This window comes from Trachypithecus francoisi, unplaced genomic scaffold (assembly GCF_009764315.1).
Source record: "Trachypithecus francoisi isolate TF-2019V2 unplaced genomic scaffold, Tfra_2.0 Lachesis_group3, whole genome shotgun sequence".
In the NCBI taxonomy this organism is placed as follows: Eukaryota; Metazoa; Chordata; class Mammalia; order Primates; family Cercopithecidae; genus Trachypithecus; species Trachypithecus francoisi.
Window position 1 is genome coordinate 51,936,540 of NW_022681468.1, and position 72,089 is coordinate 52,008,628.

Consider the following 72,089-nt stretch of genomic DNA (forward strand, 5'->3'; position numbering starts at 1 on the left):
TCTTTTGATCTTTGTTGGTTTAAAGTCTGTTTTATCAGAGACTGGGATTGCAACCCCTGCTTTTTCCTTTGCTTTCCATTTGCTTTGCAGATCTTCCTCCATCCCTTTATCTTGAGCCTATGTGCATCTTTGCATGTGAGATGGGTCTCCTGAATACAGCACACTGATGGGTCTTGACTCTATACAATTTGCCAGTCTGTCTTTTAATTGGGGCATTTAGCCCATTTACATTTAAGATTAATATTGTTATGTGTGAATTTGATCCTGTCAGTATGATGTTCGCTGGTTAATTTGCCCATTACTTGATGTAGTTTCTTCACAGTGTCAATGGTCTTTACAATTTGGCCTGTTTTTGCAGTTGCTGGTACCAGTTGTTTATTTCCATGTTCAGTGCTTTCTTCAGGAGCTCTTGTAAGGGAGGCCTGGTGGTGACAAAATCTCTCAGCATCTGCTTGTCTGTAAAGGACTTTATTTCTCCTTCACTTATGAAGCTTAGTTTGGCTGGATATGAAATTCTGGGTTGAAAATTCTTTTCTTTAAGAATGTTAAATATTGGCCCCCACTCTCTTCTGGCTTGTAGGGTTTCTGCCAAGAGATCTGCTGTTAATCAGATGGGCTTCCCTTTGTGGGTAACTCGACCTTTCTCTCTGGCTGCCCTTAACACTTTTTCCTTCATTTCAACCTTCCTGAATTTGACAACTATGTGTCTTGGGGTTGCTCTTCTCGAGGAGTATATTTGTGGTGTTCTGTTTTTCCTGAATTTGAATGTTGGCCTGCTTTGCTAGGTTGGGGAAGTTCTGCTGGATAATATCCTGAAGGGTGTTTTCCAACTTGGTTCCTTCTCCCCATCACTTTCAGGTACACCAAACAAATGTAGATTTGGTGTTTTCACATAGTCCCATATTTCTTGGAGGCTTTGTTCATTTCTTTTTACTTTTTTCTCTAACCTTGTCTTCTCCCTTTATTTCATTAATTTGCTCTTCAATCACTGATACCCTTTCTTCCATTTGATCAAATTGGCTATTGAAGCATGTGCATGCATCACAAAGTTCTCATGCCATGGTTTTTAGCTCCCTCAGGTCATTTAAGGTCTTCTCTACACTGTTTATTCTACTTAGCCATTCATCTAAGCTTTTTTCAAGGTTTTTAGCTTCCTTACAATGGGTTTGAACGTCCTCCTTTAGCTCGGAGAAGTTTGTTATTACCGACCTTCTGAAGCCTACTTCTGCCAACTCATCAAAGTCATTCTCCATCCGGCTTTGTTCTGTTGCTGGAGAGGAGCTGCAATCATTTGGAGGAGAAGAGGTGCTCTGATTTTTGGAATTTTCAGCTTTTCTGCTCTGGTTTCTCCCTATCATTGTGATTTTATCTACCTTTGGTCTTTGATGTTGGTGACCTACAGATGGGGTTTTGGTGTAGATGACCTTTTTGTTGATGTTGATGCCATTCCTTTCTGTTTGTTAGTTTTCCTTCTAACAGTCAGGTCCCTCAGCTGCAGGTCTGTTGGAGTTTGCTGGAGTTCCACTCCAGACCATGTTTGCCTGGGTATCACCAGCAGAGACTGCAGAACAGCAAATATTGCAGAATAGTAAATATTGCTGCCTGATCCTTTCTCTGAAAGCTTTGTCCCAGAGGGGCAGCTGCCTATATGAGGTGTCTGTCAGCCCCTACTGGGAAGTGTCTCCCAGTTAGGCTACAAGGGGGTCAGGGACCCACTTGAGGAGACAGTCTGTCTGTTCTCAGAGCTCAAACACCATGCTGGGAGAACCACTGCTCTCTTCAGAGCTGTCAGATAAAGATGTCAGATACAGCAGACAACTTCTATAGGGCATAGTTTGTTCAGCTATGCCCTGCCCACAGAGGTGGAGCCTAGAGGCAGTAGGCCTTGTTGAGCTGCAGCAGGCTCCACCCAGTTCAAGCTTCCTGGTTGCTTTGTTTACCTACTCAAGCCTCAGCAATGATGGACACCACTTCCCCCAGCCAAGCTGCTGCCTGGCAGATCAATCTTAGACTGCTGCACTAGCAGTGAGCAAGGCTCATTGGGCCTGGGACTCACCGAGCCAGGCACAGGAGAGAATCACCTTGTCTGCTGGTTTGTAAGACTTTGAGAAAAGCTCAGTATTTGAACGGGAGTGTCTCATTTTTCCAGGCAGACTGTCACAGCTTCCCTTGGCTAGGAAAGGGAACTCCCCCAACCCTTTGCACTTCCCAGGTGAAACGACACCCCGTGCTGCTTCAGCTCACCGTCCATGAGCTGTACCCACTGTCCAACCAGTCCCAATGAGATGAAACTGGTACCTCAGTTGGAAATGCAGAAATTGCTCATCTTCTGAGTCAGTCATGCTGGGAGCTGCAGACTGGAGCTGTTTCTATTCAACCATCTTGGAACACCCCCGAAGTTCCTTAAAAATTATACTTACACCAACCACATGACCCATCAAAACCCTTCCTAGGTACAAAATAAAGAAAACATATGTTCAAACAAAAATATGAATGAAAATGTTTATAGTGGCTTTAGTCATAATCTCCAAAACTGGAAAAAATTCATATACATGTCATTTAACTGGTGAGTAGATAAACAAATTGATGGGGCTTGGGACACACCACTGTAAAATATGACTGTAGGAGACCGGAATATGCCATCCCAAAATATGACTATTTTGCATACTGATTACTTTGAACTGGTTATTTAGAGAAACTGCAGACACAGAATTAGCTCTGAAAAGTTGCCCTTTTGTCAAAGAAATTTGCATCTATAAAGAAAACCTCCATTGGTAAGGGTGTCTCCCTCTCTGCACCAGGAAGACAAGGATAGTCATAGGCAAGGTATCACTAAACAAATTATTAGTTACTTATAGGTAATGGAGAAGGTATAGACTTTAATCTGCATAACAAATCTTACTTTTGTTTTATGGTGTTTTTTTTTTTATTTTTTATTTTTGCCATCTTTCTTCGTTTCAGAGAGCAGAGGATTTAAGCCTGAAGTCTAAAACCTTTTTGACATCTACTCTAGAGATTTACTCATTTCTCTAGATTTTCTCTTATGCATGTATAAAATATCCATGCAAATAAACTTGCTTTTTTCTTGTTAATCTAATTTTATTAAAGGAAGGTCCAGTTAAGAACTACAAAGGGGTAGAAAAAAAATTATTATCCATTTAGCCACTCTCTATTTTGATTGAAGAATTTATTCCATTTACATTTAAAGTAATTATTGTTAGGTAACGGCTTACTATTGTCATTTTGTTCATTGTTTTCCGAGTTTTTTGTAGTTTGTTTGTTCCTTTCTTCCTTTCTTGCTGACTTCCTCTGTGATTTGATTTTATATAGTGGCTTTCATTCCTTTCTCTTTCTCTTTTGTGTATCTACCATAGGTTTATGTTTGTAGTTACCATGGGGGCTTACATAGGACATCTTATAGTTGAAACAGTCTATTTTTAGGCGATAAAACTTAGATCATGTAGAAAAACTCTACATTTTTACTCCCCCCAAACATTTTATGTTTTTGATGTCACAATTTACGTCTTTTTATATTGTGTATCCATTAATAAAGTGTTACAGCTATTGTCATTTTTAATATTTTTTCTTTGAACCTTTATACTAGAGTTAAGTGATTCATATGCCATCACTATAGTAACATTAATAATAGTTATTATTGGGTGTTCAGATTATACATCATTTTTTCTGTATCTCTATTTGCTAATTATCCTACAATGGGCATATGGAATAAGAACAAAGTTACCAACTCCTTTTTATCAACATCACCAGTTTTGATGTATAAATAAAAGTCTTAGAGCAAGAAGTTATCTTAGATCATCTCATCCAATAGATTTAACAGATGACTAAAACAAAGCCAATGCATTTAGATGACTTCTCCAAGGTACACAGGAAAGCAATTAGAATAATTAAAGGGAATACAAGCTTATTATGAAAACACTTTTACATAACAAGGACAAGAATCAAAAAATAAAATAAAAAGATATTACTTTTTAAAATTACATTCATTTTATTTCCAGGCTGATAATAGAGATAAATTTGTAGAAAAGATGTTATCTAGCCATGAGTATACCTTCTGCTTCTTGTCTTCCTCCTCCCACAGTGGTAAATTAGATGGACATGAAGCTGTGCCTACACATTACACATCTTAGCAAAAAATTATCAGAACAAGAAATCAACATATATTCTGTAGTCTTGAGAAAGGGAATTTCCATTCTTTTGCAAATGTTAAAATCATACTAAAACAATTTTGAAAGCACTTTGTAAAACTTTAATCCATGGCATTCTAATAATTGAGTGTGCATTGAGAAGTAATTTTTAAATGATTTATACTTATCATCCTTAAGTCCCACACAGATGAAGTAAAGAAAATCAAAATCGAACAAGTGTGACTATTTGTATTACAGCATCTACACCAGTAGATGAAAGAGATTTCTTGACCCAAAGAACATTAGAGTTGTTAGGAAATCTAAAAGATCCACTCTTCAATCTCCTATATATTGCTTCATTTAAAAATTTCCAAAGGAAATTAAGTGTTTTGTCTTAAGTCTCATATCACATAGGGCCACTCAACAGAAAGCTCCTGATCCCCATCTAAGGCTCCTCCTACTGTACCTTGGAAGAAGAAGAAGCCACAAGATAGAATGGAAAAACAGGTTTTGCTGTAGAGGGCCAAATAGTACTCTCTACCTTTGTATGTACTAGTTGAAAACCATGGTTATTTTTTATCAGTGTTAACGTTACCCAACTTGGCTTGTAAAAAATCACAGCAGACGATGTTTCTTTTTGGTGGGGAGGAGGGGTATGTCTCAGTGTAAATTTGATAAATTATTTTTCACTACCAAGTAAACACTGTTTTACTTTTGATATATTCTAGAAATACTAGTGTTGATAAATGATACTGCTGTGCTTGGAGCCACTCTGATCTTTTGTCAGAAAATATTCTAAAATTAGTAGAAATCAGAACACCTCTATTCAAAGCCACTAAAATTTTTTAAAAATGCAAATAAACATATTTCACCTGATAAAAAATCTTCCCAAAAAACTCCACATCTGAAGAAAATTGTAACACAACACTCCAAATAAAACTAAATACCCTCAAACATTTATTTGGAGTATTAAAAAACACGTAACATTAGAAATTCAAAAACTGTGAATGGAAATGGTACAAAAAGAGGAAGAAAGAGACAAGATTTAATTTAATGCAAGAAAAAAGTTGAAAATAAAAAAACTAATCAGAAATGGAGAATAAATTACAAGCTGCCCAAAGGAAAGTATTTTCAGATGCAGAAAGGCAGGAAAACAGAAAGATCATAAAAATCAGATAATAAAGAAGTAAAAATGGGTCAGAGAGAAAGTGGTTGAAATAGAAGACTGGCAAGCAAGAGCCAGGAAAACTGGAGTCCCCGAAGAAGAAATACAACACTTTATGAAAAGAAGAGAAAATATAAGCAGACATTAAAAAGCCCATTGTGGACCTGGGAAAATTGATTTAGAATGGTTAACTCTGAGAATGCCTGTCTTTATTTTGAGGAGAGTAAAACACAATTAACATGACTCAACAACTACAAGAAAAATGCTTGAACACATGTACCAGGAGATAAGAGTGTTCACAGCAACATAGTCTCAACTGGTAGAATGTTCAGCAATAGAAGAGATAAATATATTGTTGCATATTCAGACAACGGACTACTCTACAGCAGTGAAAAATGAATAAGCCATAGCTACCCGCATCAACATAAATACATCTCAAATCAATGCCAAGCAGAATAAGCAAGTCTCAGAGGAATATATTCAGTATTATCTTGCATATTTAAAAGTCATAAATAGGTAAAATTAAATAATATACTGCTTAGGGATGATAAATAGGCAATAAAACTCTGAAGACAAGCAAGAGAATGACTAACACAAAGTTGAGAACCATGGTTACCTCTTGGTGGAGAGAGTGGAAGATGTTTTTGGTGAGGGACACAAAATATGTGTCTAATTACCAGTAATATTTTATGTCTTAAGCTAGGTGTTGGATATACCACTGTTTAAATTATACATACACTTTAAACAGTTGTATTTATGATACGTTTCACCATTAAAATTCCACAGGAAATCATTGTAGTGGAAACTGCATTTTGTGCTACCTTCTTCTGGGATGCTAGGCAAATAAAATTTGAACATTTAAACTAGTATCTCTTGGAAATCAAAAACAAAGCAGGCAGGCTCCATGCCTCAGATTTCTGAAGGTGGGTAAGTGATTTTGCTTGTGCTATCTACTTTGGTTGTTTAAATGACTGATCTTCTCTATCTGCCCACGAGAAATTCATTTATGAAGCCAGAAGGCCCGAGCTACATTTAACTAATAAGGTGTCTGTGTGTCTCATCTTCTCTTTCCTTGACTTTTTGTTGCAATTTCACAACTCCTGGGAGGACAGCTTTCCACTGGCACCTGTGTGTACCAGCATAAGTATCTAATGCATTTTAGGGGAGGATTAATTTATATCATACTCTAAACCAGCTGGAGATAAATATGTAAGCAAATAAGAATATTTTGATGGGATTTTTAACATGCATGCTCATATGAACTCTAAGTATAAACAACCTAACCCCAATTCTTTCACCTCAGCTATTCTTAACATTTTTTTAACTCATGTAAATTCTATCTTTATGTTTTAAATGTATATTTCTTCAGGCTGGTTCTTTTAATAGCAGTCACCTCCTTATATAATTATGTATCTGTACCATAAAATTCCTGTAGTCAGAGACTATGTTGTTGTATCTATAACAGCTTTCCCTTGCAACACACAGTACAGGCTTCCTCTCCCCTAGAGTAAATTGCGTCTCATCTCCCAGCCTGTCAAAACACAGGACCTCTGAGTTCTAATGCTTCTGTAGGAAGTATATATCTGCTGGTTATATCTATTGCACTCCCTTCCCGCTTTGCCACCAGAATCTATTTTTGTTATGGGGAACTGATTTCTCCTGGTCCCGGTGAGGCTGACCCACCCTTATTGACCACAGGACCAGGCACATGATCCAGCCCTAGCCAATCAGACTCTTCCATGACCTGGCCACAGTGATGGGCTCAGCCATGGGAAATAATCATTGCAAACCAAGCTGATCATATTCCTCCCTGAGATTGAACTGCAAACCCTATCAAAAAAGACTTCTCACCCTAGACTTTCTACACAGATACAATATGAGTCTGCCTTTGAGTAGCCCTCTTGTTCATCATCTGACGATCAAGTTACCAAGAGATATAAAGCAAGATTGGCCGTAACAGTGTGATAGGAGCCCTTAGATCCAGCAAGCCTGAGGCAGGCCTCTACACCATGCCTATTCCACCATAGGAGTAAAAAAATCATTCCTTTTATTCCTAAGGGATCTAAATTTTATTTGTTTCTACATAAAAAACTACTATAGCACAGTGATGCTAAAGGCCATTGGATGCAGCATGACATAGTGGAAGGTTTGTGGAATGCAAGATACTGACTTCACAGGGACAAGAACAATGATACTTTGTTGCAGAGAAAATGAAATCTGCAGCAATCTGGGTGCCCAGACACTGATGTGGGTGTACAGCAGACCTATACTGAATGAGGCAAGGATAGCCAGATTTAAAAATCGTACTTCTCAGTCTCTTCCATTTAAGAATTCTTTCAATATTTGCACACATAATATCTTCACTGCCAAATCAATAAAATATCCTTTTGATATGGACCTGTGTTGAGAATTTTCTGTTTCTCATGAGGCGTTCTTTGAACTGGTCAGTGGCTCCACCCTGGAAAGGAGAAACCCAAATAGAGAATATGGGCCCTTCTGCTCTCCTCCATGTTTTCTGAAGAGAATAGAAAACAGCTTCACCCAAGGAATGAAAACTTAAAATGCCTCAGAGCTCACTGAGATGCAAAGAGAGAGGATGGAAAGATATTAAGTTTGACCATGACTTTCATTTAATGTAATCCAGATGTCAGTCTACAATCTAGATACAATTATCTTGAAACCACTATTCCACCATTTGAAGAAACGTCCAGATTTCCATGAATTCCTGGGTTTCTTATGTTCTCACAGTCACCTGAAGAACTCCTTCTGGTTTTGGATCATCTTCTCATCTTCCAATCCAGAAAGGGAAATCAGCTACCTTTCATTATTTCCATACCAAACAAGCAACAGCAGAAATACTGACAAAAAGCTTTGTGTGGGTGTGTTTCAATCCATAAACATAAAATGTACATCATTGTTCTTCAAAGTCCTGCATCACTCCACAGAGCTGCTTACCCTTCCCCCACCTCTCACCCCATCTCCTCAACCCACAGCCCTATTCTGTTCAAGAGCAGAGCCAGCCATCTATCTTCTCTGCTTGCCCTTGCTACAGTTAACCCACACTTCTCAGTGTTTACCCCTGAGAGTTTAGCAAATGTTCTCCTACACAAAGCAACCAAGAATAACTTTGGCTTTGGGTGTTAGGATAAGGTTATCACCATGATACATTAATAACCAAACAGAATGGAAGTATATCCAGAGGAGTGCATTTTCTCTGTGTCCCTGAGTTTGCAGGAGAGGCCAAGGGCTCATGGGATAAGCTAGACTCTCTGCTCTGAGGACTCAAATCTACAGAGTGTGCACCAGAGAGGGTCCAAAAAAAGGAGTCCCCAGGCAATGGTCCCTGGGGATGGTGCTAGACGCCCCTGACACTCAAAGACAGAAAGAGAGCCTGCTCTTTTCTGGGGGCTAAGAGTGATATTTAAGTTTCCAAGACTGAAACTGTCTTCCTATGCAATTTGCAGGTCTAGGCATGTTGATCCTGTTTTCTACTCATTGAATCTTTTCCTAAAACATCATTTGGAGCTGATGATGGCAGGGAAGGAGGAGAGATAGCTTAAGTTTAACCTGTGCTTAGATATGCTTTTAAAAAGGTGTTACTGGATATGCTTTTTAAACGCATTAGCTACAGCAGATCTTATCTTACCCATATGCCAATGATGGGAAAAGAAAAAAAATCGTATATGCCAATGAAAGCTATCTCAGCCCCTTCTTGGTCTCATTCTGTCTTACGTGGGTTAAATATTCAGTCAACTCAAAGTTAGAAATCTGAAGCAAGGCTGATTATTTCTTCTTGGGATATCTTTCTTTATTCTTTCTCTCTCAAGATGGTGTCTGTGAAGGAGAAGTTGCACGGCTGTGTAGAGAACTGGAAGGAAGGACCTCAAGGGCTGAAATGGAGTGGCTCATCTTGGCACTGGAGGTACAGTTGGCCCCTAATGGTTCTTGAGACATAACCATGATACCCTTTACTGAAGCCCTTGGTCCCTGTCTCAGACTCCAAGTGGAAATCTCTGCTATTTACCATCTCTCCTAATCCTGGCTCTTCGGTTCTCAAGACTTTTGTGTCTCACCAAGACAGGCAAGAACATGGAGGTCCCTTTCATGTCATTTCCATACTGTAAGACACAGAAAACTAAGGGGCCCTGTCTCATCAAGTTTCTTTATAAAAACCCCCAAGCAGCCATTTTTCTAGCTGCAGATGGCTGTACTGAGTTGAAAGTCTCAGCAAGACCATCTCACTGAATTCCTAAAAGGAAGTAAGAAACAAAATTCTTCTGTGTCAACCCTATCCTCAGTTTATCTGGAGTTTTTGCCTCTTTTTGCCACACTTCCCTTCCCATGCCCAATCCTGGCTGAGGCACAGAGGAATGTAGTGGTGGGTCCAAGACAATTCGCTCCTGGAAACTGATAATCCATTCCCCTTTGACATCTTTTGTTGAAAATCTACCATGTACAAGGTACGCTTCTAGGCTTTGAAGATACAATAGCAAACAAAATGATTTCAGTCCCCTGGAGTTTACATTCTCTTCATGGTGGAGAGTGAAGAGCCAATATATACAAAATACAGGCCATGGTCAGTTTAACACAAGTACCAGGAAGAAAAAATGAAGCAGAAAGGTGTCTAGAATGTGAAAGAGGTAGATTTCAGCCAGTGGATCACATATAATTAAACTGGAGATGACTCAGCTATTCTCCAGCTAATATTTATACTACAAAGATGACTATAGATGCCTCAGAGAGAGAGAGAGAGAGAGAGAGAGAGTGATGTTGTGGGGGAGAGTGGGAATGATGACGGGGTGAGGGATCCAAACACTGGAGACCTAAGAAACTCACCCTTCTAGAGAAGAAAAATGTTGAAGGGGTGGCTCCCAGATTTTGCAGCAGATACAGTTAGTACACATCTCATGAAAAGAAAAGGGGAGAGGGGAGAGAAGAATGCATCCGAAGTTACCAACCCAATCGGTCATCTGTTTATAGAAGGCAAAGAAGGAGCACAGCTGTTGGAGACAGCGACTGCAGTTCTCCTGGGCCAGCTGTGGAGCCGTTGGACAGGCAGTGTTCTGGGTGTGTGGGACCGGCATCTTCAAGCAACCCACCCCCTAGCAGACGTGCCTTGATAAAATAAATTCCTCCCAATCCTGATTCAAACCAGTGCCAGGCTGGTCACCAGCTGGAGGGCTTAATCACTGGGGGCAGGCATTGCTAAAGAACCAGGAAATGTTTAAAAACCGGAAGTGATCTCAGAAACGATCCAGCCCAAATACCTCATTTCAAATATATCTCTCTGGGAACACATGGGAGAGATAAGGGAGGAAGGTAGTCTTGGGAAGGATTGAAAAAAGAGGAGGTGTTAGTACTCAGACTTTCTTTAAAAACTAAAATTTATTTCAATAGCTTTTGTGGTACAAGTGGTTTTCTGTTACATGAATAAATTGTATACTGGTGAAGTCTGAGATTTTAGTGAACACATCACCCAAGTAGTGTACATTATAACCAGTATGTAGATTTTTATCACTCACCCCCACCCACCCCTGCCTTCTGAGTCTCCAATGTCCATTATATCATTCTGCATGCCTTTGTGTACCAGTAGCTTAGCTCCTATTAATAAGTGAGAACATACAGTATTTTATTTTCTATTCCTGACTTACTTGCTGAGAAAAATGGCCTCTGGCTCCATCCAAGTTGCTGCAAAAGACGTCAGTTCATTCTTTTTTATGGCTGAGTAGTATTCCATGGTATATATATACCACATTTTCTTTGTTTGCTCGTCCATTGATGGGTACTTTGGTTGGTTCCATATCTTTGCAATTGTGAGTTGTGCTGCAATAAACATACACATACGGGTTTTTTAATGTAATTACTCCTTTTACTTTGGGTAGATACTCAGTAGTGGGATTGCTATGTCAAGTAGTAATCTACTTTTAGTTCTTTAAGAAATCTCCATACTGTTTTCTGTAGAGGTTGTACTAATTTATATTCCCACCAAGTGTTCAGTATTGAAGGATGAACAGCAGTTTGCCAGACAAACGAGGAGGAAATAGGCAGGAGGAAACATTATCACAATAAATGCACCAAAACGTCATCTCCCTGGATTTGCCCTGGCCAGCCTACCAGACCCCTGAGTCCGTCAACCTATCCTGGGGATGCCAGAGGAGGGCTCATGGTTCCTGCATGCCAGTCTTTTGGCTCTGCAGTGGTCATCCCTGCTATGCTGCATAAACAGGACAACACATCAACAGAAAATGATGACATTTATCAACAATGTTAGATGACATAAGAAGAGTGGTCATTCCATGACTCAACTCCAAGTCAGCAGTGAAAACTTCAGAGAAAAAAGAAGTTATGTGGTTTCTCCAATCTCCTTTGCTCCAATCTTGGTAAAGGGGTCCTCCATTCCCTGCCCCTATAAGCCAGCTCACCAGAACCAGGGAGGGAATAGATACAAGTTTCTTCACCACCTCTTAGAGCCCTTCTTGCCAGCCCTTCTTGACAGCCAGGAATGATCTTCATCAACACAGGTACAACTTTTCAATGACTATAAATTTCCCAGTGTGAGGCTTTTAAAGGGATGGAGGAAGCAGCAAGAATAAGTAAATGCCTAAAGACATAGAACTATAAACCAAAAAATATGGATTCCAGTAACAACCCTGGACAAACTGGGTGACCATAAGCAACTCCTCCATCCTCTCTGATACTTGGTGTGCACATCTGTAAAATGAGGAGGTTAGCAGATAACCTCTGAGGCCCCACCAGGTCCGACATTGAGTGGTTTCATGTTCACACTGCAAAAACACTGAAAGTACCAACATCTTTTTTGGCCACAAACTCCTGAACTTTGGATTTAATTGCCATTTAATTCGTATTATTTTGTGTGATGCCATACCCCTGGAATGTCACATAGTAAGCATCTGAAATGATTGGCCCTACTTGATTGGCCCTACTTATTCCTGTTTATCAACCCTTAGGACAAACAAATCCCTCTGGTGGGGCCTCAGAGGTTATCTGCTAACCTCCTCATTTTACAGATGTGCACACCAAGTATCAGAGAGGATGGAGGAGTTGCTTATGGTCACCCAGTTTGTCCAGGGTTGTTACTGGAATCCATATAGCAACAACACATGCATTCAAAACAGTTTTGATCTTTTGTCAGAAAATATTCTAAGCACACAATGTAAGTATAATGCTCTTACCATGTTACCCTTAATTGAAGAACCTATCATAATTTGAACTAGCAAGATACTTTAAAATAGATATTTAGATTCGGATTTGACTCAAAATGACTGGCTCTCATGATTTACCTTGACTACAAAGGGAGGTAACTGGTAAGATGTATGTGTTTTGGGGTCCCCTCTATGTGCTTTTACACATTTTTTTTCTCTTTGATGATTTAAACCACATGTCAAGATATTTAAAGGATTATTTTATCAGGAATTCTCCAGTGTGAAATAAATACCAGGGAAGAGCCCACAGGTTTATGTAAGATGTATATACACACACACACACGTGTACAGACACACACACAGCCTCACAGTCGGGTGCAAATCATCCCTTGTCCTCCAGCAGCCGGTCTGCCATATTGATAAACAGGAGCTACTATATTAATTTAATTTTAAATTGCTGAAACATAGTTTGGGTGCAATATAAATTTGGTAGAAAAATGGAATGTGTTAAGCCTTTAACAAATGAAGGTTTAATGACTATTTGTGAAAAAAAATCAATAATGGGAAACAAAAACTTACAAGATTTGACAAAGTTATCCTCTAAGTTGGCAAAGCCTGAAAAATATTTGAGGCAATGTGATATCATACTTCAAATAATGCCCTTGAAAAGCATTTCTGTGACAGACTCTGCCAACATACTAATGGAGCTCTTGCAACTGAATGAGTTCCACATAGTGACTCTAAGAGCTGCAAAACATATGCACTAGGTGATGCTTCATTCACAGCTGTTAAATATTTTAACTCAAGAGTCTGAGGTGGCAGTTGCTTTTTATCTTTTGCCCATTCTGATCAACAAATATGAAGGTCAAGAGTGCTGTCTCGAGAAGGATTCTGAGGTTGCGTCTGAGATCAGAGTCCTAGTTTATTGTTGATGTCTGCTGTGGGGGAGGGAGGCAGGAGTGGAGGAGGGAGGCAGGAGTGGTGACACGTGCACATTTCACACATCCCACAGGTGTCCATAGCCTGAACCACCATGCATGGTGTTGTAAGCACAGTCTTCCTTACACACAGTTCCTATCATGTCACTATCCTCTTCCAGAATTCACAGTAGCTCCAGATAGCACTGCATATCAATTATGGCATTATTTTAAGTCTTGTATCAATTGATTACATTTTCTAACTGCCCCTCCTCTTCCCTTTCTCACTTTCATACTTAGGTCCTCAATTTATTTTCTATTGCTCCCTCTGTGTAAGTTATTAGATCTCCTCATTGTTCTTCTACAGTCCTCAACCATTCCCACCTCCCCACCTCTACTCATGCTATCACTTCTTCGCTGGCCTGGATGGCGGTCTGAGCCAGTCTCCTCCTCAGACTCAAAAAGAACATCCAAAAATCTTTTGTGGCAGGCAAGTTTCTAATGCCTAATCCTAGCCCCATTTCTTCAGCTTTATGCTATATATTCTGTACCAAATTATCACATTCTTATTTTTATGTTGATTTATAGCCATTCTATGATTGTTTCAAGAGAGTTTTTTATCTTTTCTATTAAAGTATGTGCACCATAAAGATAAATACTGTACCTTTTAATTTATTGCATCTTAACTAAATACATTATTGGCCAAGCACAATGGCTCACACCTATAATCCCACTTTGGGAGGCCAAGGTAGGAGGATCACTTGAGGCCATGAGTTTGATACCAGCCTAAGCAACATAGCAAGACCCCCATCTCTACAAAAAATTAAAGAATTAGCTGGGTATGATGGTTTGCACCTGTAGTCCTAGCTACTCAGGAGGCTGAGGTTGGAGGATTGCATGAGCCCAGGAGTTTGAGGCTACAGAGAGCTGTGATCACACCTCTGCACTCCAGCCTGGGCAACAGAGCAAGACCATGTCTCAAAGAAAAGATTAATACAAATTTTTAAATTTTCTGTCATTTTATGGCTGTTATGATATACCAACAAGAGTCATATATTATTTTTAAATATTCTATTTTTATCCTTCATTACATGTAAAAAAAGAGAAAGGAACAAAGTATATTAACATTTTCTCTGGACTTTCTATACCCAGGCACAGGGCATAGAATTTGCATTATTTCATTCAATGCTCACAACAACCTATGAAAAAGACACTATTATTAATCCACATTTTCCAGGAGAGTAAACTAAACTCAAAGAGAGTAAGAGACATGCTCAAGGTCACACAGCTAATAAAGCAGTGTTTTTGTTGTGCTTCATGGTCTCTTCTTCTGACACAGTCCAAAGAAGATAAGTGCCTTTTATTACAGAAAAAATAAAAATTAGTCCAACTGGAGAGGTCCAGAATGTTGAAAGATTCAAATATTTTGAAATTCTACATTGGCTACTGTGTAAAATTATTTGTGTTGCTGTAACAAAATACCTGAAACTGGGTAATTTATAAAGAACACATTTTTATTCCTCACAGTTCTAAAGGTTAGGAAGCCCAAGATCAAGGTGCCGGCAAGCTGGGTGTCTAGTGAGGGCTGCTCTCTGCTTCCAAGATGGTGCCTTGTTACTGCATCATCCAGAGGAGACAAACTCTGTATCCTCAGATGGCAAAAGGAACAGAAGGGGTGAAAAAAGCAAACTCTCTCCATTAAGCCCTTTTGTAATGACATTAATTCATCCATGAGGGTGGAGTTCTCACGACCTAAACACCTCCCAAAAGCCTCCACCTCCCAACACGGTTGTACTGGGGATTACGTTTCCAACACATAAACTTTGGGGGCTGCATTAAGACCATAGTGGCCATGAATTCCCCTTTTTACATAAACAAGAGAATATCATCACATTATTGTAACACAACAGAGGGAAAGCTAATGCTACTGAATGGACATTTCAAAAATTAAGCATCTACTTCTTTCCTCAGGGGCAAGTAGACAGAATGAATTTGTTCCATTCATTCATTTCTCATGATATCATGATTTCTCATGATACCACTTCTCTCCACTCCACTTAGACAGTCCTTTCTGGTTTTATTATTGCCTTTCTTATTCTCTCCTGGCACCCAAAACAAAAGTAGTCAAGAAATGAATATAAATACACCACAGGTGGAAGCAGCCATAAGCCCTTCTATATTAGTTTTTGTTGATGAAAAATAAAAAGCCTCCTGTAGTGTATGGTTTTATTTATATAAGATTTATTTTGGAAAAGGAAAAACTAGAGGGAAAGAACAAACTAGGGTTGCCAGGGGCTGAGGGTAGAAGGACGACACTAGCTACAAAGGGGCAGGAGATGGGGCAATGGAAGCACCCTGCCACCTTGATTGTGATGGTGGTTACATGATGGTATTCACTGGCCAAGACTCATTGAATGGTACACCTAAAAAGGATGAATTTCAGTTATGTAATCATACTTTACTAAATTTGGTTTTAAAATAAAGTTAAATTAAAAAGACAAGTAATTTGAAACATAAAATCTAGCAGCAGTAAGAGCGTACAGATATGGCTTGCATGTGAGTATATGTCACTCATCTATTATAAAATATATTGAAATTTGGATAGGTATCTAGTACATGGGTTTGTATTTTTCTCAATAATTTAAGACCGTCAAGACCATTTAAATTAGATTGACGCAAGCTTTTATAGGACTGAGAGGGTTCTCCTCAAAGAAATCAAGATCACAGGCTGAACCTTTCTCTACTAGTTGGAACATCAGCAAAACATTGGTGTGAAGGATCCTTCTTTGAGAAGTTAACTTCTGCTGACATCTTCTCTGCTTACATTTGTAATTAAGGAGTTGCGTGTAATTAAGAAACTTTACTTCCATTTCCCAGGAAACAAAGTATTCCAGGAGTCCTTTAAAGCAAAAGCAGTAATAATTAAAAATGAAATGAGCCACATAAGATTATTAAACATGTGATCTGTCAAAATAAGGAAACCATGACCTAAATACTGCAAACTAACATTAGTACACTACATATCAGAAATTGGTTATTGTGTTAATCAATTTATTACCATTATAATAGTACAATATTACAATATTCATTGATTACATTACCCGGAATGTTTAAGAAAAAGGCAGATCAACCTTTAATTTATTTCCAGAGATAATTAAAAATTGCTTATGTGTTAAAATGTACACATTACTAATAATAAAAATGTACTATATACACTAATACATTTCATGGAAGTATATTTAACTTCTCAGTATATTTTTAGACAAAAGTTCTCCTTTGGGCTTTTATTATCCTTATTTGTAACCTTAACCAAAATAGTTATGTGCTTAGTAACTTTAAAACCATGAAAGTTAATATTAACCCATCTAAATTTTATGGTAAGAAATTTTAAATGTCTCAGGCTACCAGTTGATTCTGAAAAAACAGAAATTGTGATTGTTACCTAATTAAAATAACTGCCTGTAAATGTGTCTTTAATTCTACTGTTTCAGTAGAAAATAAAATATAAGCAAAAAAATACAACTACTCAATGGCCTTAGGCCTTCACTTCTAAACCAGGTTTGTTTTTAAATAATAAAAGAAGCAGATAAGAATACCAGCTCATAGATTTAAATGTCATTTGTGCATAATAATGAGCACAAAAATCTAAATGCATTTCAAATTGTAATATCAATCAATAGTCACACTCTGCCTCTATTTAAAATCTAAACAAATTCTTTAATAACAATTAGATTTGGCTATCGTTAGGTTTTACAAAAACAAGTAGTGTACTTCCTATAAAGAGCCAGTTCATTGAAAGAATATACATGCCCCCGATGTCAAAAATACCAGTCAGCTCAGAGGGCATGTACCGAAAATTGATGGGCTGAGCAATGAGAAAGAACTGAGCAACTTCTTGAGTTTCTGAGTGTTGTTGATGGCGCCATTTCCTAAAACGTTTAATCACACTGCTTTCAATGTGGACCGTTGGAATCAATATAGCATAGTGTTTTTGACACTATGCTTCACTGTGGGGCAAATAACTATGGGGCATTTTAAACTCTTTGTGCCTTATTCATAAAATGGAGTCAATGAATAGCCCATAAAATCATTGTGAGGATTAAATGAGATAGCACATATAATGTTCTTAGGACAGTGTTTAGAATACAGTAGGCAATCCTTAAGCGGTTTTGTTGGTGGTGCTGTTGCAATGCTAGCTGCCTGTAAATGTGTTTTTAATTCTAATAGTTTTTTGGAGCACTTACTGTTTTCCAGACACTAATATACTTTGCTTTTCTTTATCTCTACGAAGTAGTGCATTAGCTCCATTTTACAGATGGTAAAACTGAGTTCAGAGAGTTTAAGTAACTTGTCCAAGGGCACATCAACATAGAAAGCCTGAATTCGTATCAAGATCTGAAATCAGAGCCTGAGTTCTGTTCATTTTTACACTCCAGCAACATGACTCTTCATCCTTCATCTTCACACATTGAAGGGAATAATCAAGATGTTCTTTACTTAAAACTAAGTAAATGAAGTCAGCGATGCATGAGTTTTTGAAAGAGTCAACATTTAAAGTCTTAGAACACATGTCCTTAATTCCCATTAAGAATATCCTAGAGAATGAATAATGGAGGAATGTGGAGGGTTAAATAGTTATGTAAGATGAAGCACATGGGTTTGAGAAGTTTTGGGTACTACAAATCAGTGGGGTAAAGTTGATATTCATTCAAGAACTATGTTTCTTCATCTGTTCTACAAACTAGCTGATCTTCTTGAATGGAGAGATTGTCTCCTCTTAGCCTGGAATGGAGGCAGTCTAAGTGATTTCTAACCCTATAGCTGTGTGACACCTTGAGGGCTGAGACAGGTGGGTAGAGGGATGTAGAACAAAGAGTTGTGACATCTTCTTACCTTTGTTGACTTGTTTTTAAAGGGCCATTAGACCTACTTTTACACATCAGTTTGCTCCCCATCAAGTCTGATTTTAGGTTTTTCTTCCAATTGTTTGTATCATTCAGCAACCATTTCAAATTGAATGCTATTTGAATTGTATTTGGAAGTCAAGAACATCTTCCATAAAACTACTTGTACATAGCTAGAGAGGCAGATGTTAACTGGTGACTTCTACAAGACAGGGCCCACAAGCACATTAAACCTGGAGAAATGGAAGTGAGATGGTGCTGCAAAATTATGTTTGGAGGGGGACTTTATAAAGCAAGGGGATTTAGGGGATACCAGAAGTAGAAATGTTATCCTAGTATAAACGAAAGACACAAAAACTACAGCTGTAATCCCATTTGCATCTGATGTCTCTGGCCAAGCCTACCCTTTGCTCCCGATTGTGCATTGTGATCTCAAAGTATTCATTCCTGATTTTAATTAACCATTTCTCAAATGTGTCCCTATTATTTTGAAATCTAGTTTTCTAAAATATAAGCATTCCTAGACTGCTCAAAGGGAATGCCTGCCTCTCTGCTTTAAATGAGGTAACAGATATAGATGTGTTTTCAGCACTTCAGAATAAAATACAGTACAAATGTTGGGTATATAAAAAAGAATATTGTAATTTATTCTCTCATGAGTCAGATAATTAACCTTGAAATATCCCAAATAAAAGCACATGCTAGCCTCAATTAATTCTTAAATAAGTTTTCAAATTTAAAAAAATGTTCAACAGTTAAAAATATGCTGTAGTCAATTAGCAGAATACTTAGCAAGAAACAATGTAACTTAATAGCCTCATAAGTAACTGGTCAGAGGCAAAGCATTTTATTTTGAAGACTAAGTGTTCCCCTAATTCTTTCCTCATCTGCGCAGTGGCAATATACCATCAACCTTTCCTATAAGGCTTGCAGAAAGAATCCAAATCTACTACTTACAAACCTATTCTTGTTGTTCTGATATAATTTATTTCCTATACCACATGTAGAGTATGATTTCTTTTTTCTTTTCTTTTCTTTTCTTTTTTTGAGGTGGAGTCTCACTCTGTTGCAAGGGCTGGAGTCCAGTGGCACAATCTCGGCTCACTGCAACATCTGCCTCCTGAGCTCAAGCAATTCTTATGCCTCAGCCTCCTGAGTAGCTGGGACTATAGGTGGGTGCCACTACACCACGCTTATTTTTGTATTTTTAGTAGAGATGGGGTTTCACCATGTTGTCCAGGCTGGTCTTGAACTCCTGACCTCAAATGATCTGTCCACCTCAGCTTCCCAAAGTGCTGGGATTACAGATGGGAGCCGTCATGTCTGACCCAATTTTTCCTTTTTTGTTGTTGTTTATACATCTTATTTTCCCAGTGAGCAAGACAATTGCCAGACTACCACATTCATTTCTCTATTTTTCTTAACCTAGACTTTAGGGAACATTTATCAAGTTCAATTGAATTTAACCAAATTCTAAGTAGAAAATTGTCATTATCACCACATCACTGTGTTCATTACTATTAATCCAAATAGACAGTCATATTAAAGGCACAGAAACTATTTAAACCAATGGGAATTGGCTTATAAAGCACAAACTAGGACTGAGAAGCAGATGTTTAAAGCGTTATGACGGACCCATCGGACAGTTCTTAAAAGGCACAAAGACATAGGGCCAAGTCATTCAGTACCGACCACTGGCATTGGATTATGTTTTCCTTGCTGGCCAGTAGGTCCAACAAGATATTTATGGAAAGAAGAAAACAGTATGATCTATAGTAAAAACAGTTTGTCCCAGGACAATTCCTTCTTCTCAGTTGGTCTGAGTTTTCCAAGTCAAATTCGCTGAAATAGAAAGTATTTAAATTAAAGAGCAATAATTCAAGAGCAATATCTGGGTAATTTATGGTTTGTAGTCCAAGAGTTCAAAATGGGAAGGGTAAGCAATATACTTCTCATCTACAATGTTTATGTGTGTGTAGTGGGTGGGGAGAAGGGATGATATGGGAACTAGCAATACCACTACATCCAGGCCTCACCATGACACAAAATGGTACGAAATGTACACATCACCAGTCAGTTTACAATGTTAGGAGGTACAAATTCCTGAGTATAGTTGATGTGGGAACCTGGGCTCAAATCTGACACGTTAACATGTAGTTGGTATATCTCTAGTGTCCATAATCTCACTATAACATGTTTCATCATATTCATTAAGGAAGAAAAGAAGAATACATGTGGTCACCAGATTTGTTTTTGTTTCTAAAAGAAAGCTGCATCCTTTAATTACCCCTTACCATCTTATTGCTCCAATTATTACTGCAACTTTGAAATAATTTTTTTGACATAGGCTTTTTAATCAAGAACAAACAAGACCACATATCCTCCTGATTGATACATTAAAAACATATGTCTATTATGATAAATACCCTATGAAGAATATATTTTAGTGAAAAACCAAAAGCTGAACAAAATGATGGAACGAGACTCTTGACTATTGATCACCTTTTCCAAAGTCGCCCCTCTTCAGAATATCAAGCCTGTAATATGCTGAATAGGACCTCAATAACGTGTGTGCTTTCTGCCAGGATATCTGGTTGGTCTAGAAGGTCCAGAGTGTGATTCTGACCTCAACTTTGCCAAGCTCAAGAGTGAAAATCATAGAACCAATGGGAAGAGAAATTTATTTGTGACATAAAAACTTGTAAACATTGTAAAAACTTGTAAAACTTGTACATGACAAGCAGGTCTGCAGCCAGATGTCACTGACATTTTTAATTTTCCTGTATAAAATTTTCCACACTTAACCAGCTGGTATTGAAGAGCAGTTGGATAAAAAAGAAATTCTAGGATACTGACTGGATAATTCCAATGCATGACATTAAATAATGAACATGTGAGCTATGTGCAAAAGAATAGAAAGATTGACATCTATTGGGGATAGTCCACACATAAAATATGTTTATACAAAAGCACATAAGAAGAGCAATTTGAGATCCAGCAGTACAGAATAATGGCATAGAAGAACATCAAATACAATGTGCAAAAAGGAACAAAGGAAGAGGAAGAGAAACAACACACACACAAAAAAAAATAGAACACAGAACAACACCAGTACCAAAAGGGGAATCGCTAAAGACACAAGAGAAAATAAAGATCAACTGATAGGTTCACAGAATAAAATACTGCTTTTAAACATAACAAGATTGTGGGATTTTTGGCAGAGTTATAATTAAGGATTCTTGATTTGTTTTGTTTTCACTTCAGATATTATTGAAGATTGAAGAAATTCCAGACTTCCAGGCTGAGAAATTGAAAATGAATGAGACCCTGATTGGTATGGAAGAATCAAATTGTAAGAGTCAGAGGAAAGAGAACTGTGTACCCCAAGGGACATGATTGGCTGCTCTGGGAATTGTGTAGTTGTACAATGTCAGAGCTTGAGGCATAAGTTGGAGGGATAAATCCCCATGAAGAGAGGATCTTTACGTTGTGAGAATGAGCAAGTGCATCAAACATAGTCCACACTCAATAAATATTAGAATAAACTGAATGAAAAGCAGTTGATAAAAAATAAACAAAAGCAGGGAGCTAAAGGAAAGAGCTTTAGAAGGTCCCCTCGGCTGTCAAACAGAAACCTGGAAGTAATTTCAAAAGTGGCAGGAGGCGAAAAAGTCAGGTACAGTGTTAAGAAAAGCCAAAGTTATGGACATTATGGTGCTACACAACATTGATTCTTTTTCTTCTGCTTTCTCAGACGAAAATGAAGCAGTGGAAACTAAGATCTTCCTGTGAGTATGTAGAAGTAGTTACAGAAAGAAGCTGGTTGCAAAATATCAAGAGTCTTCAACTAGGATGCTTGGGTCTTTGACCCCTGCTACATAGCATTCCATTCTCACTACTCATGTGTGAAAGATGGTCCATGGCTTCTACCAGATTCTCAAAGAGCTTGTTACCCTAACAAAGGTTACGAACCACCATTCTAGAGAAAGTAATCTTTTTGGCCACTGGGGGCAAGTCTGAAGGAGTTTTGATGGAAAGTTGGCTGACATCTGCCCATCCTTATTCATCCTCACCACTTTCCCTTCCATCTCAGCGGAAGTATTGATGTCCTCTTGAGCCTTCTCTGCATTTTAAATCTCACCCCACCCCACCCCACCCCATCTCCACTGCTTTTTCTCACTTGCCTTTGTCCCATAAATATTGTTGTTCCCAAGACTCTATATCCAATCCCTTTCTCTTCACACTTTATACATTCTGTCTGGCTGATCTGTATTCTATCTGGCTCCAGCCAATTTATAAACGATGGCTCCAAAGTCTGGAAACATAGGTGAATACATAAGAAATGATTTATTGATACAGTATTAAAATACCTGACAAAATATTATTATCTATGTTTCCAGAATTTATGGCCATCTGCACATATTTATGGTTTCCAAATCAATCTCAAGCCAAGAAGTCTTTCTTGAGCTGGATGTGATTTTTAGACTGTGGAGTGTCAATGGAACATCTCCACCTGGCATCCCCCAAACACTTCTCATACAAAATGTCAAAATCAAAGCTCACTATTTTTCCTTCTGCACTCCCCATCTCAGGGATTGGTATCCCCATTCTTATCCAACTCCCAAAGCAGAAACCTGGGAATTATCCTCAGCAGTTCCCTCCTCTTCACCACTTCTCTTTCCAACTGGTCACCAATCCCGTGTATTCTAACTCAAATACTTTACAACTCTGCTCCCGCCCCAGCCCATCTTTACTGATATTACTTTAGTTTAAGCACTTACCATTTCTTGCCTCCTCTTTTATTACATTAGAGCTTCTCCCCATTGGTCTTCCTAATACAATCTCACCTCTTTTTAGGCCCTCATCCAAAGAGCCTTTCTAAAATACAAATCTGATAGTGATAATTCATCACAAGCATACCTCAGATATTGTCAGTTTGGTTCCAGACCACCACAATAAAGCGAATATTGTAATAAAGTAAGTCATATGAATTATTTTTGGTTCCCAGTACATAGAGAAGTGGTGCACACATTGTTTCTTTAGTCATACTACTGCACACTTAATATGTGTGCACTTATTAAGTGTATAAAACAATGTACGTAACTTAACTAAAAAATACTTCATTGCTAAAAATTACTAATGATCATTTGAGCCTTCAGCAAGTTGTAATCTTTTTGCTGGTGGAGGGTCTTGCCTCAATAGTGATGTCTGCTGACTGATTAGGGTGGCGGCTGGTGAAGGTTAGGGTGGCTGTGGCAATTTCTGAAAATAAAACAGCAGTGAAGTTTGCCACTTCGATTGACTCTTCCTTTTACAAAAGATTTCTATGTAGTGTCTGATGCTATTTCATATCATTTTACCACAGTGGAACATCTTTCAAAATTGGAGTCCATCCTCTCAAACTCTGCTGCTACTTTACCAACAAAGTTTATGTAATATTCTAAATCCTTTATTGTCATTTCAATGATGTTCACAGCATCATTACCAGGAGAAGATTTCATCTCAATAAACCACTTTATTTGCTTAACTACAAGAAGCAACTCCTCATCTTTTAAAGTTTTATCATAAGATTGCAGCAATTCAGTCACATCTTTGGGCTCAACTTCTAATTCTAGTTCTCTGGCTATTTCTAACACATCTGAAGTTGCATCTGCCACTGAAGTCTTGAACCCTTCAAAGCCATCCATAAGGATTGAAATCAACTTCTTCCAAACTTCTGTTGATATTTTGACCTCTTTCCATGAATCACAAATGTCCTTAATGGCATCTAGAATGGTGACTCCTTTCCAGAAGGTTTCCATTTATTTTGCCAAGATCCACCCAGAGGAATCACTATCTATGGCAGCTATAGCCTTATTAAATGTATTTCTTAAGTAATAAGTCTTAAAAGTCAAAATTACTTCTTGCTCTATGAGCTACAGAATGGATGTTGTGTTGGTAGGCATGAAAACAACATTCACCTTCTTGTATATCTGCACTAGACCTCTTGAGTAACTAGGTGCATAGATAATGAGCAGTAATATTTTGAAAGAAATCTTTTTTTCAGTAAGCCATGCTATAAACAGATATCCGACCATCTAGGCTTTGTTGTTCCATTTATAGAGTACAGAGCAGATTTAGCATAACTCTTAAACGCCCCAGGATTTTCAGGATAGTAAATGAGGACTGGCTTCAACTTAAAGTCAGCAGCTGCATTAGCCCCTAACAAGAAAGTCCATCTGTCCTTTGAAACTTTGAACCCAAGCATTGATTTCTCCTCTCTAGCTAGGAAAGTCCTAGATGAAATTTTCATCTACATTGAAAACCTGTTGTTTAGTGTAGCCACCTTCATCGGTTATCTTAGCTAGACCTTCTGTACAACATGCTGCAGCTTTTGCATGAGCACTTGCTGCTTCACCTTGCACTTTTACATTACAAAGAACAGCTTCTTTTTTTTTAAATGCATGAACCCATCTCTACTAGCTTCAGAGTTGAGGCTAAGAAGTTCTCTGAGCAGGAGGAGCAGACCTGTGGTCAGGCACTAGGGCAAGCCATGGCTATATCCATAGAACACTACACTTAGGAAACGTGAACATCCTTTTATAAGTGCAGGCCCAATTTTTTTTTTACTTTTAGTAAGATACTTATCTGTTGGCTCTTTTTCTAATAACACCTTATGTATTCCAAGGAAACAGAGGTTTTCCTCCTTCACAGCAGAAATAGAGGTTTTCCTCCTTCACAGCACAGTCAATTAAGAGAACTGAAAACAGGTTAAAAAATGTTGGGCTTGTTTATATCTTAATTTAAAAACTGGGAAATACAATCCTGGCAAAACAGTCATTATTTCTGGATTCCTTCAAGAAGCAAAAAATCAAAATCTTTCAGAGCAGAATGTGAGCACTCTGCACCCAGTCATTTTGTGCTCCAGGTTTAGGCAGTGGTGACTCAGGTCAATGTAGGAGACCGAGGAAGGTCATCTGGAGGTCAGGCGGGCAAGCTTAGGGGGTCCCACTTTACATGTTGAGGTTCAGGTCAGATTTAAAAAAAAAAAAAAAGGAGTTTTGAGGCTAAGTTTTTAAATGACCCATTACACATTTCTTCTTTTACAGATGCACAATAAATTGAGGCACAGAGAAGTTACAAAAAATTCCAAAATCATACCTCTAGTTGGTGGCAGAGATTTGATGACACAAAGGGAGACCAAGTCAAAAACTATTCAGACATTCTCTAGGAGATTTCCATCTACGAGTGGAAAATCAATGTTCCATGTTCCAATACCCACCTGCGGAAAATCCAGAGTGGTATATAAGTATTAAAGACATGACTGGATAGGTATATACATCCATACAGACTAACATCAATATTTTCAGCTTCATATATTGAAAAAAAAATCTCAAAAACAATGTGATAATTTGTAATATCTAATTTATAAAATTTAGAAGTTGCTTTAGCTAAGCAGACCAGTGAGGGTACAGTCAATAAAACAAAAATCATTCTGTATCTTTGAAAACAAAAGTGTTTTTGGTACAGAGAATTGGTTTCATATATGATTAAAAAAAAAAAAAAAAAGCTGAGAATCTCAACAAATGGTGCAACTTCCCCCAGATGAGCAATTGCAAGCAGGCATGGCCACTCTTTGGGCTGGAGGTAAGCAGGAGGAGTTGGTGTCCCTAGAGCTAGGCCAGGAAGGGTGTTTCCAGCAAAGGACCAGGCTTGTAGAGGAAGAAGCTGTCCAGTGGGGTCTGAAGTCTTGGAAAAGACTCAGTCTCAACTTTATCCTCAAGAACCACAAAAAAATGGTAAGAGAAAGTCAACTTAAATTAGGAAATGACTCTTCCCCAACTCCACCCTATCTTTCCCTTTCTGTGTTTTGATTGCAATCCAATTCATCTTCACCCCCCAGGCATGTCTCCAAATGAAGGAAGCCATCCAACGGTGCTGATCTGAGTCAATCGCTCTTATCCTTTGGGGTTAGGAATAGCTGCATGAGGAGTGAGCCATCACATGACAAAGTGACCCAGAGGAGTGTGGTTCCTGAGCATAATGAAAATGCCAAGGTTAAAGATGATGACTAACTGCAGTTAAATCACCTTCCAAGTTCTACTTTGCTTAATTAATCCTTTGGTCACTCTCTGGCATATAATGAAATTCTTAAAGGAACATTTTAAACCTACACAGTCAATTTCCCCATTCAAGCCAGCAAAAGTATGATCCAGAAAGATAGGAAACAGAAAAATCAATTCTATTTACCAGTGAGGTGTTTTTGGAAACCCACTATTCTTCATATCTATTCCTTAGGGGACAGGGGGATACCAGAAAGAGTCTCTGCCCTTCTGTTAACCATCTAGGGGGAATATGCGACAAGGGAGTGTGAATTCCCACTTTCAAGGTCACCTTGACATGTGGAGGTTTTCCAACATTTTGGAACCTGCCTCATTCCAGCACATTGCTTTGTTGTGGCATCAGCTGTCAGTGGGCTAGATGACAGGAGCAACCAAAGCCTGAGTCCCTAAATTAAGAGGCTTCTACGTGCTATCTCATTTAATTTTTAGAATGATCATATGAAGACAGAACTTCTACCTCCTTATGAGGAAGAAATGGCTTAGGAAGCCCTAACATGCAGAATTTAAATTCTCTTTCCTTCCACCTCACACTCCCACCTGGACACACAGGCCACACCTAATCCATCCCTCTCCCCTCATTCATTCATTCATCCATTCTTTCACTTAATAAACAGTTATTGGTTGGACACAGTGACTCACACTTTTAATCCCATCCGAGGCTGGAGGATTGCTTGAGCACAGGAGTTTGAGACCAGCCTGGGTAACATAGCAACACCTCATGTCTACTAAAAATATTTTTTAAATTAGGCAAGCATGATGATATGTGCTTGCAGTCCCAGCTGCTTGGGAGGCTGAGGTGGGAGGATCGCTTGAGCCCAGGAGTTAGAGGTTGCAGTAAGTTATGATCACACCACTGCACTCCAGCCTGGGCAACAGAGCAAGATCCTGTCTAAAAAAAACCCAAAAAACAAACAAAAGACACTATTGATCACCTACTGTGTGCCAGGCACTAGGGATATAGCAGAGAATTTTAAAAAAGAAAAAAATTCCCACTGTCATGGAGTTTATATTCTAGTCTAAGAGGATAGCCAAAATAAATCAAAATATATCATTTATCCAATGATACTATGGTGTTATGAATAAAAACAACAATAATGTAAGGAAAGGCCATGTATTTTCCTAGGATGAGAACAACTGACATTTTTTAAGAGGTCAAGGAAAGCTTTTTTGTAAAGATGAACTATTGAGGAAAGCTCTAAAGTAGGTGAGAGTGGGAGCCATACAAATAGGAAAGAGCATTCCAGCCAGAATGAACAGCAAGTGCAGAGGCCCTCTGGTTGCAACATGCCTTGTAACATGCTCCACAAACAGCATAGGGTCTACGGTAACTGAAGTGGAGTGAGGGTAAGAAAGAAATAGTGGGAGATGAGCTCAGAAATGTGAGAGAGATGAGATTTTGTAGGGCCTTCTGGGCTTTTTTTAAGAACTCTGGCATTTACTCTGAGTGAGATGGGGAACCAGTAGAACAGAAGACTGACATGCTCTGACTTGCTTTTTAAAAAGGATTGCTCTGTCTGGTGGATGGAGAAAGGAATGGAGGGGCACAAGTGCAAAAGCAAGGAAATCAATTGCAATAATCCAGAGGACAGATGGAGTTGGAGGCGATAAAAGGTCAGATTCTGCATATATTCGAGACAAATTTTTAAGATCCTCCAGAGTACAAATTTATGGCCATTCATTCTTTCCCTGAGTCTTTAGGCTAAATCTGCAATGTTCATATATCCAAGGTCCAGGAACTTGGACCAGTGAGGAGCTCAGTTACCAAAGGTTGGATTTGGTTAGTGTCTTTCATTGATTTTAAAGAAACTGAAGCAGGGAGTTTAATGAAAAAGAAAGGAGATAAGTAGTTAATATTGGTCAGGATAAGGAACCGCAGCATCAACATACTGAGTTCCTAATGTTTCTTGTTGTTTTTGTTTGTTTATTTGTTTGTTTGAGATAGAGTTTCACTCTGCCATCCAGGCAGGAGTGCAATGGTGCGGTCTTGGCTCACTGCAACCTCTGCCTCCTGGGTTCAAGCAATTCTCCTGCCTCAGCCTCCCAAGTAGCTGGGATTACAGGTGCCTACCACTTAATATGTTAAGTCCCTATATTTAAAAGATTTCTATATACTATCTCATTTAATCCTTAAAACAACATATAAAGACAGAACTTATTTTATGGGGAAGCAACAGCTCAAGAAGGCTTAGTAACTCGGTCTGAGTCACATGATTAAGACAAGGCTAAGTTGAAACTTAAGTCTGGCTCACTTGTCTCTAAAGTCTGTGGCATTTCCTCTACACTACAATTATTCATTCACTCAATGAATGTTTATTGAATCCCTAGTGCAGCCGCATAAGACACAGACATGAGCAAGATAGGGTACTTGACCTCAACAAACTTCTAACTGTAAATGTGGCACTGATGCTTAGAAAAGAAGCTATTTTCGGCCGGGCGCGGTGGCTCAAGCCTGTAATCCCAGCACTTTCGTAGGCCGAGATGGGCGGATCACAAGGTCAGGAGATCGAGACTATCCTGGCTAACGTGGTGAAACCCCGTCTCTACTAAAAAATACAAAAAATTAGCCGGGCGAGGTGGCGGGCGCCTGTAGTCCCAGCTGTTCCAGAGGCTGAGGCAGGAGAAGGGTATAAACCCGGGAGGCGGGGCTTGCAGTGAGCTGAGATCCGGCCACTGCACTCCAGCCTGGGGGACAGAGTGAGACTCCGTCTCAAAAAAAAAAAGAAAAGAAAAAGAAAAGAAGCTATTTTCTGGAAAATATCGTTTTCTTTCTTTCATTCATCGACCAAATATTTATTGAGTGCCTACTAAGTACCGGCATAAATGTCTTTCTCTCCTGAAGCTTACATTGTGGTAGGGGAATCCAGACAACAAACAAAATGTAAAACCCCTCAGGCAGGGATACATACTATAGAGAGAAATAAAGTCGGGCTGCAGAGCTCTGATTATTCTACGTGGATTGGTCAGGGATGCTTCCTCTGCTAGGATCATGTGTAAGCAAGGACCTAAAAAAAAGGGAGTATGGCATGCAAGTATCTCAGGAGAGAGCCTTCCTGCCAGAAGGAAGAGCTACTGCAAAAGCTCTGGGTACTCCAGGAAGAGCAAGAAAGCAAAATGGCAGGAGTGGCAGGAGCAAGGGAGATGGTGGTAGGAGACAAGGTCAGCAAGGTGGTAGTGGACTGTCTAGCCAAGAGATCAGTTGGGAGGCTATTGCCATAATTCAGGAGAGAAATTATGCAAATTTAGACTATGTGAGAAGGAGTGGCCACAGTGAGAAATAAAAAGATTTGGGATATATTTTGAAAGTTGGGAATTTGCTGACACATTTTATATGGAGTGTATGAGAAAAAAATTTGACCTCAGCTACAGGAAGCACAGAGTTGTATATTCGGAGTTGGGGAAGACTATAGGAAAAACAGATTTGGAAGGGAATCAAGACAAATTAAGTTTTAGGTGTTGGAAGGGGGTTGATGTGTTAGTCTGAAGTGCGAGGGAGAGAAGCAGGCTGAAGATATAAGTGTAAGTGTATACCTGGTATTTACATCTCTGAGTCCAGATACAATCACCTAGGGAGCAAGCACAGCTGGAGAACAGAAGACCTCTGAGCCTGCGGACTCTCCAACCTTTAGATGAAAAGGAGGCAGCAGAAAAATCCTAACCCCATACCTACTAAGTCAGAATATTGGGAGTTTGAGTTTAGATATTTATATTTTTAACAAGCTCCCCCAACTATGGTAATGTACAGTTGAGCTTGGGAACAACTGAAAAACTTAGACCTGCACTCAATGACACGCCTTCTTGTCATAATTTAGTAAAGTACTTTTAATTGTGTCACTAATTTTAGGTAATCTAGTAAAGTGCTTGTGAGATGGGAATTATGAATAGACAGCCAGGGAAGGAGGAAATGTCCGATGCTATAGCTTATGCTTCCAACCAAAAGACGTGATGTTTTCTATAAATTCCAAAAAATTAGCTGTCCCAAATTTCCATTCCTATATGCTCTCAGATGTGTTCCTAGTTTTTGAATAGAGAAAGGTGGGGAGATATTTTTAAGCATCTTGGTTGGTTTTTGTTAATTCATTGTTTCATCACATGAGGTAGCCAAAGAAATCTTAGCTTGCTTCTGTGTGCCTATTAAACAAGGGAGCAGATGACAAAAAGATTGATGCTAACCAATTTTTCATGAGGTTAGAGTTATCCAGGAAAGTGTCAAGAGTAGATACCCTAAAAAGGAATTCTGATAGATAGATATGTATCACTGAGTTTCACAAAGCCGTGCGTCTGAATGTGAGATCAACAAAAGGGAGAGTAAGAGCCAAAAGCCAGTGCAAGCAAAATGGCCCCAAGAGAGTCACTGCAGCCGACTTCACATTTATATCTAGTATATACCGCTTGTCACAGCAATAGCCACATATACGAGGATTGAAATTCTAAGTGGATGATAAATACCAATACAAGACGAACTAATCAAGAGGAGTGGAGCTGATTAAGGCCGCAGTGTTTAGCACTGCCAAAAGATAAAATGATCAGAAAGCTCAAACTGAGGATTCAGGGAGGAAAAATGGCTGTATTTGCTGAAAGGTTCAATAAATGTTTGGAGAATCAAATCCCTATAGAACCTCATATATATAGAGGTTATACTTGATCTCTTGATCTGTTTACTGGCAGCATGGGAATTACCTGGAAACTTATTAGAAATACAGAATCTCAGGCCAACCCCCAACCTCCTAAATCAGAATCAGCATGTTAATAAAGATCCCAGAGGATCTGTGTGCACACTAAAGTTTGAGAAACTCTGATGAAAGAGTCTGTTGCCTTTAAAATTATCACTGACAAGGAGGGTGGAAGGAAGGGAAGTAGTGGCTGACTCAGCACTAGACTTAAGAATGAACAGATACCTAAACTTGCCTTCTCAGAGTTCAATAAAAAATCCAGGAAGCTCCTCAGTTTGTTAAGTGAAAGAAGATTGAAGGAGAAATTTGGAGACAAGGTCTGAGCCCTCAATCAAGTGCAATCCCAGGCTAGTTACTTGGGCTCCAACTGTTCCCATAGCAAGGCACAGATATGGAAGCATAAACTCTGATTTAGGGGACATTCTGTGTGAGCTGACAAAGGCACCAAGAGAAGAATCAAGGTGGTTTGGGTAGTCACAGCAGTCACTAAGAGGAGCAGGCACTCACCCTTCAGAAAGTCCTTTCCATTCAGAAAGGAATGGAAATTATGGTCAAAGAGCAACAATTCAATTTTGGTAAGGTAAGTGGAATTTCCAGATGCATGGAAACTATGAACTTTGGAGGACTTCACAAACATTAACATTTCTGCAAAGGCTTCAGTGGCCATGAATCACACTTTCTTGCATAGCACTGAATTCTAACCACCTCCCATACAGTGAACCTCAACCCCACAGGCCTAACCAAGTCCATCAGGAACAGAATCTGAGAACTATGTGTTCTAAGACAAACCAACACACGTGCTCTTGTCATTCTGAAAGTGTTTTCTGAAGAGGCCTCTTCCTTCTATACCACAGTGTTGAGCAAGGAGAAGAAAAAGTCATATCATTATCCCATATATTCTTTTCATCCAGCCACAATTACAGGGAGGCTTGCAGCATGTTATGTGAGCCTGTCATCAAGGCTGAAGCTAAAAAATTTGAATTACACAACAGTAACACAGGCCCATGCATCCTGCTCAAACAAGGGAATTCAACCTCAAACCAACTTAAGGCACTTCTGGCATCCATGCCAACTGCCAGTTACCCTGAAGAGCTTAAACACATTGGTACTGATGTTTTGCAAAGGGATCAGAAAAAAATATATATTCTTTTTTTTTTTATTTTTATTTTTTTATTTTTTTTTTATTTTTTTTTTGAGACGGAGTCTTGCTCTGCCGCCCAGGCTGGAGTGCAGTGGCCGGCTCTCAGCTCACTGCAAGCTCCGCCTCCCGGGTTCACGCCATTCTCCTGTCTCAGCCTCCCGAGTAGCTGGGACTACAGGCGCCCGCCTCGTCGCCCGCTAGTTTTTTGTATTTTTCTTAGTAGAGACGGGGTTTCACCGTATTAGCCAGGATGGTCTCGATCTCCTGACCTCGTGATCCGCCCGTCTTGGCCTCCCAAAGAAAAAATATATATTCTTAAAGCATTTATTAGTATTACCTTCAAGTCAGGTGCTATGCTAAGTGCATTCCATGCATTTTCACATTTTCTCTTCAAATGTAACACCTTCAAAAATTATGATTAGCTGTATTATCACCATTGTATAGATATGGGAACCAACACTCAAAAAGGTTCAATAACTTGTCCAAAGCCACGTGGTAAGTGTACAAGCAGGATTCAAACTCGGGCCACTTGACTCTAATACCTTATAGTTCGCTACCAAAGGGCTCAACTTCCCATTATCAACTGCCCAGCCTCCCAATGTGAATTATAATGGAATAGAATTTACGAGATAGACACATTTACCATCTGCTTAAAGAGAACTTACTTGCCTGGACAAGTGCCCACTTGCAAAGGAATGCCATAGAATACGTATTTATGGTATCTACTAGGCATGGGAAATAAATAATTGAAGTGAAAGATCTATGCAGAAGTAGAGCCATCTGCCTTTCCAGTGTCACTTGGCCAGTAGACTTGGGTTCCCACTGTTCCCATAGCAAGGCACAGTTATGGTAGCATAAGCTCTGATTTGGGGGACATTTCTGCCTGAGCTAACAAGGCACCAAGAGAAGAATCACGGTGGTTTGGGTAGACAGCAGTCACTGAAAGGAGCAGGCACTCACCCTTCAGAAAACCTCTCTGATTCTAAGAGAGATTTCTAACACACTGTTACCACATTCTAGAAAAGGGTCAAGGGGAGTCCACTCTCTTCCCTAGAGGTGGGTGGTTAGCAGCCAACCCTCATGCAAGCCTCCAGGAGCACTCCATGGGGCAGTGGCAGGTTTATATGTCAGCAGGAAGCCAGCTTGCCACCCAGACACTAAACTATTATTGGAGCAGGCTAGACCTTGGCATCTGGCTGGTCTAGCTGTCAACACACCTTGCCAGTAACTGCAGGTGCTGGCTGCTGCTCTGGCACTGTCTCAGGAAAAGGAGAGTGCCAGAAAATATTACACAGACAAATTTTCAGCTAAGGGGCAGTGATTCTATCAATGTGCCAATGTGCCTTATCACTGTGTTGCTAGATAGAAGTCGGGTTATGATGTTACTGTGAGCCTATCTTAAGCATGGACACATAATCAGGGTTAGGAGGAGGCCTTTCTCATAAATACTGTAGTCGTCAGTCAAGACAGCTTCATCATTGAGAACACACACACTCGCCAAATAAATATATTTAAACATCAGCGGAAAATTTTTCTGAGTTTGAGGAGGTTATATATAAAGGATCACAGTGGGGAGGAGAAAACATTAATTTATTATGGAAAGAAATGATGACATCTTCAAACACCCAGATGAAACAGCATCTCCTTCCTGACTGGGAATGTGTGGTGTTACGTGTGTGTCGTGGAGGAGGTGGTTGGGGGAGGCCGGGAGATGGTAGAAGTCTAAATAGAGCATTGTGTGGGTTGTTGGGCTCCCCAGGGTGAAGAAACCTTACTGGAAAATTAGTTTTAAAAGAACAGAGTGTTTGTAAGCAGGGTTCCTATATGACGCCAGTGAAAGGAAAGAAGATGGAAAACATCTTCCAATTCCAAAAGTTGAAAAAGATAAAGACTAAGTTTCATGTAAGAAAACATCCTCTCATCGAAAAACAGCTATTTGTTACTGCTTCAAGAAATCATGTGTTTGATCTAGAAGGTTTCTGGCCTCCACTATGCCACCTGGAACCTCAGGTGTAATCTCCTGATCTCTTGTAACCTGAGATTCTCCATCTACACACAGAAGCTAATAATGCCTCCAGGCCCAGCACTGTCCACACCTGCAACATGCCTGCCAGGAGAAGGTGTCTAACCTCTCCAGAGCATCATTAGTCACCCATCCCCAAGAAAATAAATACAAAGAGGTGTTAGAAAATGATGTCATTGCATTTAATTCACCAGTATTCACTGCCCTGGACATGTCCAGCACTGTGTGCTAACCAGCTAACCAGGATCAGAAAGGTGCTAAGGATTAATTTGTCCATTCCACAGCCACTTGGTAAGTACTTAGTCAATGTAGAACATTGGATTAGGTCCAGAGAAGGGTACCTGTCCCATGTCCTCAAGATGCTTGCTCCACAGTAGAGAATCTTAAGAAATATAAGTAAATCACAATGAGTTACGGTATTCTGTGAGATGTACCAAATGGTATAAGCTGGATTAGTTCACTGCTTGCCTTATAAAGGCCTTATTCTTCTTAAGGTTGATTTTGCTAGTTAAAAAGCTAAGAAGTTTTCAAGAGTAGTTGGCAGGGTGGGTTCAGTAATTAGTTCTGTGTGAATCCTACCATTTCAAAAGCAAGAATGAGGCTGGATGTAGGAAATGGGTAAAAGGAGCTCAACCTCTTCTAAAAAAAAAAAAAAAAAAAGACTGTGGACTCACTTTGCTGAAAATTATCTTTTTTATTCAAGCTAGAAGAGTCACCATGGGTTTTGAAGAGTTCTTACACCAATAGCATAATACTCAGTTCCAAAAACATTGGGAAGTTTTATTATTTTTCCTAATACTTCATCTTTTACCTTTACACTAACAAAATTATATTTCAGTTGTATCCTAAAAAAAAAAAAAAAAAATGTTGAGGTAATATACCAAAGATTCTGAGCTCCTCATGCAAACAAAACCAAGTTCTTTCCTGCAGCAATATATCATTAACTTGCCAACATCTGGGCTGGGAGGTTTGTGATGTTTTGAATAAAACTTCAAAGGTCAAGGGTAAGCAAGGACCTAGAATTACTATTGCATCTAAAATTATTTTACAGCCTTCAAAAGAACATGGAAAAAATGATTGCAATTCTCAAAATTATATACTGCCTTTGGGGAAAACACATTTTGGAGTCCTTGGAAGTACACAGGTAATGTAAGAAGAGCCAGGCCATTTTCTACATTACAGTCAGTGCCAGACAGGAGGCACGGAGGCCGGGTACTGCCTTAGAATCCCAACCTGTTGTCTGAAATTTGCATACTGGTTTTCATCATTACCCCCATAAACAGATACTTCTTCTCATTTTTTTCTGTTAGTTTCTTGGTTCCTAAGCTTGCAGACCTCAGTTGGTTTTTCTTGCTCTTCCTCTTCTCACATTGTTTATTCACTTATTTGACAACTACCTAAATGGCTGCCTGTATCACATTAGGCCTTGTCCTGGGTATTAGGATTAAAATGGCCTCTGCCCTTCCAGAGCTGCAGTCCAGTTGGGATTACTAATAAGTAAACAACCAATTACAATACAGCAGTGTTTCCAAAAGTGTGGGTTTGGTCAAGCTCTACTACATCAGTCTTTAGCCTGAGCCTGGAAGTGGGCATTTAGGAAGCACTGGAGGTTAATTTTGTGCCCACCAAAATTTGAAAAGATATTCAGTATAATAGTTTGTGCTAAAGTAGGATGCACTTGTGCTGGGCTGGGTAATAAAGAGACCCATGGGAGAAAACATTAGCCCTAGTTGAGGGAAGGGAGGCTTGTCAGGAGAGATTTTCTGCCAAGTGATGTCTAAATTGAGATCTGAAGTATACACAGGAATTACCCCTATTTAGTGGAAAAGGTAGAGGGTAGGTACAAAAAGAAGAAATGTCTCAGGAGAGCCATTTCTTACAAAATCCAGAAGTGGAGAGAGTTCTTCAGGGTGGCTAGAATGAGAGGCAGCAGCAAGGAGACATGGGTGTTCAGAGAGGCAGTCAGGAAACAGATTAGGAAGAACCTCATAATATTATTGTGGAATTTGGACCTTATCTTGACCACACTGAGGAACTATTGGAGAATTCTTAAGGCCAAGAAGAAAAAAATGAGCAGTATGAGTCCCTTTCCCATTAACTATGGGTTTGTGCTACCCTTAGAGCCCATGAGGTTCTGGAACCACCTTTAAGGTAGAGTTTTTTTTCACCATCTGTCCTCAATTTGTTCCTCTCTCTTTTCCACTTCTGCAGACACAATCTTATTGCAACATTTCTCATCTCTCCTGTCTGGATTATGATAACATCTTTCAAAGTGGCTGCCTTGTCATTGTGCCCAAGCTTGTCTATTAGCTATGCTGTCAAAATGACCTCAGCCATTGATTTCGTCATGTTACTCTCCTCCGTAAGAATCTTCCTCTTTTTTCTACCAGTGACTAAATTTCTTGTCCTAACACTCAAGGCCTGCCACCATCTTCTTTTCTCATCTCTGTACGGTCTTCACGCTTTTTCAGCCCTTCAGGCCCAGCATGGAACCATCGGGTACCTCTTGATAAAAACGTTTACTCGTATTAACTCCCAATTATATCACATGTTCAAGCCTGTTAGCTTTAATTATAAAGCAAGCAACCTTGTTTTTTATCTACGGAATATTAGGCATCAACAAAGGAGGGAGGCATCAACAAAGGAGGGAGGCAAGATTTTATGAGAGCAAAGCTTCTTCTGACTGTCCAGTCTCATGTGTGGTCTGACAAAGTTGGCCAGTGAGGCACCACCTGAGGCACAGTAATAGGAAAAGACACCTTGTGTTTAGCTTCTGTCCTGCCCTTCCCCATCCTCTCCCGTGTGATTTTGCATTTCACAATGTCTAGAGGTGGTTGGGTTTTTTTTCTAATGAACTGTCAGATTTTATGTTTTTCCATTACCTCTTTGTTTCCTGTTTTATGTTTATGTTTTGGGTAGTTACCAAAAGGTTTTCTTCATCTCGAATACTAGGACCTTATTTGGATTGTTTCATTGCAATATTGGGGACTGGTATGCTGCTCTACTAAATTCTCTCCAACCCTCTGCCTGGTAGAAAGGAACTTAGTATCTGTTCTTGATGGGAGTGGCAATGTCCCTTCCCCAGCCTCTGGTCCAGTACCCGAATCTGAGTCCACCCCACTTTAAGGTTATGCTGGCACCCCTCCTCCCCATCCCAAACACTAGAATGGGTGAGTGGCTTACCCAGTTACCTATTCAGCTATCTAAGACTTCTACCAATTCTCTTGAAAGATTTATAGAAATTGTGTAAGAAATATTTTTTCTTATTTCTAGGTTGAGTTTTCCTTTTCTCAGTTTCAAGTTGGTTACCTAAGAGTCAATCATAAAATTTATGAGTCATAAATTATGTCTTTTGTGGAATAAGTCACAAGGGAGAGAGAAACAAATGAAAAGAGAGAGTTAGGAGGAGAGAGGCTGAAAAAAAAAATGTGTGAGCTCTTTTAAGATCAAAAGAACAACATTTTCATTTAGCTTTAGTGATGCCCAACATAATGGAATCCTTTCCTTTTTTAAAACAGCTTTATCAAAATATAATTCACATATCATGCAATTCATCCACTTAAAATGTACAGTTCAATGGTTTTTAGTCTATTCACAAAGTTATGCTATCACAATCTAATTTTAGAACATTTTCATACCCCCACTCCACTCCCATTCATGGCAACCACTAATCTACTTTTGTCTCTGTAGATTTGCCTATTTTGGACATTTTACATAAATGGAATTATACAGTAGGTGGTTTTTTATGAATGGCTTCTTGCATTTAGCATACTGTTTTCAAGTTTCACCCATGTTGTGGCATGTGTCAATATTCTATTCCTTTTATTGCCAAATAATATTCCATTATATGGATATACCATATTTGCTTATCTATTCATCAGCTGATGGACATTTGGGCTATTATAAATAATGCTGCTGTGAATATTCATATACAAGTTTTTGTGTTCATATGTTTTTAATTCTCTGTGGTATCCTAGGAGTAGAATCACTGAATCACGTGCTAAATCTGTATTTAACATTTAAGGAATTGCTAACATGTTTTCCATAGCAGCTGCACCATTTTACATTCCCACTAGCCTTGTATGAGGCTTCCAATTTCTCCACATCCTTACCAACAGTTATTATCTGTGTTTTTCATTATAGCCATCCAAGTGGGTTGAAGCAATATCTCCTTGTGATTTTAATTTATGTTTCCCTGATGACTAATAGTTTGAACATCTTTTCATGTGCTTATTAGCCATTTGTAAATCTTTGGAGAAATATATATTCAGATATTTTGCTCATTTTTAATTAGGTTGTCTTTTTTATTATTGAGCTATAATAATGTTTTTCATGTTCTGGGTAAAAGTCCCTTATCAAATACATAATTTGCAAATATTTTCTCCCATTCTGTGGGCTGTCTTTTCATTTTCTTAATGGTACTGTTTGCAACACAAAACTTTTTAATCTCACTGAAATCTAACTTATCTATTTTTTCTTTAGTTGCTTATGCTTTATGGTGTCATATTTTCAGCAAAGTAACACAAGAAGAGAAAACCAGACACCGCATGTTCTCACTCATAAGTGGGAGTTGAACAATGAGAACACAGGGACACAGGCAGGGGAACATCACACACGGGGGCCTGTCGGGGGATGTGGGGCTGGGGGAGGGATAACATAAGGAAAAATACCTAATGTAAATGACAAGTTGATAGGTGCAGCAAACCAACATGGCATATGTATACCTATGTATCAAACCTGCACATTGTGCACATGTACCCCAGAACTTAAAGTATAATAATTAATAATAAAAGCTGTTGCTCAACCCAGGTCACAAAGATTTACACCTATGTTTTCTTCCAAGAGCTCTACAGTTTTAGCTCTAAAATGTATCTCCATACCCCATTTTGAGTTCGTTTTTGTGTATGCTGTGAGGTAAGCATCCAAATTCATTCTGTTGCATGTGGATATACAGATGTCCCAGTACCATTTTGTGAAATTACTAATTCTTTCCCCTATCAAATTGTCTTGGCACCTTCTCAAAGATCAATTGACCATAAATGTAAGGATGTATTTATAGACTCAATTATGTTTCATTGATCTATGTGTCTATTCTTATACCAGTTCAATTCAAAAGGCATTACACCAGTACTGCACTATCTTGATTACTGTACTTTGTAGTAAGTTTTGAAATTAGGGAGTGTGAATCCCTCAACTTTGATTGTAGTGTTCTTCTTTCTTAAGAGTGTTTGCTATCCTGTGTCCCTTGCATTTCCATATGAATTTTAGAATCAGCTTATATGAATTTTAGAATCAGCTTATTAATTTCTGAAAGAAAAAAGCTAGCTGCAATTTTGATATGTATTGAATTAAATCTGTAGGCCAATTTGGGGGATATTGTCATCTTCACAATATTAAGCCTTCCAATTCATGAATATGAGCTGTCTTTCCATTTACATAGATCTTCTTAAATGACTTTTAACATGTTTCATGGTTTTCAGTGTACAAGTTTCACACTTTTATGATAAATTTATACCTAAGAATTTTATTATTTGGATACTATCATAAATGGATTTTTAATCTCATTTTTAGAATGTTCATTACCATTCTACAGAAATATTTTTAATTTTTGTATATTGATCTTATATCCTGCAACTTTGCCAAACTTATTTCTAACAGTTTTTTTAGTTTGTTTGCTTTTAGTAACTTGTTTCGAGTCTTCTATATACAACACAATTTTCTATATACAACTATTTCTACTGCAACCAGAAATAGTTTTACCTTTTCCTTTATCATCTGGATATATTTTATGGCAGTTCCCCCTTATCTGTGGCTTTACTTTCTACAATTTCAGTTACACAAAGTCAAGAAAGTAACAAAAATGTTAAATGGAAAATTCCAGAAATAAACAATTCATACATTTTAAATTGCACACCATTCTGAGTATCATTATGAAACTGTTCAGAGTCCCACTCTGTCCCACCTGGGACATGAATCATCCTGTTGCCCAGCATATCCACACTGTATACACTACCCACTTAAGTAGCCTTCTCGGTTATCAGATTGGCTGTTGTGGTATCAAAAGTGCTTGTGTTCAAGCAGCCCATATTTTACTTAATAATGGCCCCAAATCACAAGAGTAGTGATGCTGGCAGTTCAGATATGCCAAAGAGAAGCCACAAAGTGCTTCCTTTATGTGGGAAGGTGAATGTTCTTGACTTAATAAAAGAAAGAAAAAAATGTATGTTGAGGTTGCTAAGATCTATGACAAAAAAAAAAAAATCTATCCACGTGAAGAAAAAAATTGTGCAAGTTTTGCTGTCACATCTCAAACTGCAAAAGGTATGGCCATAGTGTGTAGTAAGTGCTTATTTAAGATTCAAAAGGGATTAAATTTGTGAATGAAAGACATGAACAGAAACATGTTTCAATTGACAGCAACTGGGTTCAGTACAATCCATGCTGTCAAGCATTCACTGGAGGGGTCTTGAGTGTACCCCGGATAAGTGGTGACTACTGTATATCTTTTACTTGCCTAATTGCCCTAGATAACACTTCCAGTATAATTTTAAACAGAAGTGATGATCGTGGATATCCTTGTTCTGTTCCTGATCTTTGGGAAAGGATTTTTGTTGAGAATTGTTCCTCTATATTCAAAAGTAGTTTCCTTGTGATAACTTTGTCTGGTTCAGTTTGTAATGACCGCCTCACAGGATGAGTTAGAAAATGCTCCCTTCTATTTTTTGAAAGAATTTGTGAAGAATTGGTGCTAGCTCTTTTTTACGTTTGTTAGAATTCACCAGTGAAGCTGTCTGGTCCTAGGCTTTTCTTTGTGGGAAGTTTTTTGATTACTAATTCAATCTCTTTACTTCTTACAGGTTTGTTCAAATTTCTATTTCTTCTTGAGGCAGTTTCAAAAACTTGTCTTTCAGAGAAGTTGTCCATTTCATCTAAATAATCTAATTTGTTGGCCTATGGTCATTTATAGTATTTCTCTGTTATTCTCCTTACTTCTGCAGTATCAGTAAATGATTCCCCTCTTTCATTCCTGATATTAGTAACTTGAGTCTTCAAGTTTTTTTTTTTTTTTCCTGGCCCATATATTTAAAAGGTTTATCAACGTTATGGATCATTTTAAATATCCAACATTTGGTTTTATTGCTTTTTCTATTGTTTTTATATTCTCTGTTTTACATATTTCCACTCGAGTCTTTATTTCCTTCCCTCTGCTTACTTTAGGTTTACTTTGCTCTTTTTTATTCTGGTTTCTTAAGGGAGAAGTTAGGTTATTAGCTTGAGATTTGTATCATTTTAAAAGCATTTATAGGTATAAGTTTTCCCTGAACACTGTGTTGGATGCACCCTGTAAGTTTTGGTATGTTGTATTTTCATTTGCATTTATCTTAAAGTGCTATGTAATTTCCCTTGAAATTTCTTTGACTCATTGATTACTTGGGAGTATGTTTAGTTTCCATATATTTGTGAATTTTCCAAGTTTAATTCTGTTATTAAATTCTAATTAATTTAATTCCATTGGAGTCCTTTCATTTGTAAGTATTTTTAAAGTATCCAATCAAAACTACTCTTGTCGCAATTCCACTCTAAAAGTAAAAACAAACAACTAAAGCCTGTACCCAAATAAGCCTACCCAAATTGAACAAAGCAATTTAAGGAATGAACTCTGCAAAGGAGGAAAAATGTAATCAACATCCTGTGATTTTTTTCAGTGAATCTCACCCTTATTACTTATTTTTAAATTAAAAATAGATATAAAAATACCTTCAAGATTTTCACAGGGAGCATTTAATTTATGGAACTTACAAATACAAGCATGAACAAAGAAATCACAGATTTTTTAGACAGAGAAATAGTGGAGTGGGGGAGGACTAAAAAATGTGAGTGGTTTATTCAATCTAGTTTTAAGTGATTTCAAATAACAAGACTGTACCACTTCCCTTGGCAGATTTATGGAACTTGGGTAGAAATATTTTCCTGACATTCAGGCTGAGTTTTCCTTTTCTCAAGTTCATCATGTCAGGCATAGCTGTGCCTCTGTGCACCACCCCAAATAGTTCCTCTCCTTATTTAGTTTGAGTTTCAGTCCCTCAAGGACCTGCAGGTGGCTATTATATCTCCGTTTTTTCATTCTTCATCCAAGTCAAACATATTTAGGCCTCTTAATCTGTCCTCTAAAGCCAGCTCTTACACTTTTGCATTTCTGTTCTTTGAATTTGGTGCAGTACATTCATTCTTTCTAATTCATGAAGACCCCAAATTGTGTATGAGTCACTAGGACTCACTCTCGATGTCACATAAGCTACTGTCTACCTCTACACCCCTGGCATTTTACTTGGGGTGTGAAGCCCAAAATAGTACTTAAAATTAAAAAAGAAAAATAAAGACATTTACTGTCCTTTACCAACCACAGGTGGTTTTCAGTCTCACTGCTTTCCAAGTACTGAACCACTGTCCTGTTGGATGTCTGTCATTTGGATTATTTTTTCCCTCTCTCAGGCGGCAGAAATAACCAAGTTCTTTCTCTGGCTCTCTCAACATTCCCAACAGTTCATCTGTTCTGGTGCAACCATTCACAGCTCATGCCAAGTTTACAAGTGCACAAGTTTTTTCAGAGTCCTGCTAGTGTATCCTAACTATTTCTGAAACCCTCGGCTAATCTTTACCTTTACATGCCTTCCAGTGGCTCAGCAGATTTCCAAGCAAAACCTAAGTCTGATTCTTTTGTATGTTTTCTCAAACCCAGCTAAAAGTATAAGATATTCTTTAATCTTTAGAACAGTATTCTTTATAAGGTTCAGTAGCTCTTAGTACTGTATTACTACTTAGTGCTATATTAGTACTTAGTTCAGTAGCTCTTAGTATTAGTACTTACACAAGATACAAGATTCCCACATGCACTCTCTCAACGCTATTAGTGACTGAGCATTTTGCATTCGTTTCTACCCACTAACTTTTCTGCATGAGGTATACTCATATCTCATTCATTTGAATTCCACTAATTAAGAATGTAATGTTGCCTGGGCTGAAGTTTATCTTTGCTCCATGGATGAAGATTCAAATAAATACTACGTGAGCAGAGGTGGTACATTTGGCGTATATAAAAGAATAACGCTGCCTGAGAACTAATACATCCTTTTTTTGTCCATCAAAGTGTTTTACATATGTATTTATTAAAGCAGACTTGGTAGCATCTCTCCTTGAAAGAATGTGTTTAAAAATTAATTCAAATTACATGTGGAATAGAGGAGACTACATTGCTTTTCATATGGGAATTCAGACTTTCTCTACTTCCAACAGCGCTGGAAAAACTATATGTGTCATTCATTTAGGTTCCATCCACAGATGCAAAGCCAAGATCCCAAAATGAAATCCATCTCCTATCAAAATGGCTTGCTTTCATTTAACATTTTACCTTCAACGGTCACTCCTTTGCTCAAAAATAACTCTAGAAATGTTATCATGTGACCTATTTCAGATAATGTATTTGTTAGATTGTGAGCTCCTAAAAGCAGAAATTGGATGCACAATGCATTTCATATAGTAGGGCCTGAAAAATGTAAATTAATGTACAGACAAGACTTGAATGCTTAAGACAAAGGAGTAAATAATAGTAAAACTAGCAGGTATTCTGGATGACTCTTGAAATGGATAGGATCTTTATTTTTCATTTTTTTATACTAGGAAGAGTTTTTACATGTTCTCCCAACAGGTCATGTATCACAAAGTAGTGTGCAGAATTAAATGGAGCCAGACATTGGCTCAGATAATTGGACTTAGACAATAAACATTCCCTGGCAAGAAGAGACAAAGTAGAACCAGCAGCAAGATTAGACATTAAACCTAATGAGTCTAGGACAATTGAATCTAGGCATGCTTAGGTGAGAAAAATGACAAACTCAGATATACAATAAATATCCTAGAACTGGAAGGGACCTTATTGAGTACTCTGTTCAATCCATTTATTTTTCAGATTCAGAAATTGAGACCAGGAGAGATTAAGGGACTTTCTCAGGAACATAAAACAAGTGCTACAGCCAAGACTAAAATACACTTCTCCTGCCCCCCAATTCCTTGTTCCTCCAGCTGTGTCTCAGGTTCATTATTTATATTGCCAGTTGAATTGATGATCTTCCATACAAACTGAAAAACTTGCCACTGACTCCGATTTTTAAAGCTTGGATAGGAAAAACATTTGCTCATATATAACTGAAAAAAAAGCCTAAACCTCACGCTTTGCATAACATTATTTGGTTCTTCTTTATGCCAGGTGTCTTAATTACTCTTCACGGTATCCATTAAGATTTTTGTTTTAAAATAATCATTATGTTACCACTGGGCAAAAAAAAAATATGTAAAATAACTTGGCTCCCCTGACTAGGGTGGTAAGTAGGATAACAGGCTGTCTTTGAAAGAACACCACTCAATGAGCCAACTCAACTGTTTACATAGGTGGATGAATACACAAAGCTTTCTGGGTACAGGGCTGTTCTGCTGTGTCTTGGGGAGCCCAGAGGACCTGCAGGAGAACAGTTACTATTGTTCCTGGCCACAGTCTCATTTGGATGCTGTATCTGTACAGCAGGCAAAACAAATGGCAGAAAGTAGATTCCAGAAGAGAACAGCAGACTCCAGCTACATAGTTTTTCACATTTATAATGAGCAATAGCAGGTTTTCCCTCTCTTTTCTTAAATCCCAAGGTTTCTGACATTTCCCAGAACTTTGCCAAGGTATTCATGTTGGTGTCGAGTATCCGTAACAAATGTTAGAAGCCAGCATGGCAAACCCCAGGAAAAATTATGAGATGCTTTCCCATATCTCAGCACCTCCTCAACACCTCTGTGCTTTCTTCAGGCTTCTGTTTCCTTTAAAAGTATCTTGTGTCCCAGGCATCCTGCTAAATCCTCATGGGAGGGATGGCAAATGCGTAACCTGTGTGCCTCGACTCCCTGCCTCCTGTGACTATTGCAGACATTGCCAATCACAATTGTCTCCCCAAGGGATGTGGCCTCACAATTTATATCAATATAGAACTCCAGACAAGTATTCCTCATCAACATACCACACAAATAAAACTGTTTGCCATCCCTGCCTTAAGATAGCATCACAATAAAAAAAAAAAAAAAGTAGCCTGGAGGGGAAATTCTTGAACCCCAAAAGTCTCCACTGACTCAATGGGCTTGGACAATAGCATGCAAAATAACAAGCAGCAAGGTTGCCATTTTGCCCCTCAAATTATATCATCCTAACGAAGAGGCAGTTTATGCTTGCCAAGATAAAATAGGAATATCTTTAAGAACTTTGTCCCCTAGGTGTATAGACCCTTCATTTTCACATATATGGGGTGTGTGTGCGTGTGTGTGTGTATATATATATGTGCGTGTGTGTGTGTATATATATATGTGCATATATATATATGTAATTTGTTTAAGACAGGGACTCACTCTGCCTCCCAGGCTGGAGTGCAGTAGTACTGTCACGGCTCACTGCAGTCCTGACCTCTTGGGCTCAAGCGAGCCTCCTACTTTAGCCTCCCCAGTAGCTGGGATTACAGGTACACACCACCATGCCCGGCAAATTTTATAGACTCTTCAACAATCAGATTTAACACCTAAGAGCTCTAGGGCTTCAGAGTCTCCTGTGTAGTCCCATAACACAGTGGTGTTCAAACTTTGTCAGTCATGAGAATCACATGGAGGGCTTGATGAAACACAGATTGCTGGGCCCCGCCCTCAGTTTCTGATTCAGTAGGCCTAGGGTGGAGCCCAAGAATTTGCAGAAATGAGGGATACTGACACCGCTGATCTAAAGGCTACATTTTGGGAACCACTGCCATAATCTGTTGCACTGCAGACTCCAGCCTCACCCTTCCTCCTTTGCCTGCTCACCTGAAACCACGTTTTTCAGGGTCACATAGTTGTAAAACAGCAATTCCAACAGTTGCTCTGTCTCTGCTCTGCTCTCCCTGGCCTCTCAGTCGTACTTGGCATTCCATTTTCATACCCACTCCTCTCTCAGTTGCCTGAATGCTGAACCACCCAGAGTTCCTCCTAAATATATTACTGAGCAAATCTCCCTCTGTATCTCCTTATGCCTATAGAAATACAAAATACAAGATTTTGCCCTTAGTTTGTCTCTCTGAATGTCCTTTATCTCACCTATTTCCACAAATGACATCCCTAATGAATTTAGATTAAATCTGCATCTCTCAAATGAATTATATACTCACAGTTGTGCTTCCTATGGTTTTTGCTTCCAAACTTCAGGGTTTCATTCATTCTGTGTCTCCACCTGGAAGGCCCTCATGCTTACAGCTCCCTGCTCAAATCCTATACAACCACCAAAATCCAATTATGTGCTGCCACTTTTACAGACTCTTCCCTGATTACTCCAAATGGGTGAGCTCTCTCCCTTTCCTAATCTCCTATGGTAAAATCTTCTCACATGCAGCCTCTATTACTCTCATATGTTCATACCTTCTTCCTTCTGTGCTGAGATAATTGCAAGGCATATCTTGGTGACCACATAGTCTCCTATTTACCAAAACAATCTTGATTGCAGGTATCTTATCCAATTATCCTCATCAGTATGCTCATACTTATCACACCATGTGTTCTCATTTTTGGTTCAAAGTATATGTTTCCCAGAATAAATAACCCATAATTTTTTCTGGAACATCAGCATACTTTTCTTGGTATAAAAGCCACCCAGAAATATCACAAGTCTACCCTTGATAATAGTTCAATGCTTTCCCCATTAATACTAGCTGTTCTCTGTCACAAAGACCTTTTACTACCTTCAGGGAGAGAATGTTTGCCCCCACTCTATCCAGCCAAAGGTGTTAAAGATTTAATCTACATGTTTAGCCCCAGTCAGACCTTGAGCCATTTCTAACCCTCCCAGCATGGTAATCTTTCAGCAGCTTCGTTCCCACCAGTATGTAAGGGCCTAGGATTTGATTTGATGTTGCCAGCATGATATCCAGTGTCCCTGAAGAGAACCACCGAGACATACATGTCTGCTGACTGTAGTCTCCTTGCCAAGACCTGCTGAAATTCTACCCAATTTATACGACTTTGCCTTCTTCCCAACTTCCACTCTAGTTCTTCCTGCTCTGAGCCACCTTCTTGACTGGGGGCCTACATTTGACTTAGTCTTCACCAGGCACCCTTCTGCAAGGACTTGGACCCTGTCACTATTCCTCCAGGCTTCCAAACAGATCTCCCTTGATGACAGTGCTAGCTTCTAAGTACAAGTATTGCTGCTTTCCAGGGATCTCTGCTATTGACCACCACTCACTAAATTATGAGCCTTCCCACCATTCCCCAGGACTCATCGGATATAGTCATTTGAGCAGCCTCAGAGTCATGCCATTTTGGCTAATGATAGGCTAGGGCCTCACCAAAAGTCTATTTGATACCTTCCTTCCAAGAACCCCAAAACCTAAATCCCTACCATGGACTCCCTTCTCATGGTATCCCATGGCCCTGGGTCCACTGTTCCTTTTGGGTCTTCCTCTGCATGGAATTGAGGAAGGCCTTGCTGATATTACTACTACTACATGCTTCTCCCAGGGATTCCACAGCATGGGCTTAATTATCTTTAACTCATCACCTCCATCACCCACCATCTCATGATGAATGAGACACACCATCCTAGTCACAAAGGGTGAAGTCTCCTCCAGAGCTTTCTCCTGCGCAGTCTCTCATCCTCTAGTTAAGAGGATGACTACTCTCCTCCCAACCATCTCCAGAATAATTGTAAAGATTGGGTTGGGGAAGAGAAATCTTGGTCTTGCCTTCATGGGAGGCCTCAAGGCTTGAGATTTCTTTTCCTGAAACTTTCACCCACCCTTTGGGTACCAAAGATTGAATCCTCACCAATGACCATCAAGAAGTCCCACTGCCTACAGCTAGCATTGGGCCAGATGTCTGACAGGTTGCAGGAAGAGTAGTTTTAGTCTTCAGCTCAGACTTCTCATGCTTATACACTGGATTTGGATGATTTTCAGATTCTCCTGAAGGCTACTTTAATAGCTCCTCAAAACAATGGGACCCCTAGGGCGAGTTTAGCACAGAGGAAAAACAAAGACATACTCACCCTTACGATCACCAGGAGTGACATTCAAATTCAACACCTGGCAGCCATTCATTAATTTGCCGGCTTGTCAACATTCTCAAAAAAATAAAATTTCAGAATTTTTGTGGGAATATACTATTATTGTATCCAGCAAATCCTTTTCCATGGAATTGCCAACCAAAATAAGCCATCTGCTGACCCAACACTGCTAATAGCACAGTTTTCCACAGAGTGCTAAGTGTCAACTTTCTCAGCCTTCCACTTCCACTTATTACTTGCAATTGTCCAACCTTACTACAACTTGGCAAACATTGATTTGAGGGCTATCACATAACAAAGCCTGCTGTTTCAGATGTTGCAGTAATCAATAATAGCAGAGGATTTGAGAATGTTTAAGACACTTTTCCCATACTTCATCTCATTTAATTATCTACACCAAATTATTATACAGCTCAGATCAGTAAAACATTGATAGCCCTGTTTCTTACCTCCTTCCACCCAGCAAGCTATTCTTGATCCCGCTGAAGTCAGCTCTCTACTTAAAAATAAATAAATAAATAAGAAAACTCAGTGGCCCAAGGAGTTTCAACAACCAGTTTACCTAACTGTTCTACTTGTTCCAGTACAGGCCACAAAGTCCTCTACATTTATTCAGTGACCTCAAGAAGAAAAATATTAAAGTTTCCTCCAAATAAAAATTCCTTAAATGACTTTCACTAAATTTTCAGGCTAGCTTTAATGCTGGCATAAACTAAATAAACAGAATAGAATTTTGTTTATAAACTCTCCAGATTTGGACTATTAGTCATGAGCAACCCACACAAATAATTTTTCAGACTGACCTTTTCTACCCTTGCCACTTCAGTGTAAGTCATCCGTGACTTCTGGTCATCCCACATACTTTGTACTGACAAACCTTTAATTTGCAAATGGAGATGGGATGACTTAATAGGTAATTTTTCATTTAAGAAGTAATATTTTTGTTAAGTGCCTTGTCTGACTAAGTTAGCAACCAAAGTTAAATCCACAGAGTATAAAAAGAGTTTTGTTTACACACAAAAAAAAACAGAAAGAAAAATTCTTGTCCACATCATTCTTTGACAATGCATCTGAATAATAGTGGGCTATAAATAGAAGATGCAAGAATGACTAATTCTGTTTTGACTCCATCTCTTCAATGACAAAGGAAACCCCTCTGTACAAACATATTAAGCTAAATCATAACAGCTGGACTTTAGGAATTTTATCTAGAACATCTACATCAAACAACTAAGGGTGCCAACCTTGAAGATGTACAAATAACTCTCAGTGGAAGCCAGTTTTATAACTATCAACTCAAGGGACTTGTGATTTAAAAGAAAGATTTAAATACCGCCTTGCTTTAAAAGAATACTCCCTTGAAATCATCACTGCTAATAAAATACAGGAGAAATTTACCCCAAATTACTTTATCCTGGAAAAATCTTTTGTGAGAGAGAGCACACATGATTCATTTATAGCTAGAATCTTTCTTTCTGAAAACTTAGTTATCCTTCAGAAATTTGTCAGCTAAATTAAGCCCTTAGCCATATAGAGAGAAGTCTGCTAGCACTGCACTGGGAAGAGAATGAATGAAAGACTGGATTGAATTTTCCATGGAAGCCGACAATTAAAATTATTTTCTTTGGTATATCCCTTTCTGTCCGTTGTTTTGGAGCTCTCCAAGAGAAGAAAAAGGTTAAGAAGCCTGATTCAGTCATTTCCAAATCTCACTTCCAGTTTCCATCTTATTTAAGACATGACTTAACTTTAATGTGTGTAACATAAACAGAATCATAAAAGGGAAAGAATTAGAACAGTCTGGAAGAGTAAATGTCCAAAGCAGGAAAATGCCACAGCTGATTTGCCCTTTTTATTGCTGTTGGTCTTTTGCGTTGTTTACTGCAAGAAGAAATTCTCTGTCCTCTGCTGCCGCTTCCTCACCCTCCATTACAATCACTGGGAATTCCAATTTCACAAAGTTATTACAATACAGCCACAAATAATCCATCTTGTCAAGTCCATCTTCGGAGCCGAAGATAAAGTTGGAGCTGAGTTGCTACACACATCTGGAGAAGGTTCGTTACTTGTAATCGTGAGCCGCTCTGTTAATGCACCCATGAGAAAGGGGCTGACAGGCTGCATATTTCTGCAAACTGTTCCCAGAAAGAACCAATTTCCTGACTTCCATGTGGTGTCAATAATGGAGGCATGAGATGGAGCAGTGCTTATGAAATATTAAATCTGCTTACAGGACCAGCTAGAAGCAAATTCAGACCACCTGTGAGAGGGAGTCTAGCAGTGGGTACGCATACTTTGGCACACACGTGGCACATGTGAATGATATGCTCTAATCTATGCATTTGGGCTCATTTGCCACAAAACTTCCTGACAGCAGTAGTGAGAGAGAGAAAGAGAGATGCAGTAAAACACATTTTTGCACATTTAGAACTGAAACAGTTCAAATCACTGACATTATTAAATTTACTATCATAAGCAGCCAAAGTTCATCTTATTCATCAGGAAAAAAGTGACTGATGTTTCGTGGCATTAGTATTAGATCATTTTCGTTCTTGCCAATAAAAACAAAGCATTAGTGTTTCAATGTTTTAATATCATGATTTAATTCTCTCAATGATATTAGGACCAAGAAGCTCAACCAACGTGAAGACCCCATCAAAATTCTTGAGTCAAAACTATGGTTCTGAAATGAGTTCACCATCCTGACCTCCCATTTCACAGTATATATTTTATGCTTGTGACTTTCCAAATATGGGCTCTTAACACTGCAAATGTAAAGTTTTATATGACTAACTTGTGTTTCAAGGGTTTGCCTAAGTAAATAGAAAAACATCTGGGCTCTTTTTACTGGCAAAAGCAAGAGATATTTGACCTAAGATCAGATTCTGAGACTTGAACATTAACTTGGTCTTTCCACAGAACGTCTCTAATTTTCCACAACTCTCTGCTGAGAGGGTTCAGCCCAGTACTTTTAGAGAAAGGATGGACTAAGCATGTGTCCCCCTAAGACATATGTCCCAGTTGGCTTCCTTCACTCCAAAACTTTACCCACTGTTGTAATCCACTCCCACCTAAACAAAAAGGTACTATTGCAGGGGCTGGAACAACCCTCCAAAGTCAGGGTCTCAGTTAGACTGGGGGCATCTAGCCCAAAATCTCTCCAGATGGGAGGGTGTGCAGGATACTGCTTTAGCTGGAAGTCAGGACTTTCAAACTGTCCCATCAGCTCTTCAAGGGCACCATCTACATTTCTAGTCTGAAATTCCTTAGGTTTTAAGATAAGCCCCCTGCCCAGGACTCCCTAGAGTCTGGAACTAGAGTAGTCTGCAGAGTGGCATTCTGGGCCTTGACTCCCTTTCTGACTTGGCACTGACCTCTAGAAACAGAATGGGCCCACCCTCCAGGGACAGAGTGGAGATTACCCAGACTCAAGGACTAGCACAGTATGGACACCTGTTCACACATAGGTCTGGACAGCACCATTCCCACTGCATCCCACATGAAGGGCACACCTGCACACATAACTCCAATGAGAGGAAGCAGAATGCAGCTGTGCAGCATTGCAGCCATTGGAATCTAGTCTAACTTTTCTTGAAATTTTACATTAAAATTTAAAAGCAATCAACCTAATCCCCGATCCACTTTTGTCCATGTATGTTATTAAAAATCAACTTTTAAATTTTTTAATTGAAAGTTAAATTCTATCTTGGATATAAATAATTATGCTTCTTCATGACATTCTGACAAAAAGTAGTTATATCCAAGGGATAAGAACCAAGGTTAGTTTCAATAGTCATTTTCTTCACAAGTTCAATGAATTCTTAGAATTTGACTTTTAGAACAAGATTATATATTAATATGTCTACACAAGGACTTGTACACGAATGTCCATAGCAGCATTATTCATGGTTGCCAAAATGTGGAAACAATTCAAGTATTCACAAACTGGTGAATGCATAGACAAAGTGCAGTATGCCCATACAATGGGCTGCTATTCAACAATAAGAGGAAACACAAGTACTACAGATGAACCCTCAAAAAGATTATACTGTGAAAGAAGCCAGACACAAAAGACGTCATGATTCCATTTATATAAAATGCCCAGAAAAAGTTTATAGAAATAGAAAGTAGATTCCTGGCAGCCTGGGGGTTGTGGTGGGAACAGGTTGTGACTACAAATGGACACATCTTGTTGCAGATATAAAAATGTTCCAAGTGGATTGTGATGATTTCCCAACTCTGTAAGTTTACTTTAAATATCATCAAACTGTAGCAAAAATAAGGAATCAACCTAAATGTCCATCACCAGATGGTTGGATAAAGAAAATGTAGTGTATGTACACAAAGGGATACTATTCAGCCATAAAAAAGAACAGAATCACATCTTTTGCAGCATCAAAGTTGAAACTGGAAATCGTTGTCTTAAGTGAAATAAGTCAGTGATATGGTTTGGCTGTGTCCCCACCCAAATCTCAACTTGAATTGTATCTCCCAGAATTCCCACATGTTATGGGAGAGACCCAGGGAGAGGTAACTGAATCATGGGGGCTAGTCTTTCCCATGTTATTCTCGTGAGAGTGATTAAGTCACATGAAAACCGATGGGTTTATCAGGGGTTTCTGTTTTTGCTTCTTCCTCATTTTCTCTTGCTGCTGCCACATAAGAAATGCCTTTCACCTCCCACTGTGATTCTGGGGCCTCCCCAGCCATGTGGAACTATAAGTCCAATTAAACCTTTTTCTTCCCAAGTCTTGGGTATATCTTTATCAGCAGCATGAAAACGGACTAATACAGGAAATCCGTACCAGTAGAGTGGGGCATTGCTGAAACGATACCCGAAAATGTGGAAGAGACTTTGGAACTGGATAACAGGCAGAGGTTGGAACAGTTTGGAGGGCTCAGAAGACAGAAAAATGTGAGAAAGTTTGGAACTATCTAGGGACTTATTGAATGGTTTTGCCCAAAATGATGATAGCAATATGAAAAATAAGGTCCACGCTAAGGTAGTCTCAGATGGAGATGAGGAACTTGTTGGAAACTGGAGCAAAGGTGACTCTTCTGTTGTTTTAGCAAAGAGACTGGCAGTATTTTGCCCCTGCCCTAGGGATTTGTGGAACTTTGAACTTGAGAGAGATGATTTAGGGTATCTGGCAGAAGAAATTTCTAAGCAGCAAAGCATTCAAGAGGTAACTTGGGTGCTGTTAAAGGCATTTGGCTTTATAAGGGAAGCAGAGTGTAAAACTTTGGAAAATTTGCAGCTTGACTATACAATAGAAAAGAAAAACCCATTTTCTGAGAATAAATTCAAGCTAGCTGCAGAAATTTACATAAGTAGCAAGGAGCCTAATGTTAATCCCCAACACCATGGGGAAAATGTCTCCAGGGCATGTCAGAGACTCTCATGGCAGCCCCTCCTATCACAGGCCTGAAGGCCCAGGAGGAAAAAGTGGTCTCATGGGCCAGACCCAGGGTCCCCATGCTGTGTGCAGCCTAGGGACTTGGTACCCTGCATCCCAGCCACTCCAGTCATGGCTGAAAGGGGCCAACATACAGCTTGGGCTGTGGCTTCAGAGGGTGGAAGCCCCAATCCTTGGCAGCTTCCACATGGTGTTGAGCCTGCAGATGCACAGAAGTCAAGAATTGAGTTTGGAAACCTCTGCCTATATTTCAGAAGATGTATGGAAATGCCTGGATGCCCAAGCAAAAGTTTGCTGCAGGGGCAGGGCCCTCATACAGAACCTCTGCTAGGGAGGTGTAGAAGGGAAATGTGGGTTTGGCTTCCCAACATACAGTCCCTATTGGGGCACTGCCTAGTGGAGCTGTGAGAAGAGGGCCACCATCCTCCAGACCCCAGAATGGTAGATCCACCAACAGCTTGCACCATGCTCCTGGAAAAGCCACAGACATTCAATGCCAGCCCATGAAACCAGCTGGGAGGGAGGCTGTACCCTGCAAAGCCACAGGGGAGGAGCTACCCAAGACCACAGGAACCCACCTCTTACATCAGCATGACCTGGATGTGAGACCTGGAGTCAAAGGAGATCATTTTTGGAGCTTTGAAATTTGACTGCCCTGCTGGATTTCAGACTTGCATGGGCCCTGTTACCCCTTTGTTTTGGCCAATTTCTCCCATTTTGAATGGCTGTATTTACCCAATACCTGTATCCCCATTGTATCTAGGAAGTAACTAGCTTGCTTTTGATTTTTACAGGCTCATAGGCAAACAAGACTTGCCTTGTCTCAGACAAGACTTTGGACTGTGGACTTTTGGGTTAATGCTGAAATGAGTTAAGACTTTGGGGGATTATTGAAAAGGCATGATTGGTTTTGAAATGTAAGGGCATGAGAACTGGAGGGGCCAGGAGCAGAATGATATGGTTTGGCTGTGTCCATACCCAAATCTCAACTTGAATTGTATCTCTCAGAATACCTACATTGTAAGAGGGGCCCAGAGGAGGTAACTGAATCATAGAGGCTTGTCTTTCCTGTGCTATTCTTGTGATAGTGACTAAGTCTCATGAGATCTGATGGGTTTATCAGGGGTTTCTGCTTTTGCTTCTTCATTTTCTCTTGCCACCACCATGTAAGAAGTGCCTTTCACCTCCCACCGTGATTCTGAGGCCTCCCCAGCCATGTGGAACTATAAGTCCAATTAAACCTCTTTTTCTTCCCAGTGTCAGGTATGTCTTTATCAGCAGTGTGAAAACAGACTAATAAAGTCAGACACAGAAAGATATTGCATGTTCTCATTCATAAGTAGGAGCTAAAAAATGTGTACACATGAACATAGAGAGTAGTATGATAGACAGTGGAGACTTGGAAGGGTGAAAGGGTCAGGGCATGAATTATGAGAAATTACTGAATGAGTAAGGTTCATTAGTCAGGATAGGGATATCTTAAAGCCCTGACATGACCACTACCCAATCTATGCATATAACAAAAGTGCACTTGTGCCCCATAAATGTATGAAAAAATAAAAATTATTGAATTGTACACATTGGAGAAAAGATATTAAAAAATACTGGCAAATATGTATTGAGCATTTACTCTGTATCCAGGAGCTCAAATGTTTACATATATTACTTAATCTTTACAACAATCCTGGTGGATAGGTATTATTCCTGTTTCACAGATGACAAAAATCGAAGCAAAATGATTAATTTTCTTGGAGTCAAACAGCTAGTAAATGGTAGAACAAAGACTCTAGTCTGAACTTCATGACTCAAGAATTTAATCACTATGCCAGAGCTTCCTTAAAGGTATTCTTCGGCATACTGGTATGCTCTACATTTGTTACAGGTGGGACAAAATATGGATCCTCCTCTCAGTCCCTGGAATAATCAGGCAGGACCTAGGGCAGGCAGAACCCCAGGCTAGTCTCTTTAGTCCAAGAGCAGGCTCACCCAGTTTATGCCAAGTGTCATGTTCATTTTGTATAGACATCATAACTCAAAGCCCACCCCAGCTTATAATTATGCTATCTTACACTACAACTGTTCACTCTCTCCACAAGGGGCTCAAATGATTGACCCAAGATCTTATTTGGGGTTTTGTGGTAAAGCTGTACTGGCCCCCAGGCTTCCAGACAAGGACTTTTTCCATCATGCCACGAGGATTTCTATGTCATGATAGAATGTCTGACTAGATGACATGACAGCAACTGCCCTGAAGTCAAAAATAATCTGAGATTTAAACACATACACACACACACACACACACACACACACACACACCATTTTCAAGAACATAAAGATACAGACTAGAAGGACCCTGGGCTTCATCTTTAACTGCTGTCTCTTCCATACACCTGATTGATAACCATGTTACAGTCTTCTCCTCCTATCTTCTAAATATCTTTTGATTCCATCTATTTCTTTCCATCTGCACTGCCATTACTACATTCCTGATCATGCATCTTCTGCCTGGATTACCTCAATGGTGACATAACGTCTCCATGCAGCCAGCACTGCCCTCACTACTGATGCTCTATGATGCTGTGGCCTAAGTGATTTTCCTAAAGTATAGATCCTGTCATGTCACTGCCATCCTTAAAATATCTCAGTGAGCCAGGCTAAGTGGCTCATACCAGTAATCCTAATGCTTTCAGAGGCCAAGGTGGGTGGATTGCTTGAGCCCAGGAGTTTGAGACCAGCCTAGGTAACATGGCAAAACCCCGTCTCCACCAAAAACAAATAAAAATTAGTCGGGTGTGGTGGCACACACCTCTAGTCCCAGATACTTGGGAGGCACATGTGGAAGGATGGCTTAGCTTGGAGGCAGAGGTTAGAGTGAACTAAGATAGTGCTACTGTACTCCAGCCTGGGCAACAGAGCCAAACCCTGTCTCAAAAGAACAATAACAAAAAAAACTTTCAGTGGCTTCCCACTGACCACAGAAGTAAGTCCAAACACCTTATTATAGACGCCTTTCACCTTCACACTCTTCCTATAGCCAGAATATTCTCAGTTCTGCAAACCCTGGTGTGCAGTCAGTGGGTCTTTGCACATGATGTTCCCACAGCCTTACCTGAGTGATATGGTTTGGCTGTGTCCCCACCCAAATCTCATCTTGAATTTTAGCTCTCGTAATTCCCACATGTTGTGGGAGGGATCCAGTGGGAAATAACTGAATTGTGGGGGCAATTCTCCCATACCGTTCTCATGGTAATGAATAAGTCTCATGAAACCTGATGATTTTATAAGAGGAAACCCCTTTCCCTTGATTCTCATTCTCCTCTCTTGTCTGCTACCATGTGAGATGTGCTTTTTGCCTTCCACTGTGATTGTGAGGCCTCCCCACCCATGTGGAATTGTGAGTCCATTAAACCTCTTTCTTTTGTAAATTACCCAGTCTCGGGTATGTCTTTATCAACAGCATGAAAACCGACTAATACACTGAGGTTCATAGGTTTGCCTAAATGAATAGAAAATCATCTGGATTCTGTTTTATGCAAAAGCAGGTTTTTTTCCTTCTACCAAAAGATAAAGATATTGACCCCCTCGCTGTTCCTTCATCTGGCTAGCTCCTACTCATCCTTCAGAACTCAATTTAGAAGATCCAGGATGCTTCCTCTCTTTTCTTCCCCCAACCCTCAAATGAACCACTCTGTTGTGGACCTTATGTGTCTCCCTACTGTCAGCCTTACCTTCTAGTCTGCAACTCTGGAGAGCAGGTCTCTAGTGCGTTTGCTGGTTGGATAGATGCTCAGTGGCCAATGCACAATACATTGAAAGAGCTCAACACATTTTAAATTAATGAAAGAATAACAAATAAAAAACAATGATGCAGAACTGGATTAACCTTTTCTCTTCAATAATAGATTACACCTATAATCCATTCAGTAGTTTTAGTCCTTCAACTACCCTTTTTGAGGAAAGCAGTGAGATGCAAAACACCTAGACAGCTTATCTGCCAAGCTGGCACACCATGAAAACCATCATTCCAGCAGCTCAGCTCCTTAGTAAAAATTAGAGATGATAGACTATAATTTTCAACCAGAATACAATTAATTTGGCTAGTTTAATATCTTAACACCTATTGTGTTCACTGGAAAACAGCAAAATGCAAACAATCCATCTTGAATACAGCTCTGTAAATAATATGTTTATGTATGTAGGGGGAAGGACTAGAGAACAGAAAAACACAGTTGATCTGTTGGGATGATAGACATAAATCATAGAAGAGCTATGTTATTTTTATATTAGTATTAGCATATTTATATTCATACCATTGTGCTAATGATTTTTTAATATTAATCAGCCAACATCTAACAACTTAAACATTTGTTCTGATGGCAAATCAATAAACACAATAGATAGAGCTGATTGCTCTATTCGATTTCCAATACATAATATAATTTACTTAAGAACTCACAACAATCATAATACAGGCAACATGTACTGACCACTTAGTATATCCAGGCACTGAGCAAAGTTTTATTCTACCTCCTTTTTACAAAAGAGAAATTCAGTGTAAAGAAGTTGAGTGACTTGCCAGTAAGTTAAAAGCTAGAGTAATGATTGATGTTATGTGTGAACTTGGCTTGGCCATGGTGGCCAGTTGTGTGGACAAACACTAGTCTAGATATCTCTGTAAAGGTTTTTTTTAATGTGATTAACACTTAAAATTAGTTGACTTTAATTACCATCCATAATGTGGGTGGGCCTCATTTAATCAGTTGAAGGCCTTAATAGCAAAGACTCAGGTTTCCTGAAAAAGCAGTTCTGCCTTCAGACTGACACAGAGATTCTGCCTGAGTTTCTGGCCTTCAGACTTACGACTGCAATATCCACTCTTACCTGAATCTCTAACCTACTGGCTTACCCTACAGATTTCAGATTCAACAGTGCACATGCTTGTTCTCTTTCGCTACTATATATTTGTATCTATACATAGTATAGATATTGTATACGTTTTCTATATGTTTCTATGTTATTATATATGTAGTATATATTTATGGACTATATAAAAGGATATATATAAAATCAACAGGAGATACATGTGTGTATGCTCTAAGACATGCATCTTTAGGCAATTTATTTGTTATGTGGACATCAGAGTATACTGACATCAGCCTAGATGGTATAGCCTACTCAATTATATAGCCTATTACTCCTAGGCTACAAATCTGTTACCACACTGAATACTGTAGGCAGTTGTAACACAATGGTAAGTATTTGTGTATCTAAAACATAGAAAAGGTACAGTAAAAATACTGTATAAAAGATTAAAATGGTAAACCTGCATAGGGCACTTACCGTGGATGGTGCTTGCAGGACTAGAAATTGTTCTGGGTGAGTGAGTGGTGATTGAATATAAAAACCTGGACTGTTACTGTCCATTAACTGTTGACTTTATAAACACTGTATAGTTATGCTGCACTAAACACATTTAATTTTTTTCTTCTATAAGTAAAACCTTAGCTTACTATAACTTTTTTACTTTATAAACATTTAACTTTTTTACTTTTTTATAATAACACAGCTTAAAACACAAACACATTATACAGCTATACAAAAATATTTTCTTTATATCCTTGTTCTATAAGCTTTTCATTTTTAATTTTTTCAGCTATTTAAACTCTGTTAAAAACTAAGGCACACACATTAGGCCTACACAGGATTAGAATTATCCATATCACTGTCTTTCACCTCCACATCTCATCCCAAGGGCGATAAAACACATGGAACCTGTCATCTTATATAACAATGCCTGCGCTTCTGGAAAACTCCTGAGGACCTGTTTGAGGCTGTTTTATAGTTAACTATTTCAGTAGTATACTCTAAAATAACCATAAAAATTATACTAGTGTATATATAAACCAGTAACAGGTGTTTATTGTCAAGTATTATGTGCTATACATAGTTGTATAAACATATAGCTCATACAGTTTTTAGACATAGGTTTCCACCAGCATCAACACAAACATGTTAATAATGGGTTGTGCTATGCAGTTATGACGGCTATAAGGTCACTAGGTGACGGGAATTTTTCAGCTCCAATGTGATCTTATGGGACCACTGTAATATATGCCATCCATTATTGATCAAAATGTCATCATGTAGCACATGACTGTGTGTGAAGATTATATAGATATAGGTATACAGAGATAAAGATAGATATATAGATCCTACTAGCTTTGCTCCTCTGGAGAACTCTAATACACCTAATAAGTAGTGTCACCAGGATTTGAATTCTGTAAAGCCACTGCTTATAACTGTTACCAGAATAAGCTACATTACCAACTTGCATCTAAGAGTTTGTCTACAGAGCAGGCCATTTGGCTGGAGGAGGACAGTTCAGCTGTGCTGGGCACAGGGCAGTTGTGGGCGTTGTTGAGCAGCAGAGAGCTCAGCATGACCTCCTTCCCTTTGCCCTCCCTCGGCACAACAGTGCTTCCCCATGGCTTTACCCTGGTTCCCAAACCCTTTCCAGTGCCCTCTTTTACAAGATGGTGACAAAAATGAAACTCTGCATTTCACTTCCCAGAGACACAATCTTCTATGGTTTTCTTCTTTTGCCCTCCCGATAGCTTTGCTTACTCAATCACAACAATGAGACAGAAACACTACCTGTCACTCTTGGGAAACCACATGCCATTAAGGAAAAAAAGAGGAAAGAGAATTAAATTGCTGCAGGGAAGATTTACAGTCTTCTTAAAAAAAAGGATTTTGGGAAAAAAAAAAAGTATTGCTGAGTAAAATCATGAAAGTTTCTATCCTTAAAATAAATTTAAGAACAAGGCTGTTTTTTTTCATGGCTTTCTGGGACATTTTAGGTTTGGCTCACTACAACAGCTCAAAGATGTAGCTGATGCCTTTGCAAGGTTCCTTCCAGGCCCATTGCCCTGTGAGTGCAGCAGACACCATGGAAGGATGGGAGCATGCACAAGCCTCCCCGCCCCTCTCCCAGTCTAAATGGGCCCTGGCAGGCCCAGGCAAGGGCTGTGGGCCTGGGCTAAGAGCACTTCCTCCTCCATTTCTGAGCAGCACTCACAGTTTGAAAGTCCTGGCACTTAGCAAGCTTCCTGCTGAGCTGTAAAGTCATTCCAGACAAATCCCTGTGTTTACAGAGATTCCAGAGCAGCAGGGAACATCTCAGAATACCAGTCTGGACGTGGAAATTAGTGTATCTGTGCTAAGCTGCTCTCCACACCTGCCCTGGCCTTCATCTCCCCACACTCCTTCCACACCCCCTCCTCCCCTTCTCTACATCTGCTGTGGTTTCCTTCACACTGAGTCATCCTGGATGTTAATAGTGAAGTCCTTTAAGAATCAAGCTAAGCCAGAGGGAGTGAAGAGGAAAGGAAGCAAATCGGAGAAATAAATGAGAGGGAAGAAAGAAGAGAAAGTGGGAAAAAGAAAGGAAGTGCGCATGGGGAGCTCTGATCCAGAGACTTTTCTGTGTCTTAAGGAGTCAGAAATGACCTAGTATTAAGAAACTGGTGGTTCCATAAACCATGTAAGCAGTTTAGGTACATCACCCCATCTTGTTACTGCCTACACCCTTAACGTGAACGCAAACTTCAACCAGAGATAGAGGACTGAATTTAGATTCGAAAGACAGTTTTCAGACCAAACTTCACCACTTTCTCGCTGTTTAACTTCTCTAGGCTTCAGTTTGCTAAATCTTGAAAGTGGGAATGAAATACTGTTTTGTATAACTTCAGGGCTGATATAAAGATAAAATGAGATCGTGTGTATGAAATGCCTGTTAGCTATACAAATAAGATACTTTTATTAAATTCAATAAGCAGCAAACATTTCTTACTATTTGTTCTTTCTGCTTTTCAACCTCTAGAAAATCTTTTGCAGAACTGCCTTCCAACCACCATAACTGGTTATTTTGAAAGTACATAGGAAAGCTCTAAAATGGAAAGTAAAGCTAAAAATTGCCATCAGGTGGTTTCAAAGACAGCTGTAAGTGATCCAGAGTCATTCTATAAGCTGTGTTCAGATCCATCAATAGCCCATTTCTTCGGTGTCAGTGTATATGTAACTGGAAAGTGGCAGGTAATCTTTCTAATACCTGTTGTTTACAGAGATCAAGAGAAAATTACACCTCACTATTATTTATATCTCAGCCAGTTCTTAATCACAGCTTTTCCTTCTTAGATTCCCCTGTAAGCATATGAGCTGTTCTCAATGAGCTTTAAACAACATTTCAAGTAAATTCTTACGTAACCAGGTAACCCAGAATGCTACACTCCCAGGTTTCAGAACACTTTATGTGAAAAACTGTAAAGAAAGTTGCCAAGGCTGCTGAGATCCCACATGTGCCTTCAAGACCGTATAACCCAGACTTTAGGGAATGTGCTTATGTCAATCAATTCTATATTGGACCACACCTCTGTGGGTGGGAGGTGGGGTTTCCCCTTGAAGAGAATGGCTATTTTCCCCATCAATCATCCTGGGCAAGGGTCAGTTCTGGGCCAGGAAACAAGGGCTTGGACAAGCAGTCCTAAGGCTGAAGTCAGGGAATAATTTTCTTCTCTCTCTGCATTCAGAATTTTGGTTTGATCAGGACCTTGTGGCAGGGAGCTGCCTGGAGAAGTTCCAGTAATAGAGGTGGAGCCATCCCAGGCCACAGGAGGGACAGACCGAGAGTTCTGAGAGCATCTCAGGGAGGTTCTAAGATATTCTAGTATCTCCTCATCAAGTTATATTTTGCTGAAGGTTATCATTTGGACTTTACTGAACTACATCCCACCCATGACTTGGATGAGCAAGAGGTATGGCCCTGTCCCAAATGACAGGAACAGCGATGCAGTAGTCACCATCAGGACCCAGCTGTGCTGCATGAGGCAGGGATCTCTGGAGGGTCCTCAGAGATGATAATGGTAGCCACCACTACCAGCTGGAACTACCTTCTAGATCACCCAGCATCTAGGCCTGCACGGGACATAAGATTCACCTGAAGATCTCATTAAATAGCCAGTTCTGACCCAGTGGGTCTAGATTGGGGTCTAAGAGTCTGCAGTTCTAGCAAGATCCCAGGTGATACTAATGCTGCTTGCTGGTCCTCACACACCTGTAACAAAGGTCTAGCCCTGAGGTTCAAGTCTAAGGAGGAGCTTCATCAGCCAGCAGAGAGGACAACCCAGACGGGCAGTAAGACACAAGTAAGCATGCCCTAAGCGTGCCCTGGATTCATATCCAGGGAGGATGACCCCAGGGGAAGACAAGCTAAGGTCCTTATTGATTAGAGAAATATTAACTCTAACTTGCTGTACTTTGTAGAACTTAAGGGTGAGGTGTTTGCAACCCCAAGCTGGCAAACAGTGGCCCTACCTACACATAAATATTCAACCATCTCAGAATCAGAAGAGTGAACACAAAATGATTTTTTTTTTCGAATGCAGTGGCGTGATCTCGGCTCACTGCAACCTCTGCCTCCCGGGTTCAAGCAAGTCTCCTGCCTCAGTCTCCTGAGTAGCTGAGATTACAGGCAGGCATCACCACGTCTGGCTAATTTTTGTATTTTTAGTAGAAGCGAGGTTTCACCATGTTGGCCAGGCTGGTCTCAAACTCCTGACCTCATGATCCGCTTGCCTCGGCCTCCCAAAGCGCTGGGATCACAGGCATGAGCCACCATGCCTGGCTGATCATCTTTTTAATGCTCTATAGCTACATCATAGTAAAGTTAAAAAGCACTGAGAACATGAGCAGAGAGTAGTCAGAATGGAAGACTTAGAGGCTTGCTGCTATGTAGACGGCCTTTGAACTTTAGAACCCACCAGCTTCCTGCCCCACTATTTTGTTACCAGTGGCAAATTCACTTCCATACGGGATCTAAAGCAACCCCAATTCTTGCCCCCTCAGAAGAAAGAATTCGACTGAAGAGCATAAGGCAGAAGGAGAGACTGAGGCAAGCTTTAGAGCAGGCACGAAAGTTTATCAAAAAGCTTTAGCACAAGAATGAAAGGAAGAAAAGAAAGTACACTCCGAAGAGGGAGAGCCAAATGGGCAACTTGAGAGATCAAGTGCGCAGTGTGACCTGTTGACGTGGCGGTTTTATACGTTGGATACTTCCAGGGTCTCGCGTTACTTCGTCCTGATTCTTCCCTTGGGGTAAGTTGTCCGCATGCATGTGCTTGAGCCCACTCACCCAACTCCTGAGATCTTCTCAGGAAGTGGCTAACCACCAGTTTCAGGTGTTTTCTATCTATTAGGAGCCCGCCTTTCCCTGGCACCAGCTGTGACCAATTATTATTATAGAGAGACCGTTAACAACCACCTGACCGTCACCTGATGGTTGCCTGACAGTCCTGATGTGAGGAGTGGGGGAGCCCTCTCCGGCCTTGCTCATGCCTGACCAACCACCACTGTGACACTTTAATTCAAAAAATAATCACTCAACATCTACTCTGTCCCAGTCATTGATGAATTAAACAGCAAGGTATCTGGTCTTGTGGAGCTTCCATTCTGATGGAGGAGACAATGACTAAGTAAAAACTATGTGAGATAACTATGAAGGAAATAAAGAGGGTGATTTGTGATAGAGAATAACTGGGTGTGGGCAATTCTCTAGAAAGTGATACTCAAAGTGAGACCTGAAGGATGAGAACAAACATTTAAAGGCAGAAGATGCAGCAAGAATAAAAGGCCTGAGCCAGGGGAGCCTGTGATATGCTTGAGGAAGAGAAAAGAGGCCTAGTAGTTGAAGAAGTAGCAGCCAGAACAAGTATGGCCTGGAGTCTTTTGAGTTGTGCACAGAAAAGATATTGATGGGGTGGACCAGGGTTTGGCAAACTATAAAGTACCAGATAAAAAATATTTTAGGCTTTGCAGGCCAATAGGCAAAATCAAGGATGTTATGTAGGTACTTCTACAACAGAGAAGAAAAACTCCACAAATTTTTTACTGATGAAATTCAAAACATAATAATTGGGAATAATTTTTTGTAATACAGGTCTACTAATGAGAAGAATGGAATTCTCTTGGGGAGGGGTAACATTTTACTTAATTGGGGTTCGAAATTAGTGTTCCTTATCAAAATCGGTTGAAATGTTGGTGTTCATCTCTTACTGTTGATCTGTAATGAGATTTTATATACTTCATCTTTGAAAATATATTTCACAAAGATATTAACAAATACCAATATCTCCCACAAGCATATGATTTTCATTGAGCATACTCACGACTCAGAAGGAATTTATGGAATTCTACTAGATTCTTCTCTTGATATTTGCCTTTTGGCATATCCTTGCATTTCAGATTAATTGAAGGTTAGGTGGCAGTTCCTCAACTGCCCATTAAATGGATTTCAAAATGTGAAACGTGCACTGCAATGAGGTCCTGAAACAGTGTTGGAACTGCAGTTTGAGCTCAGAAAATGTATCTGCCACAAATTTGTGTGAAAATAGAGATCCTGCTTCTTATTTTAACTTTTGACAGCATGGAAAATGTATTTGATCTTGCCATTACTTATTGTTGAAACAACATTAGTTGTCATCAAAATGACTTTTCCACGTATAAATTTCACATAGAAGCACTATCTTATAATGTAATTTTAGATTAAATCCATTAAGAAACATTATCATATCTGCAACAAGGTTTTTGAAGCCATTCAACATTCAATAATGTGATTCAGGACAAGTATTCTTGTTCAGGAAAATTTCAATTGCAGTTTGAAAAATTGCAATAAAACTATGCTATTGCTAAGCCATCAAATTGTGGTGTGATAGGCAAGTCAGGGTATTCAGCATCTATTTCTGACGAAAATTCCTGGAACTAATGTCTAGGGTGGTACCCCAAAGCACTCCAATATGTAGTCATCAGGTAGAGAAGGAAAGAAGATAGAGAAGTAGAAACCAACAAAAGATACTCAAGGGGAACAGCCTTAAGTAGGAAGGAAACCAGAGGAAAGAAGAATGTTAAAAGGGAGTTAAAAGTTGCCGAAAGGTCAGGTAAGCTGACAAAAAAAAAAAATCACTGGTTTGGAGGTGATTGGTAATGACTTTGCAAATGCAGTTTCCATCCTGTAGTAGGAAAGAAACGAGATTGAAGTGAGTCCAACAAAGAGTGGAAAACAGGACAGAAATCTCATCTAAGATGTTTTTCTGTGAAGTGGGGACAGAGAAATGCTGCCACAGATAGAGGAAGTTATGGTAGCAAAGAAGAAAGGTTTTTGTTTAGTTTTGGTCTTTTTTTTTTTTTTAATCTCCATCCTTTAACAAGAAATCACAAAGCCTCATACACATACCGGTCTACTGAAAATGTGAAAGTGACCACAATAAGGCTCAATGGCCAGGCATCCATGAAGTGTGAGGTATTCCACATACACGGCTTTGGCAGACAACTAGTTTACCCTACTACGCATTAAATATTTTAGTTTTTATGCATTTTTTTGTAAGTCTTGCCAAAATATACTAACTGATTCTCTACTTTCTGAATCATATTATGGACAGCAATTATATTCTGGACTACATAGTACAGCGATGTCCTCTCAGGGAATATCAAAGTGGGTTTGAATATGTGCTACCTCACAAGATGATCCCAGAAGACTAGAGATTTTGAATTAGCTTCTCCCTCTCTTTAAGATTATCAGCTGTTCCTCGCAGTCACAGATGTACGAGTTTACCTGGCCCAGTGGATCTCAATGTGGCTGCAGAGTAGAATTGCCCGCTGGGGGTCAGGGAGAGGTTTTTAAAAATACCAGTGCCAGCCCGGGTGCGGTGGCTCACATCTGTAATCCCAACACTTTGGGAGGCCGAGGCAAGTGGATTAGGAGGTCAAGAGATCAAGACCATCCTGGTTAATACGGTGAAACCCCCGTCTCTACTAAAAATACAAAAAATTAGCTGGGCGTGGTGGTGGGCGCCTGTAGTCTCAGCTACTCAGGAGTCTGGGGCAGAGAATGGCATGAACCAGGGAGACGGAGCTTGCAGTGAGCAGAGAGAGCACCACTGCACTCCAGCCTGGGCAACAGAGCGAGACTCCGTCTCAAAAAAAAAAAAAAAAGGCAGTGCCAAGATACCAAAGATTCTGACTCAATCCATGTGAGGTGCGGCCTGAGCATTAGAGGTTTTTGATTTTTTTCTTTTCTTTAGTTTTGGCAGGTGGTTCTAATATGCAACAAGGGTTGAAAACCATTGATAGGACTCTAACTTTGTCTTTTAAGATGAGGAAACAGATCCAGAGGTTGTATAAAATAGGAGCACATAACTTCCAGTAGTCAGTGTACCACGCCTCTTTGAAAGATCCTTGTCCCCAACTTGCATATAAGCCAGGAGATTACTTCATTCACTGGAACATTCGTTGAGCTCTTACTATGTGCTAGAATCCAGTCAAAGCACCTAGAGACAAAGATAAATAAGACAGAGGGTTAGTGGTGAGTAGTTCAGAATCTATGGGGTTAAAATTGCAAAAATAAAATTAAGGTTAAATGTAGGATAACAATCATTTATACCATGGAGTACAGACTAGGGAATGACTGAAGACTGTCTAAAATCAAAGAAAGTAGTTCTGGGCAGGAGCCTGAATAAAGAGCATGAGCTTTAGTGGCAACACAATTCCTACCGAAACCACAGAACGATGATAGGCCAGTAAACAGCCTGTAAAGCATCACTGCAACCAGCTGACCCTAAACTAGATTTGCCTACATCAATCCCTTTTTCTTGTGAAAAGTTGTGGGTTTAGCTTTTTATAATTATAAGCCCTGACTTTGCGTTTGTCCAAGGAGTTCGCCTCCACAGAGGCTGTTCTTCCTTTTCTATATCATCGAATCCTTAGTGCTTTAAATACTCATCTCTGAGTTGTTATTTAACCTATCTACTTTATATGCTTACGTGTTTCTCATTTCAAAGACTTCACTTGTGTTCAAGTGAAGGACACTTAAGGAGCATTCTTAATTTCTGGATAAGACAGCTACAGCTATGGAAAGAGACCTTAACTTGAAATGTAAAGTGCACTTAATGTATGCCAGAAATGTCCTAGGTGCTTTGCATGAGATTTACTGATTCCTTAAGGAACTGTATGAGCTAGGTACTATTAATATCATACCCATTTTGCAGAAGAGAAAACTGAGACAAGCAAGATTAAACAACTTGCGCAGTCTCTTGATTGATCAGGCTTTAAACCTAGGCATCTGATTCCAGAGCAAACATGCTCTGTACTACTCTATACTGATTACTGACAAGTAATGTGCAGATCCTACCAAAAGGCAGAAAAGAAGCTTAATTGAGGGACATAAAAGAGGACCAATTACATTGAAAAACATACTATATTCCTGGAAGGACATGCTGAATACTCAATGTCAGTGCTTCTTCCTCTACCAGATTAATTTGTAAATTGAACGAAAATCTGACTAAGCTCTCAGAGACTTTTCCAGAACCAAGCAAACATTATTCTTTTAGATATAAAAGTCAACCCAATGAAAAAATATTCAAGGTGAAGAATAATGAAAGACAATCAGCTCTATGAAATAATGAATTGTACTATAAAGATATCATAATTAAGAAAGAATGACAGCAGTAGAATAGCAGCTACATCAAGGGAAGAAGACACCCAGAAATAGAGCCAAATAGGTATGTGACATATGATAAATACTACATTTCAAATCTGTGGGAAAATAGATTGTTCTTATTGAATTGTAAATATAATTAGTAAATTATTTGGGATAAGAATTAAGATGGATCCTTACCTTATACCTAATACCAAAAAAAAAAAAAAATCCCAGCTATACTGTAAAAAAAGGAAGCCATAACAAAGCTAAAAAAGAAGTGAGTTTTGATGAGCCTTGTTTGTTTGCATGCTTGATTATTCTTAGAATTATGGATTGAAGAAGGCCTTTCAAATCATGATACAGAGGAGAAGATTGGGAGATTTAGATCTGTAGATGTGGATGAACAGATTTCTACAAGTAATATCTTACCAGATGCCTTACTATTTTATTTTATTTTATCTTATCTTATCTTATTTTATTTTATTTTATTTTTACAAAGTCTGTTCCTGTTGCCCCAGGCTGGAGTGCAGAGGCACAATCTTGGCTGACTGCAACCTCCACCTCCTGGGTTCAGGTGATTCTCATGTCTCAGCTACCCGAGTAGCTGGGATTACAGGCATGCACTACCATGCCCAGCTAATTCTTGTATTTTTAGTAGAGAGGGGAGTTTTGCCATGTCTTGGCCAGGCTGGTCTTAAACTCCTGGCCTCAAGCAATCTGCCTGCCTCAGCCTCCCAAAGTGCTGGGATTACAGGTTAGAGCCACTGCGCCTGGCGAGATGCCTCATTTTAAAAAGATAAAAGCAGATATGTTTTGATTGACAGTGAATGAACCCTGGAACCCTCCCTGACTGCAGTGCCTGAAACATTTCCACAGAACCCCTGGGGTAGAATGGAATTCTGTAAGATTATTAATTAAAATGCAGGTTCCTGGGCCCCATCCCATACCCACTGAAGGAGAATCCCTGGAGCTAGGACTTTGAGTTTCAAGCAAACCTCAATAAATACTCAGGTACACTACATTTTGAGGGTCACCATATGGCCCTGAGCAATAGGGAAAACAGTTTGAAAGGAGAACAGCGATCACCTCACAATAGATTCAGGAGCAACTGGGTCCTTACACTTCTCCAAAGCCAGCCCAGAACCACTTCTAGGGAGAAGAGTCCCCAGAGGCTGGGAAGCAGATAGTTTGAGATGGAGAATTTAAGCATAACTTGAGAGCATGTCTTGGGAGAGTGAGCAATCAAAAGTGCAATGAGATGTTATTTAACACCTTGTATTCTAGAAGCTGAGAACAAACTGAAAGCAAAAAGCTTATAAGTAATAAAAATTGCCGGAGGTGGCCAAAATATTAGAAACACTAAACCAAGTGGTAGAAGAGCTGACTTAAGTCAGTAACAAAAACACACTATTTGTGTTTAATCACCTTGTATACTTTACAAGATTTGCTTCAAATAAACTATTTTGCAAGTTCTCATCTACTTTTAAGTTTTTTATTTTTGTAATCTCAAAAATATTATCCTTTCCTTGTAAAAATTTAAACCACACTGAAATATTTTCAGTAAAAATCCCCCATGCCCTCAGGGACAACTGTAATGAAGTTTGTATTTTTCTGATTATTTTTCTATGCACAAGTCATATATTTTATAATACTATTACAATTACATAAAAATAGCAACATATTATAAAACTGTTCTGTAACTTGATTTTTAACAATACTTTGTGGACATTTTTTCCTCTCACAATGTAGAAGTTATACCTCATTCTTTTAAATGGCCAAAGAATATTATATATTTTGCAATTTTGGAGGAGAAGGTGAGGTTAACTTATGCCCACTCAATATTTTGATAAAACACATAAATGTGTGCTATTCCCAATCATATTCAAGTTTGTATATACTGCCTGTACGCTTTGAATTAATAAGAGATCACGAATTGTCTGGTGGAAACTTCCGGTAAAGTCAAAGCACCTAAGGGGAACTTGAAAGCTTTTGGGATGTTCAACCTTCCTTTGGATATTGGACATGTTTCTTAGTATCTCAGTGATTAGAGAGATTGTATTTTTTCATGACAAAAATTGAGCAAATAAAACAATGAAAACAGAAAAACCAAACCACTCAAGATAAATGTTTTTAAAATTTCAGGGTGTTTGATCCCACAGTGAATAATAACCACCATCAAACACTGATCATCTATTAAATGCCAGGTGCACACATGGGTCACTTCATCTAATCACCATGACAACCCATGGGAATATCCTTATTATCCCTAAAATGTGAAATCTCTTAGTTCTGATACCTTTCCCATTTAACATTCCACATTCTTATAATACTAAAAGGCTCATAGACCCTGCTTTCCCTCATAGGATTTCCGCATAACAGAGGTCTGGAATTTACATCTAGATCTCTTCTGAAGTTGATAAATACATGCAGAATCAAGAAAGACCATCTTCAACTAAATTAAGGGACAGCTTGTACAGGCCTCTTACAGACCTGCTTATAACTCTCAACACACATTTTTTTTGTTTGTTTTGTTTTTTTAAGACGGAGTCTCCCTCTGTCTCTTCCAGGCTGGAGTGCAGTGGTGGGATCTCAGTTCATTGTAGCCTCCGCCTCCCGGATTCAAGTGATTCTCCTGTCTCAGCCTCCCAGGTAGCTGGGACTAAAGGCGTGCACCACCACGCCCAGCTAATTTTGTATTTTTAGTAGTGATGGGGTTTCACCATGTTAACCAGGCTGGTCTTGAACTCCTGACCTCAGGTGATCCACCCACCTCGACTTCCAAAGTGCTGGGATTACAGGCGTGAGCCACCATGCCCGGCCTCAACACAGACTTTTTAATAAATAGTTTTCTCTATAGCACAATGGAATTTGATTTCTGAACAACAGGAAAGCCTTTCTGTAGGAACTGCATACATCATTAGAAGTACCCAACTTCCTTTTTTAAGCTAGTACTGCCCTTCATTTTGCCTGAGCTCAGGAAAATGACAGACGGGGGTCCCCTGCCAGGTGATCACTGACCCAAGGGCTGTTCATTCCTGGGGGAGTTGGCGTTTTCTGACCTAGCCTGGGACACAAAGATGAGCCAATTTTCCTCTCAAGATTTTGAACTTATTTGAATATGGAAAGATTGAAGCTGTTAGCAGGAGGAGATGAAGCAAAATATTTATGAGTAATAGAGAGCCTAGAGGGACCAGCAGGGCCCTGAAAACCCCTGATAATGTAGCACAATGCAGGAAAGGGCTTCAGCATAAAGGAGAAATCCAAAGTCTTAAAAGCAGCTTGGGACCTGGGCTGCTATCACTGTCCTGACCACCGGGCTGCAGGCTGAGGGGTCCTGGGCCCCAGCACAGTGACAACAGCAGGGAAGCCCTCACACTGACTTCTGTGAGGCACCGAAAGCAGGAGACACCAGTTCAAATGAGCACTAGGCAGAACTCTTGCTTTAGTCAGCATCACCCTACCCAACTATTTGAGCTCAGTAAGAGTCACAAGTAAATATCTGTGTAGCATGAGGATGCTCATTACTTCCTAATCTGGATTTACATAGCTATTTGAATTAGCTACACATAACTATTTCATCAATGTGCATTGATACTTCTACTAAAGCTAGTCAGTAAATAAAATTATAGGCTATAAAGTTTTAGCCAAAGGTCATCCACCTATAAATATTTTACATAAATGCCCAGTGATTCTTTGGCCAAGAAAATAGGGTCACCTAATGTACCTACAACATATGTACAATATAACCTCCCAGTTGAAATACATCTGAATGTCTATGAGGAGTTTTAGATTTCAAACACCA

General features: G+C 39.4%; 1 long non-coding RNA gene across 1 annotated transcript; it reads right to left on the reverse strand.

Annotated features, from left to right (window-relative positions):
- Window positions 1-10,730: 10,730 nt before the first annotated feature.
- On the reverse strand, window positions 10,731-52,009 carry LOC117069631. The gene is made up of 3 exons (XR_004431610.1): window positions 48,793-52,009; window positions 25,435-25,555; window positions 10,731-11,133 (listed from the first exon to the last, which is right to left on the reverse strand). It is a non-coding gene; the product is annotated as an uncharacterized LOC117069631 (long non-coding RNA).
- Window positions 52,010-72,089: the final 20,080 nt, after the last annotated feature.